Genomic DNA, 61,542 nt, shown 5'->3' on the forward strand with positions numbered 1-61,542 from the left:
TGCCTACTGTGCCTATTGGATAAACCGGGCCTGGCCACCAGGGGTCAACTTTCAGGCCCTATACACGTTTTACATGTATCCATATTGCCACATTGTTGTTTATAAAAAATGAGGCAATATAAAAGAAAAAAAACATGCAGGCTAGTGAACATGCCCGCGGGCTAGTTAAGAGTCTGTTTCAGTAGCCCGGCTGGCTGGTGAACAAAAAAGTTAAGGTCGAACCCTGCATAAAAACATGAAAGACTGTTGGGGAGGCTAGATTCGAAATCTCAACCTCGCACTTTTCCTCTAATACTGTGGTCCGGCATTCCTCAGTCATTACAACTGGTATTTCGTGACTGAATTTGAAAGAGGTATCGATTACCAATCGTGTTTAAAAACACAGAGAACCATTCAGACAAACACATTTCCGCACATAAATGAGGCAAGTGAAAACTTAAAACGAGAATGCCGCGCACTCAGACGATGTGTCATAGACTTTCTTTGTGACTATAGAGGGCGCTTGTTGTGAGCGTAATGTGGTTCCTGTCAAAATACACCTTTGAAACGTTACACGTCCGAATAAAAGAACAGGTTCTCTGTACATTGTGTATTAGTACACATGTTGAAAACAGTGAACAAAAAAATCACGACAAAAATCACCTGACGTTTATTTATCCATGCAAATCGATATTTATTTGTTAATTGTTTTTCCTCCCATGTGCTGAAGCACGGTCAAGCCTGAAAAAATATCAATGATATAAGACAATTAAAACAGTGTGCAGTTGTTGTTCAGAATTAAGCAAGATCAAAATAATCAAAAGTCGGCCTAATTGGGATTTGAATCCCATAGGGCGGCTAAAGTACCACTTTTCTCCAACTTGACACGCATATATTTATTCGAAGACGGAAAAGACATGAAAAATACCAAGAGTTAGAGGCTCCATTACCATAATTTGATGTGACATGCGGACTAACAATGAGTCAAATCATCATCGGTATTAGTGTGTATATCAATAGCCAACTTAAAGATAATCATAACCATACATCTACGTAAAACAAAAAGTACTCTTTTAAAGTTTGATAAGGGACTGTATTCAGCGTATTGACACTTTTAGATCTTCAGCATGGCTCCTTAGCGTCCAGTCGCTGAGTAGACATGGCACTCTGTATCGGGGGAGTTTGGGTTATAGACGTGATACTCGCACAGGTCTTCGTCGAATTCGGCCACGCATCCCTCTGTCATTTTACCCGGTATTGCAACGCTGAAAAACGTATAGTGATAAGCATTTATTTAGTCATGAGGCAAGATGTTTAAGCATGTAAAACGGCCATCCATAATCGACTAACCCAGGTTTTAGTTGGACTCTAGTCGACTCTTAAGAACCCGGACTTGGGCAACGTTTGTATCGCTGGTTCTTGTTCGTTACATTCTTTCAATATAAATAATGAGAACTCGTAATAAAGGAACAATTTCCGGTCTCTGCAACTTAATATTCGGTAAAAGGGAAACGTTCAAGTACGGCGTTTACTTGGCAGAAATAACCATTAATTTAAAAAGTAATTGGTCATACATTGTTGCTTCGAATGCGTTTACTTGGCAGAAATTGTTTCTTCGAATGCTGTATGCCTCAGTTTAATTATTATGATCAAGGAATTGCTCAATTAATGACAGTCTTTACAAAGAGTTAAGAAATGTAACCCGACTAAAACGTACTTGAAGCAGCAGTCCAGTCGTGTTCCATCCGAGCTGCAATCACAGTCATGACAGTCTATTACCCCACTGAAATTTGGCTCGCAATCAGCTTTAGAGGGTGAAAAGAAACCTTTGTAAGTCTTAAAAAAAAATACCACCAATCCCAACAAAATCTCATGTCATGTTTTTTTAAAGTAATATTGCAGTGTCTTGTTTTCTTGAGGCTTTTTGTCACGTTGTTAAATCACACTAAAGAGGGGCCCGTATACGATCGCCTCGTGTTGCGAATTCGTAGTGTGAATACACAGGGGCCCTTGCCGGATTGAACGTTCACGTAACGGCTGGTTTGGGTGAAGAACAGTGTGAACGTTACGTCTCGGATCCGGTTTGGTTTCAACACTGCTCGAACCGGAGACACTGTGAAAAAGCCTTATATGAAATATTCAAAAGGGCACCAAAACATTACTGGATATTTTTTCTTTAATTTTTCACCCTTGCGAACGAAAAGTCATTGTAGCAATTTATACGTCAGAAGCAGGGCACTCGGAGACAATATTTGACGAGAAGTTGTTCATACTCTTTCATAATAATGGATATTATTATGAAAGAGACGTATTTCATTGAGACTGAGTTATAACAGCCTTAAACAAATTGTGCCTGTTTCCTTAAAAAGTGCTGACATTAAAATGTATCGTCCGTACGATTCTTTTTATTGGACGGGGCTGTGATTTTCCTGCGTCAAAAACGTATTTTATTGCTTCATCTATAGTGTAGACAATAACGATATCCCTGTACATTCACAGACCCCTTCTTCATCAGTTGCAAAAAGATTGTGACAGTTATTGTTCCGATAATAGTCATGGGAAGTTTCTTTGTACAATAGGTGACATAATACTTTCGCAACTGAAGGAGGCGTCTGTTAATGTATACTGTGATAGCACGCTCGAAATGGTCTATATCCGACATATGCTTACCCTGGACATCCTGGAAGCAGTAGGGGTATATAGCTACCACAAATTGACAAAGTACTACCACAGCTAACAGTTTCTTCATGTTGAAAATTTTTGCTTAGGGTGACAACAATCACAGATGAAATTAGCGCTTGTGCCTGGAAGATTATGAGTGTTAACCTTGCTGCTTCTCTCCATTTTATAGACCATCCAGAATTTTTAAATAGATCTGGTTTCACACAAGTGTTGTTACCATATCAGTCATGCACTGAGATCATATTTTGAGCGAACAGATGTTGATGGGTAACGTAGCACGAGAGTGCTATCTTTTATTTATTGATGTATTTCTCTAAACGAGTATGAAATAAATATGTCTTGAATTGAATTGAAATTGAATTGAATTGAGAGTTGTCGTGACTAGCTCAATTAAAAAGTAGTTAATATAAGACTTGGAAGCTCTCTTTCGGGAGCAGTATATCGATGTCCTCGATACCAACTCTTTCATTACAATAATCAAAGAAGATTGTTTCATAAGCTCTGTTATTTCATCACGTTGATACCTGCTGAAATCATTTAAAGTCTTTTTACAGGATTTGGTTACCAATACTGAATTCCCTTTTAATAATCCTCATCTGGAAAGTTCATCATCACAGTTCCAAAATATATTCTATGACACATGAAAGGTATTCATTTCCAAAGGTTCTGTATTTTTATATATTAGAATGCAAGTGTTACGAGGCAATTATAACGACCCCCTTATCTGGCAAGTTTGTTGGCAGATATTCAGAAGTACTCAACATGGCGTTAAATTGTCTTTAAACCGATTCTGCCCAGTTAAAGCTGAACATTAAGTGTAGAATTGGAAACTGTCCAACGCTTAACATATCGTTAATCCTTTTTTTTAGGTCGTGTCCCTATTCTTGTTTCTTATACCAAATGACCTTAAAATATGAGCCGTGGGCTCACACTTGTCCTGACTTTCACCCGCACCCCGTGCCGAAGCTATTGCATTCTACAAACGGGTATATCATTAGTATATAAACATTTTAGACATCTATCTTAGTTGTATATCAATGTCATCACAGATTTTAAAAAACAATAGTAAAAAAGACAGGTGTAATTTTCTTAACAACGATTCTTAACAAATTATACATTGATAAGTACTTGAAATTACTTGTTCATAAAATTGTCCTTGTCAAAACCCAAGAATGACTGTAAACATTACTGTTTTGTTTATCTTTCCTGTTCGAACCTGAGCTACTTAGTGCTGTCAAAAGATATGGTTATGTTTGTTCAACATCTTGATATTAACGGCTCACACCCATTATGGCTGTAACTATTAATGGTTCATACCCATATATTAGCTTATGACAACTGATATCACTTAGAACTAGATTGTAACATTTCAGAAATTGAAGATTGTAAAAAAAACTCGTACAATCATTATGTTTATATTTATTTCTCTCTTAAATACCTCTGCAATTGTACCATACTGTGAATAATTTGTACTTAACATCAATGTAATAGTTGAGGATTCGGTGTGACGGCGTTTATACACCCATCAGGAGGGCTTAACATCCCATGAAGTCAGTCCCGAAATACCGAGGAAAACCTGGGTCCGCATTACGATAATCATTGTTGTATCTGTAATACGTTTTGCCTTGGATGAAATAGGTGTACCCTACATGCAAAAAGATGGAGACGAAAAGAGTCATTGTTATGTGTGAAGATATAACCTTCCTTTTCAGTATGGTCCCCTCCGTTGACATGAAATTTGTCCAATAGATATAATAATAATACCGGAGTCTTATATAACGCACGTATCTACCAACAATTAGGTAGTCAAGGCGCTGGTAATTATGTCTATTTTTAAAGATATGGACATAAAGTTAGACAAAAGTGGTGTTTCAAGATAGTTATTACATTGTTTCCAAACTGGTGCCATTCATTTTTGGAATATTTTGTGGACGTGACATTTTAGGACATTCTCCTCAACTTTGCTAACAGTCGTCGGAACATCATATCATGTCAAAGTTTAATTTAAAAACGTCACTGAGATGTAAATTAAACTGACAAGCATTCAACAAACATATCTCTTTCTCGATTGAAGAGTTTCAAATTAATGTTAGTGCGACATATGATACTCAGTGGTAACTTACCATCTGTGTAGTCAAAAGAAGCATCAATAAACGGAGGGATGCCCTCCCACACATCCAGCACGTGGTAAGGATACCCGTATTCTACCGATTGGTATTCTTCATCGAATCGCCATACCTGTACATTGAGAGGGACCAGCGAATGCAAGCCTGTCATTCACCATTTTGTCGTTGAAATTATGTGTCGTAAATATGCGTTGGCGTATTCTGTTATTTTACATTAACCCAATGGTATCCACTAATCCAATGCTCCAGAGGAGTGAAACATTTTTAAGGATTGAGAAAGGTGGAGTCCATGGGATTGATGTCCCTTGATTGTTCCAATACAAATAATTGACCATTGGATTCCTGCACATTTGAGGGATTTTGGAGGATTTAGCAAGGTCACTGCGTATGAATGTCGTGTAATGTATATACAGATAGTGTAGAGAGATAAGTTTTTTAGTTGATCAAGTTTTTCGTAATGTGTGCATTTTATCTTTTGTCAAGCCAAAGAGGACTAAAAGTTTTCAGCTGACTTGAACTTGTTGAAGCTCTATTCATTGAATGAGCCTGACCTGATGATCCTTGAAGAAATACGTGGTGTTGTATCTGTGTAGCATCACCACTGCGTCAATGTCATCAGGCAGGCCAAGCTCGCTGATTGGCCGTGGATAGCCCGGTAGAGGGCGCCTGCCTTTGTATAACCAATAATGCGGCCCTGTGTTGTTTAAACAGAATGAGGAGAAAAATGGAATCATTTTGATTTTATAATGCAAGAGATCCGGGTGGTTTTTTTTTTTGGGGGGGGGGACACCAAAAGCTAGAATTTTTCTAAAAACACTCGAACTCTATATTTGATCAGAATTTTAACGTGTCTTTTTACCTGAAGTGGTATTATTTTGCTGGCAACCTGCATTTTTTCAGTGTTTCACTGCAAATGTGACACTTGAACTCTACGCTGAATGGGAACTCCAATGACTGACATACCATATGCTTGGCCTAGTTTCACTACTTTATAATTGCTGTCAATTTTACCAACAAATTAAGGAGAATTGATGCGATCAGAGTGGAAGATATGGATGAGTGAAACATGATAGTTGCTACACTTGCTATGTAGAGCACATCGTTGTTCACCACTGCGGCTTGAAAGCATAGAGCTTTGTGCTACTTTTTTAATTTTCGACACCACTTGTCTTCAGTGTGATGTTAGTTCAAACCCTTATTGTCTATCAATCTATGTACATACGAGGCACGGGGAAAAGGAATACTGCACAAAAGCACTTGAAGCCATGTTGGCAGCAGAGCCTTTTCCTGTTCAAAGACAAGGCCTTACTGCACCTTTAAAAAAGACAACATGGCCGTCCTGTGGTCTCTGATACACCGCGTCTATCATCCGGGGAAGCTTGAAGAACCGTTTGCGTATGGGAAGGCCGGCAGAGGGCGCTATCAGCTTCCCGGGTCGACTGATGCGCCAGAATCGACGGTCCTTCAATGAGCATATTTGAACAGGAGGTGCATTTTTAACTGATTCAAGTACAAATCCTGAAAGATCTCTATTTGTGTTCTGGGATGGCTAAAGGGCCTAACAGTCTTGAGGTGTTGCAGATGAAAAACATTAAGTAGTGGATAACGGTTGTGGCAGTTTTGAAACATCAATCTGAGAAAGTATGTGTGAATGCGCTTCGTATGAATGTGCTTTTTCTGTAAGACAAGATAGGAACACTTATATATGAGTTCACATCCTTTTAAATGTCAGCCAAAGTGGTATTCAATATATCTTACCTTGAACACATAGAGCACTCCATCAATCATAGTTGCAGCGTCGTAGCCTTTGTTGCAATGAGAATCCGGGTCGCCATAATTACTGGGTTCCAAAGTGCCTATTTGAAATGAAAATTCCAGAGACTGTGAGAAAGTTGCCATTTGAATTAAGCGAAAGATTAATCCTGTAAAAATAACCATAATGCAAGGAAGTTTACGGATCTGAGTTATTGAATCATTGTTCTTCAGTGGCCATTTCTGTTTGCCATCCTTGGGAAACAAAAATCCAAAATCTACATGGTGTGTGAGTCTTTATCCAAATTAGCAATTGCTAGATCTGTCTCGATTATACACACTTTGCACACCATCTTAGAGGTGTGGTACAAGAGTCTGTACCTCAAGATGGCTGCTATGGAAAAGGTCAGTAGCAGCTATTAGTGAGTTACAAAGTAACGGTATACCATAGAGAAGCTGTGCTGCTCGTATGTCGTCTTCCTGTAATTTGAGGTCAGGCATGTAACCACTGTACTCAGGCGCCATGATAGCGCCCTCTGTCCACGAATGCTGGAGACCCAGGCTGTGCCCAAGCTCATGCAAAGCAACCTGGAACAAGTTATAACCTGCGGCGAAGAAAATAAAACGCAAAAGTGCGACCATCGTGTGTAATAATAACATCAATTTAAGTAAAATGAAATGTGAAGAACATCTTATGCGCAAATGTATAAGTGTCTCTCGTGAATTTGTTCAATTCAACAATAGATATTTCCAATTTGATTCCAGCTCGATTTAGCAAATATTAAATTAGTTAGGTACTTTTTCCCCACACTGGATCTGCGCGCATGATATTTTTCCCCCATAAAATATTTGAAGATAAATTTATGACTACTACTGATGTACCTTCATCTCCGTAATAAGTGTAAACTTCCGAGTCATCGAAATGCACATCGCCGTCCAAATCGCCGTGAAGCCCGTTAGGTACGAAGGCGTGCGCGATGGTGCCATTAACACCATCAAACTCGTAGGGACAATGATCGTGATGCCATGTAGCGAACTTGATATGGATATCAGCATAGCCGTAGGTGATGCGACGGAAGGTGAGGGGCGTGGCGTCATCCCACTGTTTGAAGGCTCGGTCGATCGAATCATCCACCTGGTCTTCTGTCATCCGATAGTAGTAGGGATAGTTCAGGATTCTATTGAGGCAAGTCAGGTGAAATTGTGAGAAATATTTTGACACATTATAATCGATTTTCTTCCAATTTATGTAAGAAATTCAATGTTGCTGCAAAGTGCTCAAAGATTCTGCTCTAACGTGATGACTTCCTTTGCATTTTTTATCAGCCTAATCCTGTACAAAAGTCGTTTTCTATAACACAAAACATGCGGCTTCTTTACTTTGATTTGCAGTTGAAAGTTAGATATGTTGCAGCAGTGTTGTTCCGCAACAAGGAACTCCTGTTAATTTGTGTTACCCAAGTCTGCTCTTTACTGCATAAGTCATGAATATACATCTATTTTAAACGAACTTTGTTTTAGTTAAAAGATGTGCTCGGAATCATTGATGTGAGATGTCTCTTTTGCAAACCCCTTGCCTCAACTATGGTAGAATTGAGTCAACTTGGTATGATTTCAGTGTATAATAATACCAACCTGTAAGTCAGATGTTTCTTTTTCCACCTCGTCCAGTCGACAGAGTACCTCCTTTGTCTCCTGTTCACCGAGTGATCATCATCTTCTAATCTGATGGGGTCCGGCACGCCACAGCGCGGCTTTCCCCTGGCCTGCCGCGTCGAGACGTGGTTTGTCCTGTCATCCCGAGGAAGATTCTTAGAAGACTCTAGCGTTGTGTCATCCTCTTGAAATTTTCTTGGAGCTGAAGCTTGACCATCTTGTGAGGAAGGTAAGTCGGACCAAGGTGTCTGTAAATAGTTCAAATTTGTTTCTTTGTCACTTGCTTCATGTATTCTGTTATTGACTTATTAATTAACAAATTCTGTTTACATATTTGTTTATATTTTCATTGATGGAAAAGATCAGCGAAATTTTTTTTTTAAACTGTCCTGCAAGTCTTAAAATTCCTTAACGCCTTATTTCATCCATTTGAGTGAAAGATACTTAATACACACACTCTTCTGAAACAATTTGAACTTTCGAAATCAACTTCTTTCTTTCATAATACAGAATCTGCATGTCGAACTTTATCTGAACCCGAATCCTGTCCGTATTTTGATGCACCTGGGAGAGGTTGGCGAGCACCCCAGAGAAGTTAGCAGGAGAAAATTGTTGGGTAAGTTGGCGGAATTCTCTCCCACAGAGTAGCCTTTGCTATGGGTACTTCAGAGCACATTCTGTAGGCCGCTAACTTGTCTTGAAACACCGCTGAGCTTTTTAATGAACACCTCTTGCGCTCGTCATTCGGAAAATTCCCCACTCGGAACAAAGCCTATCCCACCGAAGAGCCTTGCAAGGGATAACCAAGTTTGGGATTGGGTTGAAATCACAGAGCAACTCAGATCTGGTGTATGGGTCTGATTAAAACACTGCTCAAATACTCGGATTATCAGAAATTATTTGTTTTTATTAAGCTTTGATAATAGTCTGATTCATCTATAATTATTCCATAAAATGAAAGAGTGGGGACTGCATTTCAGCAATTTCACACAAAAGTTCAACTTTCCATCTTCGCAACCGGATTGGCATGAGAAAATCTGTATCACTGCATGTACTTTCACATCAGCAAATGTTCGAGTATCTAAACCTATGAATACGTCAAAACACGTTGTTTATATTATGAAGTATAATCTGGTCAAGGAGACTTATTTAGACAGGTCAGTCCCGTCCAGACTTTCACCGGTGGTCATCTTATCGTGCTGTGTCCAGCCACTTATGAGCTGGACATCCCAGCCAGCGTGAAAACTAATCCTCTATACTTCCATTCTGACGGTGTATCCAAAATAATTACATCAAGGGATCGGCAATTTCAAGGAGTTATACTAAAGCACAGTAATTTACTAAGCACAGATGGTACATGCTAAGCAGCAAAAGGTTACCAGCCACAATGCTATGATGAATGCTGCGTGTGTAACTGGTCCTCAGCGGATTCCTGCCTAGTAATAATATCTGCTTATACTTGCATGAAATTAAACCCAGGACACTTCAGGGACAAGCCCGAATGACGGTAATTTCTCACGTTCTGCCCGTGCGGCATCGCGGCTTGACACTAAATAGCTGCCAATTTACTGAACACCCTACACCATGCTATGAGATAATGGGTGTATAATGTTCATCTCTCAGAAATGCACAGGGTTGGGAATTGTATCCAACTTCACTAAGTTATTGAATCAAATTCAGAGCCACCTTCGCTGTCTTTGTACAATTTGTATATGAAAAAAAACCTATTTTTTTATTGAGTGAACCATCGACAACCATTAATTTGTCTCTTTTGCTGCTTACTTGTCTTATAAAATAAGTAAGATTTGAGGCTTTGCATGGTGGAGTCCTGAAGACGGTCAGAGCATACTGACCGGAACGTCGAGTTTATACCTCTGGTTCTTTTCAGAACCATTCTCTTAGTTGAGAAATTATTCGCACATGGTGTTTCCGCAAACCTTTCATTATTTCTTATAAAATAGTTTTATTGAAAGAAATCGTGCCCGCAATAAAAACATCATTTGATTGTGTTGTCAAAATGTTTGGACAAAAAAAAGCGAAGGTATTTTCATGGGTGTTTTTTTAAGGGAATGTTTTCCAGAAACGTTTTGGCAGAATCTATTCCGTCACTTTTAGTCAATCATTAAAACATACTTACAGTATCCAAAACAAATTTGACAGAATAACAGACTAGTTTATATGGATACTTTTTTCAAAGTTGATAGAAAGCCAGTTACTATATGGTAAAGAAATAGTTCGTCATGATTGCTAAAAAAAAGGTTTTGCGATTTTAGTAATGCTGGTCTTATACGGTCAAGGTAGTCTGGGTCCATTTTTTGGGGTGGGGGTTGCTAAGGTCAGGGTTAGGGGAGTCAGCCAGTCAGTCAGTAAATGAGATAGGTACAAATAATTTGCAGGCTGGCACTCTGGGACCAGCACTTTGTTTTAAAAATATCATTTGTAACAATTAATTCATAGTTTTGGGTTTTGCACACTATGGATTCCGATCTCCATCAGGTGTGTGGTAGACAACTATACTCCCACGTACCAGCTATTTTTGTAACCGAAGGTCGGGGAATCCCCAACAGAAACGAACTTGGGTTCAGATCATGAACCCCACCCACGTAATAATAGACTAGGGGTTCAAAATCGAAATCTTCCACTACCGATATGTAATAAGACACTTTCCGATTCTGATCAACGGTGAATGGTACATCACGTATAATTTTCCATGTAGGTGGTCTTTTTTTTTTCAAGTTTGAGAGTTCGCATCGCTTATTTTAGATGAAATCTCTTTCTTATGTCTTACATGACTGTGAAGTCTGCATTATCATCATATTAGAAATTTACCATCACATGATTTTGCAGTCTGATAAAAAGATAATTCTTCTTACCAACTCTTGATGCAAACCGGTGACTGAAACAACAGCTTTTTCCTGTGTTGGAGCAGCTTGGCAGAGCTCCCAATCTGTGAAGATGACACCGACCAAAAATATCAAAACGATAACTTGACCAACCCGCGTTGCTCCCAATTTGGCCGACATGTTCCTCGGATGGTGCCGGCCTCGCGTGCGTGCCGCCTCACTCGCCGACTAGTTTCCCGAATGACTGTGGCTTCATAAAGTTCCCAAAAACTTGGATCCCAACTCCAGACACCCAAGTTGCCTTCTTGGCTGTCTAATAGGGGGATCACTGGGAACTTTTAGCGGCCCCGACGGCCGCGCCATGAAACCTCCGTACCATCCCACGCAACAGTCGTCGTATGGCGCGGAATCCGGACATGATGCCGAGAAACAATCAAACTGAAATGTGTATCGAATTATGAAATATGATTGGAAGCGGTGTCCGATGGCACGCGGTTACTCCGGGTACCCACTGGTACTGACCCATACGTTGCAAGATGTTGGTTCCACTCACGCTGTTTGGTGGTAGTCCCTGGGTGGGTGAATGAATACATGACAAGGTTGAATTATCTTACCGATTTTATGGTTCGGGAAATTATTTTACCCTTAATCAGACTGACATAAATACTCGGGCAGGAATATGGAAATACTCAGACCTCAACCCCTTATCTTCCGGCTTGAACTCGTTTCAACTTCTTTCGAAAAAAAAATACACCATGTTTTCACATTCTAAGGGACCGAGTCAGGACATCTTATTTCGTATAGTTGGTACAGCAATTTGTTTTCGCTCGTTAGATTAAACACGACTTTGGAGGATGCTCGTCATGAACCAATATGCCAACGCTTCCTAGAAAGTCACCCGGTGAGTTCGGTGCCGCGCCGCGGGCATTGTGTGTCAGAATGTGGCTTGGTAATCGACGGAATCGCCGGCATTATTCCTTCTTCCAAGATTAACTTATCAAGATGAAATACTCCACTTCCTTGAATTTTAGTCAGGTTTCACATTCTTGCACTTTCAGTGGAATTTACAGCGATAGTATCACGTACAGTTCAGTTGATGTTGGTGAAAATCATAGGAATTCTCGATTAAGCTTACAACAATTGAGGTATTTTTTTATTTTATTCTCAAAACTGAATAATGAGGATACTTTAAAAGTATTATTTTATTCTCAAAACTGAATAATGAGGCTACTTTCTTCTTTAAAGACGAAATGAATATCTCAGGGGTACAGTCCTCATTCGGTAACACTTTTGTTTTGTTTTCAAACTATACACTAAATGAATAATACCACTGATCATTAAGCAATTCCCGTCACTGCAAAAAGTCGGTGCCGCTATCTCATAATAGCGCCCTCTTGGGAGCTTCCATCTCCATGTACCGTGGAAAAATAAGATAGCTGAGAGAGAACCAGCTCTATTCTGTTTTTCCCCCCAAATGGGGCGATCGAGGAGCGGCGCGCGAAAGAGGGGTGTATTATAGGGGCTTGACGAGGCACAACCCAAGCAAAAGATTTGATTGTATTTTTATTATTTTTTTTAATCCACAGCTGTTCCCTTAAGACAGTTTTAAAGTTGTCCCTAAACATCAAGGTAAGAGAAACACCTCCCTAAATATATAAATTAATACATCTGGTTGTGAAACCCTTTGCCTTAAATTGAGCCAGGACATTTTATCTGTTATCCCTTATTGGTAATCATTTCATCCATTTTTGTACGTCAGCGCTACTTCAAAGCCTTGAGTGTAAATTGAGTCCTTGTGTCTATGTGTGACCTCGCAAATATAGATTGGGTTATTTGCCGACTAAGGTCAGAGCATGATCCGGTGAAGCTTGCCTGACGGTCGTTGTAACATTGTTTACGGTGCAAAGCGCACGTACGTAATGATTGTGTGGTAGTTTATTCTGCATGCATACTGTATAGTACTACATGTACCTAACACCAGGAAATGTTTTCTACGAGTTCCCAGTGTATTCACCAGGAAATGTTTTCTACGAGTTCCCAGTGTATTCACCAGGAAATGATTTCTACGAGTTCCCAGCGTATTTGACGGAAGTTCATAAACTTGGACTATGATGGCTGTGTTGTTTTAGCTATTATTATAGTGTATTCAAGGCCGCGCTGCATTATAACCCGAGCACATTATATGTTGCAGATCTGCGACACAGACAGGATTATAGCGGGGCTTACTTTACCCCCAACCTCGTTTCCAATAGTAAACCCTGGATGCATAGGAAACTTTTTTTAAAGTTGTATCCTAATACAACACCATGTTTGGCAATAATGGATTTATATCGTGTACTTTGTGTTGTTATTTCCAACGTGCATTACGTGTTTTTCACGTTCATTGTAATTCCACGTGCCTTCTCAAAAATACTCCTTTCCTTTAATATGATACTGCACATTGGCTGGGTAAGATAGTTGTAACATTTTTTAGAAAACAATCATGTTTTCGTAACCCACGGCGCGACGAATTAATTATGTTTTGACTCCAAACACCGCGTACAAAAACAAACGCTAATGTAACGTGTTCAAAAATTTTGGACCTGAAATGATCCAATCAGGGTGAGAGATATAGCAGGTAGTGGTGGGAGCGTAATGCTTGACACCCTGGAAACGAGGTTGAATATTCGGGGCATGTAAACAATATTGAATATTCGGGGGATTGCCTGGGCAGGGGGACGTGTCCAGACATGTAATTGACGTATAGGACCATTATAATAATATTGGTTATCTGCAATCCCTGTCACCCATGTTTTGATATCTTACGTATGCAAAGAATTTCAGTAATGTAAATAACAGCTTGTCGATTTTCATGAAACGTATGGCATTATGATATACATGTAGTTGCTTTATATTGGCCGTGCAGAAATAGATGCTTTAAATTAAGACTTATTATCACTTGGACGAACATTTCGAAACGGTTTTGTTAGGAATTACAATTGCACCTTTAATATGTTGCACTCTGTGGAAAGGTCAAGGGAAAATTCCTAGCGTGCAAACTCAGCCAGGCATTTCCAAAAACAGCGCGCTATTTGCAGCATTACTTGTTGACGCACAGATACAGCTATATAGTGTACAGACTAGCGGAAACCCGTGCCTAATACCTTCACTCGGAATTGTGCTAGTTTGTGCCGGCTGGATTTCAAAGGTGAGTAGGAATCTGCTGAAAAAAGATTTACTGTTTTAGTTTAATCATTTCCTTTCAGGAATATCTTTTTTGAGGTACTGATGAAACAGATATGGTTTAATCTCTTGATCTATCGATGATTTGTTTCAAACGCCGTCTGCACTCAATTCAAGCACGTAGGCCCATCCATGGTGGCCTGAATGGACGGTGAATTATTCTCATGCCGTGCAGTTATATTTGCATGTTAACAAGTTCGGTTCTTACAACAATCTATCACTGCATCGAGTTGGATATGGGCGATTTATATAGAATTCGGCTCTGGTCAGTAAAATCACTGGCTAACAACATACAGCAGCGAGCCGTCAGATATCGGACAAAGTCCGGGGCATGATCGGCATCCATGTTGGCGGCATGCAGACACACCTTGCTGAGTGTGCTAGTCATGGCTTACACCTGACATAATTATTGTTAATCCGCCCTCAAGTGGGGACAAGTAGTACAACAGCTAGGTGCATTGCGAGGAAGAAGTATACTTGGCATGCAATGTGTCACGGTAGCTAGGGGTGCCTTAGAAAATTATAGGCCTAGATTTTATTTAAAAAAAAAAAAATATTGGAGTAGCCAATTCAGTCAATTTTCCTTGGTCATCATCTATAAATTAAAATGAGCTCCTAAGTTCCATCATCCTAAAGAAGGATGTGTTAGTTGATGTAGAAATCACACAGGAATCTGTCGACCGCCGAACCAAATAATAGGAATATGCGGAGCGTTGCCTCCCTAATTATTGCACCGCAATTTTTTATATTTCTCACGCAGGGAATTTCCCAAACAGGGGACCGTCGTCATGCTATTGAAAGAGTATCCATAGAAATATTGCGTGCTGAAGGGTTTTCCCTATGATGCAACTGCATATTTTATACCGTGTATAATACTGTGATCGAAACGGTGAAGCCACACCTTTATTTATGACATTGACACTTCACCGTTCGGTGAATGTTGACTTAGGCTGTACAATGTTTACATTAATGAATGCATTGAAACTTGTCTTGACTTTGGAATATTTAAGTAGTCTGCAGACGATCAGAATTAATTATTTAAAGGTCGGTATCAAACAGGCTGAAAAAGCTAATTATAAAGAATTTAAAGAATGTTATCCTTGTTATATTTCTGAACATCCTTTAGTCGTTTCACAGACCTGATAAGAATAATTTGCTGAAATATTGTTTCTTGGTGCACTAAAAAAAAAGCATAATAGATATGTTTGTTTAACACACATTAATGAGAAACGGGCATTGTTGCATATTTTGGTTATTCAAGAGTCTTATGACGAGACCTTATTTTTGTTCTGCTTACATACCAGATTTGAATCTGCACCTAAAGCTTGGAGTATCCTGCAATCATGTCTCTCCGGTCGGCGAGAGCGGCATACAATGCGGTAGCATTCTTGGGACGACTCGGTGGTTCTGGCGCACCCAAAGCGGAGATACCTAAAACACCGGGTATTGGTATGATAATCCCCATTGTATTGAAAAAATATTAGCAATTAATGGAAAGCAGTTTATAACAAATTCATTTCACTCCCATGATCAGACAGAATACAAAGAATGAGGCCATATTTCATTTGCCTGCATACCAGTTGTTGTTGTTGTTGTTGTTTTTTTAATTTTTTTTTCTGAATTTTGCGGAATATGTGCATCAGACAATAATAGGTCAGCATATTTCACAGATCTTGATTTTTCTAGTCAATAAAATTTCTAAATCAAGATCTGATTTGTATTTCCTGACAAACATGGCACCATGTAGACTAATTTCAAATTGGCATCCAAACCGAGGGCACCGGTGCTCTTTGAGCAGGAGATTGAAAAAGCAAAAGATCCTCAAGGCCCACAATGACTTGGTACCGACAGCCTCGATGCAAATTTGAAATTCGTCTTTGCACTCAAATTATGTAACACTTACTACAGATGAGCAGAGGGTGAAGTCGGTGGACTTGTTGACGGCCAAGAACCAGCCTGCTCACCATACTGACCCGTACGAGTACGGGGGCCTGGTGGTGAGGCGCGGCCAGGCCTTCGATGTGGAAATCACGCTGGCCAAGAATGACGACGCAGTTGTCCTGACCGTCGAATTGTGGTGGGGTAAGGATAGCATGTCATTGTATTTTACAGTTCCCGGCAACTCGGGTTGTTGAGTGAAATCTCAAATTTGTTAGTTGATTTGTCCATAGCTAATTGAGAAAAAGGAATAATGTCAAAACATGTGGCCCATAACCATTAATTATATCAAATAGCTTTTTGCATTTCCATATATCAGAAATTCCCATACTAACAGTTACGTAAAATTATTTTAAAATTCCAAAAGTTACAGAACACAATGAATATTCTCCACTTTTATGACAAGATGTCCATTTATTTTCACATAACACCGACAGGAGATAAACCAATGGCGTCTCACGACAACTTTATCGTCATCCCCGTGCGTGCAATTGGTGGAGCAAGTGATGACGTCGACGAGTGGGCTGCAAAGGTCACGGGAGTTCAAGAGACCAAAATGACCGTGAGGATCTCCTCTCCATCCACCTGTCAGATTGGCCGGTACAAAATGGCGGTTAAAACAAGTGTAGGTGAAACAAATGATTTCCGCTTCGAATTGGAGGGCCACATCTACGTGCTTTTCAACCCCTGGTGTAAAGGCAAGTCTTAGCAAAATTGTTTCACCTGCAGCTGAATATTGACACTGGCCGTTATTAAATTATAACACTTGTTTTCTCACTTTAAAAACTGTGGTGTTTAATTAACATAGTGTGGTTCCTACATTTATCTGTATTAACAATTCAGTTTTCCAGGAGTAGACCTATACTGTGTTAGACCTATAGACTGTGATGAAACCTAATCTCAGTATCGCCGAAACAAAAAAGGCAAACAACCTCAAACTTACACCAAAAAAACACGTAGCATTAATAACTGACAATCCGAAAATCCAGTGATAAGTTACACATTCAAGTTTTTTCGTGGTTTCTGATGCATATTTAATTTTTTCATTAAATTACAATTTTTTTTCAATTTCAAACAGACGATGATGTGTTCATGCATAACGAGGAACAGAGGAAGGAATACGTTCTGAATGACATGGGAATGTACTTCTATGGAAACAGCAAATACGTTGGCTCTTCACCCTGGTATTTTGGCCAGGTAGATTATCTCCAACATTTCTCGGTTAATTTAAAAACACTCCACGCTGAGGCCTAGTCATTTCTGTTTTTGTGAGGTTGACAGCTATTACTCCTAATTTCCTACAGCAGTGTAAAGTCTCAAGACTTGCTTGAAATAGCCTTGGCTTTATCCTTTTTTTCCCCATCTAAATTTCTCATAATATCTTGAAGATATTGAGATTTTGGGTAAATAGACCGCAAGATACTACACTGCATGTTTCTACACTGCCTGATTCTTTTGGCGTTGTTACTGATGGTTTCGTAGCTGAAAATTGTTCACAAACGTAGAGTCTAGAATTGTTTAATTTGGTGGATAGGTTTTAAAGCTATAGGTATAATTATACACGTTGGGGTCTTAAAGAATACTATGATTAGCTCCAGAAACCTTTTAGCCCGTGTTTTTGACTTTCCAGTTTGAGTTGGGCATCATGGAGTGTGTGGTGCGTCTTCTGGAAAGTGCTGAGAAGCGATTTGGTGCTTATTCAAGTTCAATCGAGATATCCAGACTGCTATCTGCTCTTGTAAGTTAATTCAGCAAACGAGGTTTGTAACACAAATTTACTTTTATTGGAAAGTTTTTTTTTTTTTGCCAGGCGATTTCTAATTTTACTCGTGCAGTTCTGATGACCGTAAAGTCAAGTTATTTTTAAATCTGACTTTTGACAATACATTACTCGATCAATTGACTTAAACGCATCATTTGCATCAGTACATGAAGATAATCTCATCCTAAATTGCCATGCAGGTCAACTCGCCGGATGAGGGCGGCATTCTCGTGGGCAACTGGAGCGGTAACTACGAAGGTGGCACGGAGCCCACTGCTTGGTCTGGCAGTGCATCGATCTTCGAGGAGTTCATCAGAACAGGACAGCCGGTCAAGTATGGCCAGTGCTGGGTGTTTGGGGGTCTTCTCACAACAGGTAGGTTGGTATCATATACAGGGTGAATAAAAAAAAGCGAAACCCAAATGTCGGGACCATTGTTTTAGTGAAGTTCTGCATGTAGCCCTTTCAAAATCTAGGATACAAAAGCGCAATTCATAGGCTTTCTTTTAGTACAAGAATCATTCAAATCACTCATGCACTTTTTAAGTTACAGAATTTTAAACACAACCACCGTTTTAAAGTTCTGTCCACGGATCACAAGAAGGTAAGTGTTCTTTCAGCAAAACGAAAACAAATCACATATATAAAACGGTGGTTGTGTTTTAAAAAAATTTTTACTATCGTTTGAACTTCTTTTCTACATGGACACTGTATTCCTTAAGCCAGCATCTCTGACTCATAATATTTGATCAATTTTTGTTTCTCATCGTTTCGGAAATAATAATCAGATCTGCATGATATGCTACATCCTCGCTTTCAATGTTTTTTCCTCAACTATATATAGCTCTTCGTGCCGTTGGTATCCCGGCCCGTACCATCACCAACTTCTCCTCCGCTCATGATGCCGATGCTAACTGCTTACTGGACTATCATTTCGATAAGGACGGGAAATCACTCAACACGGCCGACAGTGTCTGGTTAGTTCCATAATGTACACGACGACTCCAATCTAAGTTTAACAAAGTTTACTCTGTACAAATTTCCAGTTAGCATTGAGACCGAAGCCTCAATGCTTTTGCTCGAGATTGAAAAAGGTACCGATTGTCCCAAAGTTGCTTAGCCCTGAACGCCTCAGCTTCATTGAAAATTTTGAAAATGTGTCTATTGGAAAATTTTGGTGCCACACCCAAACTAGGTTTTTAACTTTCATGGAAATGACACTATGTTAAGTGGTTCAATATATAAATTGGTATTAAGTTGTTGTGTATTTCGTCATGCAAAGCCAAAACATATTAATAATAATATTGCCTCATCAGTATTGTAAAGAATTCTTTTTCACTGTACTAACACTGTTCTTTTTTTGTTAATTGATATGTCCTTTTCCACAAAATCCTCAGGAACTTCCATGTCTGGAACGACGCTTGGATGGCCCGGCATGACTTACCAAAAGGCTACGGGGGATGGCAGGCTGTGGACTCTACTCCACAGGAATATAGCGACTGTAAATATCATTCACATTATAATAACATAAAATCATGGTATTTGAATGCCAAGGTCGATAACAATACAAAATCGACAGTTCGTACATTCGTACAATACACGAAAGCAAGACATGTTGATAGCGCGTATAGAGGCCTACCGGCATTTTTCCCCGTCTACCTGCAAAGCGTTTATCCCTAATTGATTACCTACGTGCCTGTAATTCGTAATTTCGTGGCTAGCTGTAAGCCTATAAAATTGTGTTTCTGATACACTCTTCAAACAGTATTGTTGCAATCACAGCAATGGTATTAATGTTTTTTCCCAGAGGATTGTTTCAATACTGTAGATAGTTTTGAAATAGGATGAGAATAAAATTGTAGAAGTAAATAACGTTTGTCACAGCCCTGATTTCAAAAATGAATTTCACATCCATTTTAACGTTGTTTTCCAATGAACGGACGTCATTTCACTTGTTTCCTTTTCTACCATTTTCCTTTTTTCTTGAAGATGTTTTCCGTTGCGGACCTGCCTCCTTGACCGCTATCAAGAGCGGTCACGTCTACCTGAGCTATGATACCAAGTTCGTGTTCGCTGAAGTCAATGCATGCAAAGTCAAGTGGATGATCAGCACAGACTACTCGGTGGTGCGGATCTCATTTCTTCAAAACTTTTTTCTTTAAGACTCAAAACCCTGAATTCGTCAAAATCTGCTCCTTAGTTTGGCATCAGTTTATGCATTCAGGTATGAGGAATCAGGCCACTGTTACCTCAAAAATCAGAGAGGTCCCAAAGTTTGTTACAAAATAATGTGCTGCGCTTTGGCGCATTCAGGACTATTCATGTCAAAATGTTAAAGTTACTTGTATGTCGATTGTTGTGAAAACTTTTTCAAGCTAAAGCTCCATGTTCATTACCGTTGCATGGTATTACTAAACAGGATTGTACGGACGGACAAGGCATATATCCTGTACGCATATTGTCTTGAACTGATCTATTCAAAGCTGATGATTACTCTTCCTACAGTCCGATCATATTGATGAAAACTATTGGTTAATTTTTTTCGCAGGCGCCCAAGATCATAAGTATTGAAACTGACGCAGTTGGAACTAGCGTCTTGACAAAAGCTGTTGGAAAGATGGAGAGAGAAGATATCACCTCGCAGTACAAACCAGAGGAAGGTCTGTTCTCACTGAAATGAACTCTGAGCCAATCAATTTCTTTTGAAGCTGATGACTTAAAATATCAGAGCCTCTGTGCTTATTTTAGTGTCGATCTAAAAGTTTGTACTCTTCTCAATTTTTTGTAATTCCAGTAATAAGTCTTCTTAATCCGTGTTTTTTTTTCCAACGAGGCTATTATTTCACTGACATGAAATCCAGACTTTGGCTTTATCAAGCCTATCAAAGTCACACTACTTACAAAAGACATTCCCCTTACATATGTCCCTATCATTCAAACCTTCCAATCTTATTACTATATTCCATTTCTCTTCATATTCAGGTTCCATCATGGAGTACCTGAGTCTGTTCACTGCCGACAAGCACGTGGACAGTCTCAAGAAACTGATCGCCGAGCCTGGCAAGGACACGAACCTAGACATCAACCTGCCAGAAGACGTCCTAATCGGCAAAGACTTCACCGTCAAAGCCAAGTTCAAGAAAACTTGCCCCGTCAGCGAGTTGCGGAGCGTGACTCTTTACATCTCGTGCACCAGCATGTACTACACTGGCGTCAAGGCTAAACTGGTCTTTGAGTCCCAGGACTCGGTTGAGATCAAAGACGCAGAAGCAGGTTAGGTGAAACCTTACAGGTGTTCATGATCACTGAAATGAACCAATGCTCCTCTCAAAAAATGTGACAAAACGGCCCCTCATTCTCCCACAAAAGAAAGCAATAAAAAAGCTTGATGCACAAATTAATGCCGAACCATAAAGCTGCTTTTTGTCGTATTGAGGTTTTTCTAATTATTAACAGTGCTTTTTTTTAGAGAGAAATAAAGCATTCATCCAATATTTATATATCACCTCTTTAGTCCATGAGTGGCAGGTGAAGGCAATCGACTATCTGCCCAACCTCGTAGACCAGGCCAACCTCCGCTTCCAGGTCACCATGTTTGTTGCGGAGACCAACCAGATCGCCAACAAAGGCTCAGACTTCCGCTTGATCAAGCCTGACCTCGAGGTGCAGGTAAAGTATGGCTTCCTTCCTTGGTTCTGACCCGAGCTTACCTGATAACAATGTACGAAGTGTACACTGCATAAAACAATCCTTCAGCGGTAAAAATGCAACGTTCATGTGTGAAGGACAACTTCGCACACGGAGGCGCAGGTTTGTGCACACCGCCCTTTACGCGCGCGTGCACCAGTGCATGTGCTCTATTTGACAATCAGTTAATCTTTTGAGGGTTTCTGCCAAACTGTTATTTCGTTTAGGCGTATATTTGCGCTTATACATGTAGTACTGACATTTCTCTCCCGGAGTCAAAACCGAAGAACACATTCGTGCTATATACACTTTGCGCCTAATCTGTTTAGTGAATTTAAATATTAACACTACAACAATTGAATATATCGATCCATTCAATTTATGATCTCAAAATAGTATACCCTTAGTTCAAATATTGTTATATTACGCAAATGGCGACGGCATATAGCTCATAGCTCGTTTGTATTCCTGTTTTCAGAGTTTCACCTGTATAATTATAAAGACTTTTGTTCAACAGCTGTTTATCCTAACTCTTGATCGATAGGTTCCTAAGACGGTAGCCGCTGGTACATCATTCACCGTCGATGTCAAGTTCACCAATCCGCTGTCAACAATTCTCCATGGATGCTTCTTCCATACCGAAGGACCTGCTGTGCTATTGCATAAGAAGGAAGCATTCAGGTAGACATTCCTTTATGATATTTAAACTGTTATTAGGCCTGTCCCTAAGATAATTGTTGATTGTCGTTTAAAGTTTTTTTGTAAGCATGTTTACTTTCAAATTTGAATACTTGCTACTCCTGTTGATTATGCTTGACATAATTTTTTGAAGTTTTATTCAACCATTAAAAGAGATTCGCCAACCCCCAACTTATGTTCTTTTTTCTCTATAAATAAACGTATTGTGCATTTACAAGTGTTGGTTAAGCAAAAATTGCGCACACTGTTATTATTTGTGGTTTCTTTAAAAACAGTGTTATTATGTTAGAAATGCAAAAATACGTCAAAATTATCCAATAGTTATGATGTATCACACAACAGACTTACTTTGAGTGAGTTACCAACGATTGGTCTCTTTTCGTTAATGTAGAAACATCAAAGGCAACGAAACGGTCCAGTACCAAGTCACTGCTGTAGCCAAGAAGCCGTCGGGGACCAAGGAAATCCTGGTGTCCTTCTCATCCTTGGATCTGATTGGTGTTATGGGAAAGGCCTTTGTAAACATAGTTTAATCGGCCAATAACAGTAGCTAGTGAGATAATTATGCAAAGAATGGCACTATCTGATTGGTGTCTTTGTTGAAGCATTTGTCAATATTATTTTATTGTCCAATCACAGCAGCCAAAGAGGCAATTATGGTAATTATGCAAAGAACGGCACTGTTGGATTTGTGTCTTGGTTGGGGAAACTATTTGACAAAAAAAATTAACCGTCAAATCACAGCAGTCTTTCTAAACTATAAGCCTTACATGATTACGGAACCAATTTGGATTGAACTTGAGGCGCTAACTGTTGTTTTGATTTAACCATCATTAGTACTAGTCCTATGTGGATAAATAAACAGATATGCTTAGATTTCTTGTATAATTTTGAAAACAAAAAGATACGTACTTTGTAGAGTCTTAGAGCTAATGATATAAATTTGGTATAAAGTACTCTATTTGATTACATTAGTACGGTACTAAGGGTATTTAAAGCATAGATTCATTTCACGCATTTGTAATATGCATACGTGATTCAGAATTGGCAGGAGGTATTTTCAATAGCTTGTTTTAAGAGTGCCGCTTTAATGGTCACCGTCTGTCAACGAACGAATGGCCGTGACCTTGAATTAGAAAGGTCAAAGCGACATCTCCTGCTGGTGCATGGGAACTATAAGGACGATCTTATACGAGTTCATCTAACGATCTGGTTCTTGCAAGTGTAATCTCTGATGACGCAATTCGAAAGAATTTTAGAGTTGGAAAAATCCATTCGAGATGTTTCATGTAGTTATGTACCGTTGGGTATAAATTTGTCAAGAGTTGGCTTGGCGAGAATGTGATAATTGTTTTGGACCTGACACGGGAGTCGATATGTACTCCACTAGGCTAATCTCTTTTCAAAAAGGATAGTTTGATGTTATGAAAGTAATTGAACTTTATAAACAGTTGATTTTATCCCGCCGATATGTTGTTATAATTCTAACGATTATATTAAGCAAGATATTCGAGCAAGTGGGGAAGCCAATAGATGGCAAAGATACACATCCGCCAACGAAGAGACGGGCCCGGGACCTTCAGACAAAGACATTCAATCGTTTTAATTTCATATTCGTACTTGCAGTACTTTTTAATATATCACTGCACGATCAGAAAAATATATATATATTTTTTTCTTAAATTAAATCTTAGAAAAGAAATGTGGTACTGGTAGAGTATGCAAAGTTTTAGAGCCAAAAACGCAAGCCTAAAAGAGTGAGTTTGAGAAACAAACAGTACACAAAATTCTATTAATAAAATATTATGTTATTTTAATTTGGAAAAAAAATACTGACCGTGGCCTTCACTTCCATGTTTCTTTAAGCTATTCATTTGTGACCTTTTTTTCGTAGCACTTTCGATATACACTTTAAAAGCTTCCCATCGAAGACTTGGCAAGTCTACTTTGTGCTTCATAAGGAATGGCGCGCCGAGAATGTCGTGGTATGGCGTGCAAACGGTGTAACGAATCATCACGTCTGATATCTCAATAGACAAACTATGTGTACTTTAAGAAATGTACGTGAAGCCCGGTAGCTATATTTTTTTTGCAGCGCTCCATAGAAGGTCCAGCGTCCAATACTGATGTCGCAGTACACAAAATCTACAGTTACTAACGTGAAGTCTATTTGAAGGAGAAAACAATCTTATAAAATGTTTTTCACACCAACGGTTGAGCTGTGGTGGGTGAAATCCAGTGATTTGGTGGATTTGATCAATTCCGATTGCACCTCAGCCAGGTTTAGAAGATTGCTTCGACACTGCCTAAACCCAAACAAGACTGTTGGTGATATGCAGCTTACACCCCTGCACCACGCTGTATACAAACAAAGATCTGACTGTGTTGATCATCTCCTGAATCAACTCGCTGATGTCAATGTGCAGGATTGTTGCGGTTATACACCCGTCCATCTCGCCGCCAAACATGGACTGGTGGACATCCTGGAGCAGTTGGTGCGGCCGGTCAACAGGGCCGACACAAACAAGCCGGACGTGGTCGGTATGACCCCGCTCTCCCTCGCCATACAGGGAGGTCACCGAGCCTGCGCAGAGGTGCTGCTCAAAAATGGCGCCAACCCCAACTACAGCCATAAACACATCGGTTACGAGATTCACCGCGTCCCGTTTGACTCGCCCGAGTGTTTCCAATTACTGCTGAGGTACGGAGCCAATCCGGAGTCTCGAACTCCGACTAGAGGACTAACGGCACTGCACGCAGCAGTTGAGGCTGGGAACCTCGAATTTGTAGAGATTGTGGTGACTCTAGGGTGTAACATACACGCTTGGACTACTCCCCGGGCACCAGAGAGACCCAGACGCAACGCACTTCAGCTAGCAATCATAGGAAACGAGGTCGACATCGTGAGGTGTCTACTGGCTCACGGAGCTGACCCGAACTGCCGCGACCAGCAGGGTAACACCCCGTTGCACCACGCCTCGGCACACCGGGACACCGATATCATCACGGTGTTACTGGACAACGGTGCCGATATCCACGCCTTGAATGACCGCCAGTATCAGCCGCTACACCGTGCCTGCTCCGCTGGGAGAGGCCCCGAAATCCTTTCCTTGCTCATGAGGAGTGGCGCCGACATGGACGCACGAACTCGCACCAACGATACACCACTTAAGTGTCTCCTTCTTCATTACATCAATGTGTTGCTCACTGAAGAGGAAGATCACAGTCAAGTGGATCATGCTTGTCTGTTGGGCATAGTAGCCTTCATCAACAGTGGAGGGCGCTTTACCATCTCCACAGACAGGGACGACTTCCGGAGTCTGCTGAAACTGCTGCCCCAGTTGACCTCACTGCCACAGACCATTCAACTTCTCATAGCAGGTTCAGATTGCATATACATCGAAGACATCGATGACCTGCTGTTCAGTTTTATCAGGGAGCCCCTCAGGACCCAGCTGTACCTGGCCACTCGTAACCCACCTTGTCTTGGACGGATGGTGAGGCGTGCCATTCGGTGCCTGATTGGTTACAAGCGGTGCGAGGAGGCCGTCCGAGATTTGCCGTTGCCGGTTTTGCTGCAAGACTATTTACTGTTTTATTGGGGTTGAGGCACAGACCAACGATAATTATACAAATGTAGCAGCACTGGAATTTTATGACCTAGCCTGTCTTTATGATCCAGACTGTTTTAGGAGGAATATCAATTCCTACCTCCAGCTTTCCTAATTATTTTTTAAGCATATTTTTCTTCTGTCTAGCCTTTTGCCAAGAGTAGCTTTTACAGCCTCGCTTGGGACGATTTTGCATTTATTTTTAATGGGAGAGCGTTACCAAGTGCTTCCGTCTTTTTAAAGTGCTAAGAAATGTATCTTCTTATGCGAAATTCCTTGCGATTTTCAGCCTAAATGGCTTTACAATGCATGAAATTGTGCAAAAAAAATCGAAACACAAATCCAAACACTGTTTAATAGTGAACCGATGCTTAGTGTGTGCCGCACACTGCTATATAAGTGTTTACTAATTATCGCTTTGACGGTTTAACCTTTAAGATATGTTGTCAGCAAGAAAGCGAATTTTTTTCTCTTAAGTTGGTGAATTATATTTTTTTCCCCAGATATGCATCAATGTGTCTAAGTTATTTCATTGTTTAAGCCTTGCATCACGAAGTATCCAGTGTAACACATTTCAGCTTGCACGCATTCGGTAACACAATATGCATACGTACCCGGTACAGCTCAAGGGAGTGAGATACCGACACTCGTTTACCATTGATCCCTGCATATAGAAAATTCTCAGATTTTACTACGTGAAACTGAAAGTGTAATTTGGTGCACCTGAAAGACCTTTATCTCGGTTCGTGCAGCCAACAAAACCAAGGGTTTAAACAACAGTATAAAACTTGGATCCGGTTCCATTTTTAATTCCATTATGATGCGCTATGGACAGCGAGCATGCAGAGAAGATGTTCAATGCTGGTCTGAGAGCATTAGACATACGATACCAGCAGCTGAAAATTGCCGGCTAGAATTTCGAGCTTGGTTAATGTTTTAATTGGAGGGTTCGTAGCGGCACAAAAGGCCCGAATCCTAAACCCCTTACATTTCCCAGCAAATTGAATTGGGGTCAGGGGACTGTCTATGGTTACCTCTGCCATTGCTCAGGTGCCAGCGTTGAGTGAAGCACAATCAATTTTCCTTTTAACCACTCTGCCCACATTTCTGCACGGGTCGTGTCTCAAGACGAATCGGCTCGAGGAGAATCGACAGTCTTCAGAGCGTTGGTATGATTTGAAGTCATGCATTAAAGCGGTTTTCAAAAGGTGCTGCTTGAGGGCGCCATATTTGCAACTGGTCTAATCGAATAGCAAGTTCAATGAGTTTGATTTTACAAGGGATAAATATCCTAGGAATTTTTAATCCGTTTTGAAGGAAAGAGCACCTGATGCATACAGTTTGTCAGCGAAAGACGGGCCGTTAAGATATGGTTGTAATAAAATCACAGTCGGTAATGAGAGGTTTTTATAATGTCTGTGCTGCTTGAGCGATTTAAGAAATTGTAATTTTTGAATTAGAAACAATTTCTCTTCATTTTTCTAATCACATGAGGTCGCTTTAATAACGTGTTTGCGTGATGCAATCAAGGGACGTCAAAGCTTATGTAAAAACAAACCGTTTGTGCAAGGCCGGTTTAATAAAGTTTAAATAATCAGTTCCAGTGCCTTTTATGAAACAATTCATCCGAAAAGAATTACACGGGTAGCCATCAAGATTGAACACTTATTTTTTTTGTCCCTTTGGTAACATCACTACCATCACATGAGTACGAGAATGGACTTGCACCAAACTGTCCTCGACACAAAGATAAAACAAGCCTCAAGCAGAATTCCACCACACCACTACTTTAATTTTTCCTGATGTGTCCCACCATACTTACGATAAATCTGTGCACAGCATGTTGGAATTTTGACCACGCTTTGTGCAATGGCTGTTGTCGCTCATCACCATCAGAAATCATCCTATAGTGTATCACACAGTGGGGACTTATTTTGGCTTAGACTTCGTCTCCTTTGCGAATAGTTTGACCCACTTAAACTGTTAAATTACGTTTAGGGTAATCATTCCCAAACCACTCTTCATTTTGGACACTGATGAGGGTTTTTACCACTGTGACCCTATAAATCCTAGAGAAGATGCCTCAGCCAGCACGTCTGCCGGACCATCTGGCTTCATTTTTTTCTCGGGAATGAAGACGGAGATGCTGACAGTCACTATAAGTTAAAAGGCACTTCATGCTCTAAACTCCTTCAAGTTCTTCAGCTACTTCCTGTCCATTTGCAAATCATTGATTTTCCTCCCCCAAGAAATCCCCCAGGAGGACTGATCATCATGGTCACTGCTTAGAGAAAGTTCCTGGCAGGGATTTTATATGAGACATGATGTCGGCCTCATTATCACGATGCTTTTCACGTCGTCATGCTGTTTTCCACTGGGAACGAGTCCACAGGGAACATGCATGTTGTCGAATATTAAATGCATCCTTGTTTTCAAGTGTCATTGCAGTTTCAGACAGAAATGGTTGAAACCTTTTAAATCCTTCCATACATTTTTAAGCTCTGGCAGGAGTTTCTACATGTCACTTGGTGGTCGGTCGGTCTGTCGGTCTGTCTGTCTGTCTGTCTGTCTGTCTGTCGTGCTGTCTGTCTGTCTGTCTGTCGGGCTGTCTGTCTGTGGTGTCTGTCTGTCTGTCTGTCTGTTCCCGAAAGTTGACCAAAACTATGGTGTTCCATTATGTGCCATCAGCGTCGCATTTTCTGCGTTGCATTTTTAAGCTCTGGCAGGGATCATTTTGATCGATTTCATGCAAGACTTCCATGCAAGACTTCTTGCAGCACGGTCAGAGCTTATTGTGCACTGACTCGCACTTGTTCTTGTTTTTGTTTTAACCAAAGACGGAATGGTTTTCAATATCGACTGGAGTCAATTTCTAACCTCAATCAACATCACTGATTCTATTAACAGCGTCAAAATACCCAGTTATATATTTTTTAATCGTTCAGTGGAGCGTGCACTTTGAAGTTAATTGAACCGATCGATGATAATTTAATTGATGGGAGAAATAAAGCAAGCTGAGCACAAATAAACCAAGTCAAATACCACTGATCTTGAGCAGCGTACATCTCATTCTATCGCCACCATTAATGTCAATGCGTATGTAGAGAGGGTGTATACGTATCAAGTAATATAATTCGACATCCTTTTCAGTTGCGAAAAGAAGATGTCAAATCTGGTTATAGGCAATATTTGCACAACTCTAAATATATAGTGAGACAAAATAACACGGGAGGACCGTGTAAAGAATATCTAACAACATTATGGCAGAAGCCGCCTGCAAAAGGTCTTCTCCGCCATCATGACCTGATTGTCAGAAGCCTTGAGGTGGGATCAAGTTCATCAACCACCTGGTCTTAGATGTATGTTCTCTACTTTAAAGAAACTTTGTCGCTTAGAAGCATATTTTCTAAGAACACGATAGTGTCGGTTTATACGATCGCGGTGACGTACGCCAAACGAGCACTTTAAGCCCTCGTCACTTATCGACTCTGCAAATCCGGTTGTCGACATCTCAGCCATGGGTAAAACCGGAGAAATCGAGGATGAACTGTCAGCGCCGATAACTTGCTCGCTAGTATCGATTGCTCCGTAATACGATGCAGCAAAGTGTCCAGTCCTCTCAGACTAGTAGGTTTCTAGAGATTAGGTAGAGAAAAAGAAGGCAAAAAAAACACAAAGAAAAATAAAAAGAGTAAACTTGTTTACTGTGAAAACGCTGTAGCCGAAATCAAGGGCCCTCATTTGACTCGGGTCATTTCGTGATTGATTCTCAGGGTTTTTCTTACTTCTACAAACGTCATGCACTGTAGCATTAGCGGACTGTATTTAGGTCAAAGTGCCGGCAGGTGCATTTGGCAGGTGACGAAGTACAAGACAGCAAGATGAACCCCATGCAGCTCCTTATAAATGTTGGAGCCATTTGACTGAATAGAGAAGGCACTTATAAAACATCATGTCTATAGGGAAAACCTGTGCGAGCGCAAAATACATTAATCGAATTAGTGTTTGAAGACAGAGCAAGATCTCACCTTTAAAAAAAAAGTTAAATCGCCCTTGTATATGAAAATTACATCTAGATATTATATCTAGATATTTAAGTTAAGTGCTATAGACCGAATCGTCCAAAACGATCACTCAACTATAAAAAAAACCCCACATATTTCCATTCAACCTGTCTGTTTCTCTCAGAACATGGTTCAAATGTACTAATTTTCTTTCTAATTTTTGTGCTATATCACACGAAATCTCCCGTGTGGCATTAATTGTATTATACCTCCCGCAGTCAAGGCTATTATGTGTCAAGCCAATCCTTCCTAAATCCCCTTGAGAACTCGCATTTTCAGCGCGAAACCACTGCTGTTTCTCCGACGTGTTTCTGCATATCTGGATATCACATTGAGCTTCAGTCTGCCTGAAAATCGAGCAATTTAAATTGTACTTTTGCAGGGGTTCAGTTCGTGGTGTACGAGTTATTTTTCAATGTTAAGATCGATGGTTTCCTTAGTTAACGTTCCTTACTAGCGTTCCAGAAAATCCAATTCATATCAAGTTTGAATGGACTAAATTATTCGAACACGTCCAGGCAACAACTTCGAACGAACATGAGATCAATAAATTTGCAGTGCATTTAGTCGCTTTGGGAAAGTGCTGAAAACTTTGGGGGTTTATAAAATGCTCTCAAAGTATAGGAACTTTCTCGCTCAACAATGACATTTCTGCTGAGTATTTTCGCAGACGACCTTACGCGAAGGTCAGGAACGGTTCCTATTAATTACCATGGATGGGAAATTCTGTATGAGAAATCGGTATCCTAATAATCGATTCTGACTTGGGTTTAAACAAACGGCTGTTTTGTGGCAGGCATTGCTCTTTAAATAAGAGAAATCTTATCGTCAGGACGCCATTCTCGTTCAAAATTGTTTAAATATGCTCCTGGACGTGACTTGCTGATTCTCTTAACAAAATGTATGATTAATAGTTAAAGGATGCGAAGAAAAACTTTTGAAAAAACTTTTGGACAAGTTAAAAGAACCGTAAACAGCCGTTTGGTTTTCCTTCTGGAGCGCGCGCGCGCGTACTCGGCAGTGAGCGCACCTGTTGAGACAATAGCTGGACATTCCTCGCGCATACCTGGTATTATCAATACAACTAATGCACTTGAACGGCTAAACACCACTTCTTGTAATTATCAGTGTCAAAAATGGCGTCGAAACAACAACACCGGCTGTGGAAGCATTTTCGCGAAGATGAAAAGTTCGCGAAGTACGTGTTATTGGAAACTCTGTGGAAAGTGGATAATGTGTGAATGATGAACTGACGGAACTTATTCTAATAAACTGGAGTTTCATTTCAATAGAACATTATATAAACGACGCTGAAAAGAAATTGTCAGTGGTATTCATCAAGTTGACTGCGTTGTAATTTGACGTTCGGTTCTATTATAAACAACATGCACGCGGAACTACTGCAAAGGACCGCTTGGAAATAGCAGTCGTGCGCTTCATAATAACCGGAGGATATTGTATAATATGGAAGATAAAACGCGAGGAAAGATGATGAATTACTGTCTGCAAAAAAAGTGTCGTCATGTCCCGGGGCGAAGATTCGTCAGATTGACAGCCAAAATGATAGTGCAATTTGCCCACAGAGACTTGTGGCTCTACTTTTAGCAAGGAATCTCTGAAATCTCGGAGGATTAATACCTGGAGGTGAAGCTGATATGTTAAACTGGGTAAGTTTGCCTTCACTTTTATCCCTGCTTTGTCAGTACTAAACAATGAATTTGAACAATATTTTTTTTTAAAATAATGTTGAACAAAGAAATTGAAATGGAGCGGGGCTTGGACCTGCGACCTCCGGATAACCGTTCTGGTGCTCTACCAACTGAGCCATCCTATCTGAGTTCCCAATTAGTCAATATTTAGTGTTCAATGGGGCGCTAGTCAGAAGTCATAAACTAGTATGCCATTCAGCCAGGGATCAAGCCCAAAGTCACGATACAGACCTGGGAAATAGCAAACGGGGATAAAAAAAAAAATTAACTTTTTAAGATTACTTTTGGAAAAACGCTTTACTTAAGTAAGTTAAGTTTTAATAAAAAAACGGCAGCAAATATACAAATTCATAATTACAATTTGCACATCTGAAGCTCGTTGATTATACTGACCACTAACGAAACAGTAACATTATTTATCAACAGTCTAATTGTTAAGAGGAAGCCACCTCCCGTTTATGGCCCATGTTTTATTGAGGATAATTGAGGTCAGTAATCTCTTGTACGCGTGCATTGGACTTTTCTGATACGAGCGCGTCGCCGTTCAACCTCGCGCGTGACCGCCAACGAGTGACCCCTCGCTTGTGTTCTTAATGGGTTTGCATAGGCGGTCTGCATATATCCGGTTTACGGGAAAGCTGTATAATAATAACACACAAAAACATAAATAAATAGATAAATAAAGAACGTGGAGATATTGACTTTTCCGCGGGTGTTGTTGGGTGAAGTTTCGGTATTTTGGGGGCCATAAGAGGCTGTAGGAAAAATCGAGTGTGTACGCCTATTCAGAGCAAAAACATAACTTATTTATTTACATAGGCCTAATTGAGTCCAGTAAAAAAAAAATTCTCGGCGAAATTGGGTTCTACGCATTAGAGAATGGTAATGTTCGTGAAGCGCCGAAACCCATATCCCAACGGATATTGAAGCTTTGGATTTTATTTCAGCGTGTTGACGTCACTCTTACTTGTTTTTGATAATAATCGTGGCTCTTAAGCTTACTTCAATTGGTTAGCTGAGAAATAAACCCGGGTATTTCCGAGGGGTGCGGATGAGTGTGAGTTCTTTCGCCTGTAGTTTGATTTTTAATCATTCACCGGTGATTTAGGATCATTCGGGTTACAACTTTAAAATCCATTTCATTTGTAATCTGAGACGAACCATTAAAGTCTTGTATTAAGCCATAAAAGTAGCGCGAGGGTCGCCACGGGCTCAAATTTACTCTTCCTCCAGAAGCTTTCAATGCGTAGCGGGAGGAAAGGGAAGACAAATAAGACTGGAGCTACCTGAGATTTTAAAGCTGAGATTAGGCGGGAAATGATGCAGGTAATTCGAGAGAAATGATCGAATGGGTTGTTGAAGGCCTCGGGCAAGGCCGACGTGCGTGGTGAGGTTTCACGTGCGGATTTAGTGCACGAGGTTAATAGAGGTTGAAGACGGACAGCGTTAAAGAATACTGGTGTCGTATTCGGATGAACGATCGGTGCGAAATATCCAACAGAGGTGGTAAAAAAACATACTTTTAGACGACGTAAAGAGTAAACGTTAAAGTTGTTTTCGTATAAAAAAAAAATCCGCTGGCAATGCGGGATGCAAATGTCTTTGATTGCTAAATGTGCCTTGGGTATCTAGTTTCATTGTCCTCAAAGTAAACCATTAGTCCTATTTTATTTGTGTAGGGGTAAAGTTAAAGTGCTGTGCTGTGTCTTGCTCGAAGCCAAGTCTGTACTTTTCATGAATTAGCCTGTCATCATAGTCATAATTCGTGGCGTTGTGCTATTCGATATTGTGGTGTTTCAGTGACGTAAAAAAACCCTTGAAACCCATCAGTGGGAACTACTTGCAAGGGTATAAAATAACCATGAAAAATCGTGGTTTTAAAAGGAACACATAATATTAACATGTAGCATTAATTTAAATGCAGTACCAAGATTTCAGAGTATATGCTGCTATTAATGTCGAATTTTGACCAGTTCGGAGCACACGCTGAACTGAAGGCGATGTGTACAGAGAGAGAGAGAGCAATTCCTGCTTCAGGGAGATACTCGACCGTTACCAGTTGTAGCCTAATTATCACAGATAAAACGAAGACATCCGATCACTTGTAGTTGTGCTTATGTCATATTCAAGTGACATCCATCATGTCCGTCAGTAAAGAATGTCACATGTAACCTCGTAAGCTAAAACAGAATACCAGAACTAAATACAAAATCTGCTTGTACTTTTTTGCCGCGCCGTTGACCTGTGTGTTATTGGAACAGCTTAATAAATAAAATAGAGGAACCAATTACGTTAACGTGACTTTGACGTTTTCAGGTTAATGCTTGAATCATCACATGCCACCGCCAGAACGCTTAACTCCGATAAAATTGGAGGGGAAAAAACATTAAATCCGAGGGTAACATGATTAGCAGGTGTCACAGACATGAACAACAGCTGTACCATTGGCTTTGAACGGTACTTTCACTTCATGAAATTATCCAAACCAAGTGCTTCAAAACCATGTCCAGATACTTCTAAATGCTACCGGTACCACTAGTAAGTTGAAGTCTTGTATTAACATGGAAAATACATTAAGATCTAAGTGTACTATGATTTGCAGGTGTAGCATGGGCGTTGTACGGGCCTAATGTTCATGTCCTTAAACACTTTCCGTGTAAGAATCTTAAAATATTAACCACCGGCATTTAATCCCCAAGTGAGATACTGTTCCCTGAAGAAAAAAAAATTCAGACAATCTTAGCTTTATATTGTCGATCGAAATACCAAATTTCTATTTACTATGACTTCAACGTATATCGTTCTTATAATAATCGGTATTCCTCGGACGGGAAATAGCAAATTACCCGATAGCAAGTGTCAGAAGTAAAATGTAACATATTGTTTTTTTTGTATTTGACACTTAAGTATTGAACCCACAAAGCGAAAAGAATATGAGAGATGTGCTTTGTACAAATCCTTTAGATTAGCGTATTCTGACCAATCCTCGGTTTTTAACCCATTATGCAAAACATGAATAATGTACACGTATCTGTTTTGTTCCTAGGGGGATAATTCTTCAAATTAGGAAAACCAGACTTGTCTAAATGCAAATTTCAACACCCTTTACCCTACTTTTTTGTGCTTTTTTTTTGGGGGGGGGGTGTTTCCTGCAGGCTATGCATACATCAGTTCGAAGACGTCTCATTTAAGATTTTCCTCTACTCAACTAGCATAAGCATAAAAACAAAAAAAACCTGCCAAATTACGCATCCTTCAAAATGCCAAAACGATGATCTGAGTTGACAATGGTGAAAGCGTACCAAGATACATCGTGCATGCATCATTCATGTGCAGACATGAGCCCATATACCCCAAAGCATATTATTACATTCACTTGTCATATTGATACACATGCAAAAAGTCCTTCAGACCGAAGGCCATTCAGGTGACATAAGACGAGACTGTTTAATGTTAACGTTTCAAACAAGTCAGATTTGACGTAAACATCTCTCAGGAAAATGTCGGACGAGATAAATTGACGGGTCTATAAGCTATTAACTTACCCGAATTACATTGGCAATCAAAATATTTTTGATAAGTACGTGACCACGTGTCAGTGGGAAGTAAATGCTACCTCACTCACATTTTATAACGTAATTTAGCATTGATGTTAGTTTTGCTATCTACTTGATAACATTACCAGACTTTATTGATTGCGTATAAATTAAGTCTATCCTCGAAACCTATCCCAACTCTATCCCTGAAATGCATTTTAAATCCTAATTGAATAACCTTCAGCTACCAACCTCGACATTGATGCGTATACTAGTTCAGACATTTACTAATTCCGTTATCGATGAATCCAAGCTGACATAACTGATGAAATAAACGGAGAAATACCTCATTACCTCCCTGTATTAGCTTTGACATGTTGATCAAAATGACAGTGCAACATAATGCCAACATCTTTGCAAAATCATCCGGGTTTTTTTGGAAAAAATTATTTCGTTGAACTCAGAAGTCATATGATAACTTCGTTCAGCAGGAATGAGCAGGTATGTTGAAAAGCTATCAACATCAGGATCATGCATGATTGCATTTGTGTGTTTCAAGCTCCACGCTCTCGTCTGTTTGAATTAATCATGAATGGACTATGTCTCACCATTTTCGTTTCAATAATTCACAGCTTCTTCTGGCGGTACGGTCCGCAAGAACAGATGATAAATTACGTCCCCATTACCACGGGTAAATTTACTCTTCCTACGGGTAAATTGACTCTATCCACAAGGCTAACCATTGGGCTAGCGTTTAATCATGTTTGACTTTTCCAGTAAAATTCGTGCACATCAAAGAGTGTACTTTTTACATTTAGTAGGCCTATATGAGCAAGTGATGCACGAGAAAAACAAGTGTTTTGTTAAAGTATAGGGCATTTGCGGGAGTGACTTTTCTGGAATGACCGCCTAAATTAGAGGTCTTTGCCTTCTTCATAATGTACAAAACACTTCAGATATCAAGATAATCTGAGTCAGTATGGGCAATAACCAAGGCATCAGGCGCCGTGCAAAGCCCTCCACTGATGCTACCAAGAATGAGGTGAATGTCCCCAATAGCTTACGGATCGAATCACCCAAGTGTGCAACTGTAGTTTGTTTCTCTTCTAAAGCATGGTAACTGATCTTGGCAGATTGTCTGTACTTTCGAGGAAAAAGTTTTTGTTTCATAATGTACAAAACACTTCAGATATCAATATAATCTGAGTCAGTATGGGCAATAACCAAGGCATCAGGCGCCGTGCAAAGCCCTCCACTGATGCTACCAAGAATGAGGTGAATGTCCCCATTAGCTTACGGATCGAATCACCCAAGTGTGCAACTGTAGTTTGTTTCTCTTTTAAAGCATGGTAACTGATCTTGGCAGATTGTCTGTACTTTCGAGGATAAAGTGGATTAAATTTCGTATTAAGGCTTACAATTTGTAATCGTTGAAGCACGAAATAAAGGTAGGACCATCGCAAAAATGTAAGCGTCTTTCCCCTGATGGATTAGTGTTACATGCCTTACGAACATTAGCCGTACCTTTTTCTACGACAATTTATATCTTTGAATTGGTATGGACAAAGAGTAAAAACAAAACCAAACACATTAACATCTAAAACTCAATTCCAACCCAACCAAACCAAACCAAACCCAACCTGCTAAAGGGCCCCGAAAAAGAATTTGAATTCTAGACGCTATGTAGTGCGATCTGTGGCATTTTCTGACCACTAAAACCATTTTTTAAGGAAAAGATCATTTTTAAACATCATTTTCGATTTTAATGTCATTGAAACAGCTATCATTGAAACAGCTATTCTGAGCTATTGGCTATCATTGAAACAGCTATTCTGAGCTATTGAATCATTATAGTAGGCTACAATTTTTCTTCGGGGACAAAAAAAGAGGGGGGGGGGACAAACGATATGATGCCCCCTTCCCATTTTAAAAAGTGGGTGGGGGACTTGTTCCCCCCCCCCCCGTCACCCATTGATTTACGCCCGTGCAACCCAAACCAACCCAATCCAACCATAACCAAACCAAACCAAATCGTCCCAACTCAACAAAAATAAACCAAACAAACCAAACATCAAACCCAACCCAACTCACCCCATCCAGCCCAACCAAACCCTACCAAACCCAAACCAACCAAACCTAACCCAAAGCTACCTTAACGTGCATTAAAACTTACTTAAATATTTTGAGCAGCATTTTCCCTTAAAACTCGGTTTGAAATTTACTGCCTTTTTTTTTGCCTGCCTCATTCGGTAATTACCTTCTGTCCATCTTACCTATCAATATCCTATCAATTTTCTTTTGAAGCTGGGATTTTTTTCTAAAATAAAACTCAAAAATCTCTGTATCAAATATCTAGCAATAGGCCTACCATTATGAGATTTCAATCAAATTACTGCCAGATGGGTGCAGCTGACTCGCCAGTGCATGTCTTTATGTGTAGTACAGTGAACCGGTTATACAACTTTATACATGGTATATATATATATATATATAAAGCCAAGTTAATATTTAATTTATGATATCCAGCGTGTATATTATGCCTGAGAAGTCATTCACTTGCAACCGAATACAGGAGGGATTTATTTCTCTCTGACGAAAACATATCCCAAACGAGCCGTCACAGGTTTCACGATTCTCATGTTGCGCTGCATGCTTTTGGGTGACCTATAGCTAACTCAAGCTTTTGTATATGCGTGGGATGACGATGTATAAAGTTTCTTCGGAGAAGGGGCTTAAACTGCTTAAATATGAACGTTTGAACTTACTTGAATTATCTTTTGAAAATGTCTTTTGCTGAAATATTTAAAATATCTATTTCAAACGGATGTTCGGAACTAACCCAAAAAGTCATTTAAGCCAAAACCTTTAAAACTTTCATTCTGATATGTTATCATTAAGTCATGGACGAAAAATTGCTATATGACAGGAAAAAAAAGAATGTGTCAAGATACTCTGTAATACTCACTTTATTGAATGCCTTTCTGTAGTAGACGGAGGCCTACCTAACAAATTATACCCCGTCTTGCGCTTTTAGCTGCGGTTTTCCAATATGCTGCTCAAAACAACTCTCGACAGATTAAGGATGTTCAGATGTAATTTATGTCTGCAGCACTGGCGTCAATGTTAGCCACGGGGAAGTCATTAGTCATGAGGGAGGACTCTTTTTTTTTTGCGAAGAAGTGTTGAATCATTTTGGACAGCACCCTGCGGACAGTAGAGTCACACTTGCATTTATAATGTTATGTACTTGTTGTTTCCATCAGTATTTTCGACAGGTTAATAATTAAACAGGTCACGTCTGGATCAAGTGCTCTGGGAAAATCAGCTGAAATAGGGGCATTGCTTTCATTGCTCAGTGCACAAAGGATTTTAAGATCGTGGATATTTGGTAGAGTACTGGATGGATGTTTTAAACCATACTGAAAATGTTGAAATTGGCTTTATCAACCAAATTAAGTAAGGGTTATTAGCTTACGGTCTTAGTCACAAAAAATTGCACTTCAGATCTTTGTAAAATGATTTTTGTTTAAATTTGCACTAGGTTTGGGGAATTGTGTCATATAACGTGATGTTGGTATGGACATCAAACGTGTTAAATTTACTGCTGTGCACGAGGGTTGTACTAATAACTTAATTAGACAACGTGATACATTACATTTTGCCCAGTGTGGTCCAAAGGCTTAGGGTGCGTTCGAGTAGCTCACCCGGATCGACTCGGGTAAATCAGACGGGTTAGCCACGAGAGCCGTGCTAATCGAACGCTCATACACGGATCATCATGCTCCTCACGTGACGTCCATAGCCGTTGCCGGCGTAGCCATTGACAGAACACCCTTTTCGGGCCGAGTCTTACCATTCCTTCCTCCACGGCCTTACTATGAGATGTATTATTTTTCCGTCAATCACAAAAAGTAAAAAAGTCGGGCTGAAATGAGCGGGCTCTAAAGTCGCAATGAGATCAATAAATAATTATGTTTAGACTTCAAATATCGGTGATTTTGGGGTCCACTTGATCCTTCAATTCCGCTGTCCAGCCGCCATATTTGTCAGTTTCTTAGAATGAACAACGCATGCGTGTTACGTATTTCCACCACTCCACTGGGTCTATAGTGACTGACCCGGGTGAGCTCCAAGAATGACGTTAGAGCTCATCGAACGGCCGACGGTGTTAACTCGATCCGGTCGAGCTACTCGAAAGCACCACAAGTATCATCCGATGTACAAAGCGGGACTGATATAAATAGGTGTTTCAGTGCATAGGTGCTTCAAGGCATAACCAATTGACATGAATTGCTATAGTTGACATTTTTTTTCATCAGTACCTGTTCCAAATTATAAACAACCGCTCGACGGACAGAATATCTACCATTCCTTTCAACTATCTGGCACCCACCGAAGATTTAGGTTTTCATCGGCTGAATCGTGTTTCGTATATACACAGGGTTTGACTGATTATTTCCATATGGTTCGTGTCTTGAAGTAACCGAGTATTCGAGAAATAATTTATTCCAGATGCTTCAAGGATCTAACGAATCTTCTAACCATTTTTTAAACACTTCTTGCAGTATTCCTCTACAAGATAACATGTGTCATTTTGTCTCTTTTTAATCTCCATCATCAAGTGTGCAAACTCGAGAAAATACCAACTGAAATGGAACATCTCTTTATTTTCGAGACGTTAATTCTCACCTCTTAATAAGAGCTAGCCTTTTTCTAGACTCATTAGAACGCAAAACTGTCCATGAACTCATTCCGATCTTTCATCGTGAACGTTTAAAAGATGAAATTGCAGCAGTGCTGAAACGTTTCTATTAATTACATTGCTCTGAGACGCCTCGTGGCAAAATCCAATATCCTGTGATGCCGTAATCTTTAGGTTCATCGGCAATCTTTTTGACGTCTATAGTTGTAAAACTGTGCACTGAAATCCAGCGTTTATCCGAAAGAAAACAAATTCCGGAGAAAAGAAAGAAAGTAAAATGAAGGGCACTGTAATCTTTCATTAAATAAATAATAAGATTTATATGTCTTTCATTAAATAAATAATAGGATTTATATGATTAATTACATGGACACAGTAAAAGTGAAGTCACTGTAATTTTTCATTCATTAAATAAATAATAGGATTTATATATCTTTCATTAAATAAATAATATGATTTATATAGTTCATTACATGGAAACAGTAATCACTCCAATCAACAGTGCTATTTATAATCAAGACGACAAAGCACCAACATGACTCGATAACTTGTGTAGGTCACGTGTGCAGTCTGTGTGGCGACAAGATGCCAAACGTTATTACCGTTCAAATTATCAGGATTATCCAAAATCGTCGCCTTATTTGGAGCGTGAAATTAGGCTCTGCTTCCGTATTTATCGACAGAGTCAACTGTGCGCCGTTAAACCTTTATTATCGACACTAATGACCAATTGACGCAAATTCCTCCGTGCTCGTTTTAATAATTAAGTTTGTGTTGCTCCCACAGAGGTTGGGTGGATGCTTTATCGCACCTCGAAGTGTGTTGAATGATGATGATGACTAGACGAAGAATACTGAGGAAATAAAAACAGAAGGATGTTTCAAAAAATGAGAAAAGATGTTCTTAATTCCCCCAATTAAGTTAATCAGGCAGAGCCTGTATTTACCTCGTTCCCTATAATGACACCATTGTAAGACCACTTTTACCCTAAAAGGTCGACTGTTAAAAATGGGGTATTTTGATACAGCAGATATATGTGGTCTTAATTTTAAAAAATGTCCGGAGGACACAATATGCTTTTGAAAATCCTGAAGAAAACAAATTATAGTGCGACAGATCCTATAATTGTAAGTATCACGCAGATGATATTGATATGTATAGCTAGTATTCAGTACACGAAAGCTCCACCTGAAACCAATCACTATGCTTTATAGAATTGCCAATAAATGAAGCTCCATTCGAGTTATTCTGAAAAGCGCGCAACACGTTCCATTTGGAGTTTATACCTGGGAGACGAGAGACGAATGTCCACCGCTTGTAGCATATAGCAGATGAGAACACATCAATCTTGTGAACCCTTCGGGCGCATACACAATAGCTTACAATTTTTCATGTGCTTGCATGTTCAAAGCCTGACCCAGAATTCAACTATTTCTATATATATCGTCTGGTGTAATTGTGAACAAAGAAACAACCTTTCATTGTATACGTTAAAAAAAAAATGCATGGGAGGAAGAGGCGCAAAAATGGTATTTGTTAACTGTGAGATAATTACTTGTCAAGCCCTTGTCATTTATTTCATAATATGGCACTAATTAGCGAGAGGTGCTGCTCAACAAAATGGAGATGTTATCTACCAAGTTCACAGCTTTCGAGTTAATACTTATTTAGAGAAATATTGGTCTTAAACGAACATAGTCTGTGACATGCTATCGTTTATGGTAAAACACAATTGTTTGATAACGTTCATGTCATTTTTAATGGATCTTACATGTTTTATCTTTGACATCAACAGAAGTCTAACTCCACTGAGCCCAGGATTCAACACTAAATTCGATCGGTGACAAATCATCATGTGTGGACATCGGCACGGATTTTTCAGGAGGTCAGTACCAATGAAATACAACAAGGTTCAGGTATGTTTTTCAACACCTTAAGCTTCACAGTACTTTTTTTTCCATAGGCAGTAAATCAAAGAAAGGATCCCATGTAACCTTAAGTAAATGAGTAAAACCTTTTAAAATCACTGTCAGCAATAATTAGACATGCACCGATGCCGTCGTTACGCTCCGGCAAATCTGAGTTGCGAGCTAATGCGTTCGTGATCGTGAATGCAAATTATATTTAAAAAAATGGGTTAAAGCCTTTACTTCGATCTTTGCTCTATATCATTAAAACCGCGATTAACGCCCTCTATTCGCGAACGGGGGTGATAACTGTCAGAAGTTGACAAATATTGCCACCTGAATTTCGGTTTTTTAACGCCTCATTAAAAAAAAATTAAACTAAAAATATATCGGTCTTTCGGAGTGATAGGGTCTACAGTACCCACAACCCCGTCCCACGCTTACCGTAGAGCCAGTTCAGCGAATCAGGATATATTGTAAAATAAAGTGCTTCTTTAAAGATGCTGTTAGATCAAGAGATATCAAGTGGCTTTTACATGCATGGACTTCGATGTCAGTCAGTGACTACACCTGCTCTCCCGCATAAGTACGCCCGTATTTGAATGTATAAAAATCCTTAAATACCATGTGAAGGTAATACGTTGAAGATCCTCGTGTACTCTTGTCTGTCAATGGGTTAGGGTACAAGCGATACTCGCTTCACCTTATACCTAAAAATGTTGTTAATTTGCTCATCTAATATTTAAGATCTCTGTATACATTTTTAATTACACATTTATCTATTATTTTTTTGTTTACATGAGATTGTAAGGTGACATTCTATGAAAAACGGCAACATTGAGATAACTGATCAAACTAACTTCGAAAGGACCCCCTAAATTGCAACAGTAAGAACGAGATCTATGTTGCCATAATAATAGTCGCTGAAAAAAAATCCGCAGTTCACATCAATTTCAGAACTGTGTATAAAGTGCCTACGCTAAATCTTTATTTTTTACGCATGTAAAATTGCTGCAAATATTCGAATGGATTACACAATGCCGCTTGTCGAGTCAGATTGCACTTCAAATCTCATATTTAATTTTGTTCCTCCCACGGCACCAGATTGCCAGTTTCCGTGAAACCTACTAGCGGATTGAAGGGAGCTTATAGTTATATGCAATTCACGCGCCGGATGTCATTGGAGACCGGCGGGACTCACTGCGCATGTCTGGTTCGGGAGCTACATCAAAAACGGCCGGTTATGACTTGGAGTTGGAAGTGGCGCATTTGATCCTCGAGCAGGCCGGATCGAGCAAACACCTAGCGATAACACAACGGTTTTCCGTAAATCGGTCTGACTTTGTGCTCAGCATTTCAACTTGCCGTTGGTAAAAATATGGATGACTTATTGAATGAGAGCGCAGACTGCGCCGAAGACTTCCGAATTAACATCAGTCTCGATTATGTGCCTTCTTACACGTACAACGACGGGCAGATTTTCGTGATTACCATCCTTCTACCAATTCTTCTGACGCTAGGCATCCTCGGGAATTCAGCTTTCATGTTTGTCGTGTACCGTCGAGCCGAGATGAGGACTGTCACCAATTGGTATCTGACCAATTTGGCAGTTGCGGACATTTTGTTCCTGCTCAGTGCAATCGTCGACAAAATTTGGGCTTACTATGTATCCCCAATCCCTGGGGACAACGGCCCTCATGGACATTTTGCTTGCGTCTTGCTGTACCTCATCGCCGATCTGACTTATTTTGCCTCCCTTGGGTTTGTTACGCTCGTGTCTTTTGATCGTTTTCTGGCCGTCCGTCGACCACGAGCCTCCTCTAAAGGGCGGAGAGGAAGACGCACCGTCCCCTTCAGACTCTGTGCCGCGTCCTGGATACTCGGGTTTTGCTTCGCCGCTTGCTTGATTCCATCCAGAGGTATGTTCGTCAGATATTGTCTCAAATGGCCCCAAGAAGAAAAGTACCAAAACTGGCCTTCATATATGTACGTGTGCAAATCTCGCGAGGATTGGGTGGACCAGTTCTCCAACGTCATACAGACGGTTCCTTTCTTCCTCACCTTCGCGCTGAATCTGTTCCTGTATGTGAACATCATTCGCGGGCTGGACCGCTCCATACAAAACCTGGGCAGTCATGGTATGTCTCAAGACAAGAATGTTACTATGAGGAACCAGATAGCCCTCATGCTGGTGGTGAATGGCGTCGTCTTCTTCTGCTGCCTCTTTCCTTTTGAGCTCCTGGTTCTGTTCCAAGTCATTCGAGTCGTCCGGGGCACCAATATCATTCCACTGGGATGGCATAACCTATTCTTTGAGATTTCGCGCGCTCTCGCTTACATCAATTCTGTGGCCAACCCCTTGATATACACTCTCATGAGTCACAGGTACAGGGCTAACTTCAAAACTGCCTTCTCTCTTGACCAGTGCAGCAGGATTGTTTCTCAGAGAGGACGCAAGGAGAACAATGCAGCTCCAGCCGATGACTTCAGAAACACGTCGCAGAGGGGTCAAACAGCAACCCGTGTTGAAATTCTGTGAGAAACTCGCCGAACGTAATTGTAACTTTGACACACACAACATGTTATTAGTCAGTGCACTTTACGAGGAACGGAGTCTGAAAACCTCATATTTTCTGTATTTTCACAGAAATGCGCACCTACCGTTATATTGGTTGTGTAATTGGAGGTATTTGTAAATATTGTACCGCTTTGTTGAAAAATTGTCTGGCCTTGGTATCAATGTAGAAAAATACAGTAGTTTTTGTCGAATCTTGAGACGTTTGTTGGGGAATCCGTACCAATATTTGTATGCAGAACATTTTATTTCTCTGTTTGGGGATCCTCCCGGGAGATTGTTCTATGGAGAAGAAATCGTAGAAACCATTGCTATTTCGTCATTGTCGCCTAAAGAATTGTTAAGAAAACGCCTTACGCTCTCTTAATCCACAAGAATGTTCCCGTCATTGGTGCTCGTTATAGTGTTCTTGTAAAGTCTTATAGGTAGTCATTTTAGAAATAAGAAAAATATTATTAACAAGGTTTGAGTAACAAGTAAAATTCACAGTAAAGCAAATTCCACTATTATTATCGGAGTATGGTGACACTAAATACTCTTAACAGAATCTTTGTAACAGAATCTTTTGTACATCTCGAGATGTACACAAATTATGAAAATCATTTTAGCCGAAATTGAGATTATTTAGCATTCACAGTAAAAAGTCATGAAATAATGTATCTTATAAGATGTAAGATGTAAACATGATGAAAATAATTTTAGCCAAACTTGAGATTATTTGGCATTTACAGCCCAATATAAGGCTCACATTTTAGATACTCAGAAGCGATTTTTGAATTTGTTATAACCGTGCAATCGAAACATGAGAAGTACATAAGGCAGCTTATTTTTGCGTGTATCATTTAGCCAAGAATTGAACGTTTGAAAAATGACTGGACCTATTTGCCTACTTGACTGGACTGAAACAGTGTGGTGCCGTTGAAAGACATAGCAAACATCAATACCAACCCGCCCGTGTCAAGATCGATGTCACAAAATCAATCTTGAGGCGCCATGGGATGAGACTTGAAACCAGAATATTAATCATGTCATCTAGCAAAGTTCATGGCCCCTATTCTCCAGATAGATATCCGAGATGGTTTCTCGTAGATCATGAGAGATTGTGATGTAGGTTACTATACAAAATCCCAAAGAAGTCCAACAATTATGACATTACACCCGATTGCAGAACTTAAGTCTCGTATCATACCCCGAGGATTCGTCTGGGAGATTATATGATTCTAATGCAGTTCATAGAACACTGTAGTCACCATGTTTCTGACTTTTTGGCCAACAGTAGGGTCAAACAACAAGGCACAGAGAAACTGCGCCGACTTTGATCCTTAAGTCTCGTCTCATGTCATGTCTGGGACTTTGGGCTCAGAGATTAAACTTTCGATTTGGCGCCAAGAACGGGAAATTGGATGACATCAAGAGGATGTTTGCTCAACGACCGACTGACAGGACTTTGGATTTTGACAGACGACGCGACATATTACGACAATTGCAAATTAATCTACGTCTTGAATTAATGTAACATCGAAACTTGTATGTAGTTGGTGACTAAACAATTTGTTTATGTATTTCTTGTGACTTCCAACTGCTTTAGGGTATGTTCAGACGAACCCATCTCCGAGCAGAACGAATCAGAGATTATTTTTTTCGTGGGTGTTAAGAAAAAAAGGATTAGTGCTTTAATAACAAGTCACCGTTTCAGGGCAAAAGTTAAAGCATTGCGTCTTCTAAAATGGATTTCATATATTGCTCGGATCGCGCTTTTCCACTTTTTAGAATTCGTTGTTACGTTACTTTTGATTGATGCCTGCGGTATTTCCTGACATTTCAGCCGCATTTATAAAATATCGATGAGATTACCTCGTGAAAGAGTGCGCTCTTTTTTTTTTAGATCTCATTTTGCGTCATGTTTTCATTGAAATAATCCTCTCCGGGGCACTGGTGTCACAAGAAAACAGACTGTCGTGATAAACAAATAGGAGCAAAACCTTAGACTTGAAATTACGTTTTGTAAACACTCAGAATTTGGCGGATATCAAGTCAAATTGTCTTTTGAAGTCAGCACTTAAGTATTTGTCTATGGTTAGTGGTTTAAAAGCTAAAAGCCTGCTTTGTGAGCCATCTTCTGTAAGTAATTCAATTTGCCGTTTTCTGTTATCCCTAGAATTTTGCTGTGTCGGTTCGGTGTTCAAGCGCCTATACCAACATATAAAATAAAGTAAGGTAGTGGTCTTTATTTGAGAAAGTGTAATGTTTTGTCAAAATCGTTTGAATCGAAATATACGTACAAAAGAGTAATTTACAGATGTTTGTAATATTGTAAAGTAGAGTTTATTCCGTGTTGTTCTCACTTCAAGATGGCTCCTTGCTGCAGAGGTGGAGTGAACTTAACAAATCTGCTCTTATACCTTAAGACAACATCATTCTTTATGATGATAAATTGACAGATCTTTTTCCATTGTGACATTAGATTTTAAGATGATCCGTTTTTCTCCGTTAATCTACCGCTTGTAGGCCTCTTCGACTGCTGGAATTTATGCCAATGTAAATATAAGGTAAATTTATGTATACAACTTGGCACCTATTCGGACGGGACTTTGTATTCACTTTGGGACGGGAGTTTGTAACACTATACATTCGCATAAACATCGAATATTAGGGTCGTTGGTTTGTTCAATTTCAGCTGGTATCAAGTTTATCAACGTAGAAAATAACACAGTGGTACAAAAATATGCTGCCTCTGTTTACGTTTGTACACGATTGGCCTTTATGTTATGTAAATCAACCATGTTGTAATTTTTCTGCAGCTTTCTGCAGAAAATACCGCTATAAATAAATACCACTATTATCCATAACCCTATACGTGTGTCTTTAAAATGTCACAAAAACATAATAGTTGTCGCTGATTACTTGGAACTGGAAGAACTAATGTAACTGTATGGCGCCACTTTGATTCAAAATTGTCTCTCTTTTGGTAGTCAATACCTAATCTTCACAGGAAAATACTTGGGTAATAGGCAAAACTGCCATGTTTTGGCGTCACTTTGACCAGAGCGATAGGATGGATTGCCCGATAGGTCATTGGCTCCCATTTCTTCGCTTCTGAAGACGGTACATATAAGAAGAGATTGTTCTTGATATATCAGTGCCGAAATATCAAAATGCAGATTTTATCTTGGAAAGGTCAAAAGATATGATCGAAATTGTTATAAGTTCACTAGTTACTTCTAGTTCCAAACAAGGCTGCAAAATAATGTGTGGATGTTTATGTTGATATTTAGAGCGATGAATTGCATTTGAATTATTGTACTATAGTTTTAATTATTAATAAATGGTATTAATATAAGACCCTTTGGGGCTAAAAATTTGTCACAGTTTATCTTCTGGTTTGGAAAACAAGTGCTGTTAAGAGTCCTCCTTCATATAGATAATAAATGTCTTTTTTCTAAATAACCATTTTCCAGCAACGTTGCTTCAATACACGAATTGTACCTTCTCGCTTGCAGCCCATCGCACATTGTAAGTGTTGCTTTCAGTATCATGTTGGCATCTCGTCGGAGCCAGTTAAAAAAAAATGTGTACAAAATATCAGTAACGGAAGCTAGACAGAATGTCCAGAAGCAAAAATTTCTTGCTCGAATGAGATCACCGATATGGAAAGTAGAACGCGGGTCGATTTAATGACTGCCAAAAGGCCAAAAATGTTCAGATGCGAACACTTTTATTAACCCATACGATCGTCGCCATGGGCATGAAAGAGACTGCAAGAGAATAGCAAGGAAGAAACAAGCATGCAAGCTAATATACCAGAGTGTAGTTATTGCTCCCTTGCAAGACATTAACCCGTCCGAGTAAAGACCAACAATTGGTGTAGCTCATAGCTTCAAGTGCTGCTGTGGATTACCAAGATCTGATTTGCGCCTTACATCCCTTGGGTCCCGGTGTATATATGTAGAAGCTGCCGCCGAACTACAGCTCATGAGAGCGTAATCGAGTGGTGTGGGTGGGTCGTGTCCTGAATTGGAATCGATTAGTCGGAATATCGAATGTCTCCATCAGGCACTGATATCATACTTGCGGGATTCACCATTTAAAAATCCCAATTGTCCCGATGTTGTTATTTCCAGACTCGTGTGCTGAAGAATTTGAATAATTTGGTGCATAGCGCAATTTGGGCAAAGCAGGTCATATTTTCTATCAAATAATTGTTCAGAAATTTTCAAATAATAACAGAAATGTTTATTTGACGGAAATCCTCGCTGGTGTAACACAATATCCCAGTTACGACATCATTGCAATTAACGGGACTATAGTTAATGACAAGTTGAATAAGAAAACGAACACCACCCTGTTTAGCAGTGTTTGTTTTAGGCGAAAGATAGATTTACATCAGAGCGAGACGAAACCAATTCTTAGGTGTCGGGTAAAGGTATATGATATCTCCTTTTTTAATTTGAGGTCAATACTCCTCATTTACATCAAAATTCAATTAGATGAGAGAAAGCTTTTTTCTAAGATAAAAAAAAGAGAAAATCGTCCCTGAGCCATTAAGCAAGGGTATCAGAGGTGTAGAGAGAAGAAATGCGATATATTTACAATTAACCTCTGCAGGGTATGGCGCTCAGGATAACAAGATTTGGGTCATTTGATAGCACAAATTGAACAGGGAGTCTGGTTGACGCATTCCGATGTGTTATTGGATTCGGGAAAGAGAGAGAACAGAGTTATTGAACCTCGGCTTGTACAGTCTCACCGTTTGGAGGGAATTAAGGTTAAGACCTTGCTTAAAGCTTGTGATTCTCCTGGTTTCTTTTCCCGAGTGAGGGATATACATGACGAATGTCAGTGTTTTGTTCTGGATGATAAGTTATTGGCTTTGGTTTTTCTTTTGGTATGAAGCTGATGAGACTTCGAGGCTACTTGCGTCATGATTGTAAATTTGCCTGTAATAATCAAACTTAAATCCAACTTTACGTTCACTGGCTCGTTGGGGGGGGGGGGGTTCTGTGAGATTGTTCTCTCAGATCTTTATAACAGATATGCGTCTGTGGCTCGAAAAAAATGATATTGGTTGAAACGACGACAGCCGTCCAACATATTGATCGCTTTTACTGTAAAGACTAAATCATGCATCCTTAGCATCCTCGCCACCCATCATCATCCATAATAACTTCTGCGTGCCTGTAGATATTTTAATGTTCAGTTCGCGTGTCGTTGCCCTGAGCTTTACGTCTTTTTTCCCTTTTTTTGCCTTTTTTTGCCTAATTAAGTTGCTTACAGCACTGTTGAAATGATAAGGCGAGTTACTTTACGCCCTGTCTGTCCTTGACAGGCAAACTAAATTGTTCATTTTAAAAAGACCCGTATTTCTGAATGTTTAAAAAATATATAATGAATTGAAGGTCGTGCACGAGCGCTATATTGGACTTGTCACAACCCATTAACACAGGGTACTCTCTCGCTAAATTATGATTGCTTATTCATCAAAGTGACATACATGCCTGGCGCTTATTTCCAGAACCCATTAAACATTAATTTGTCGGGGACGTACAAACGACCTGGAATTGAACATTATTGGTCTTGACTTAAAATCTTTTGCCAAACTACATTCCATTACTTATTAGTACATAGTGTTCAACGGCTAGGTTGACCTTGATAAGAGAAAATATAGTCGTGTCGGCCTGCTGATTATATTGTCAGAACAAAATATGACTTTGGAAAATGATTGAAAATTGCGCTTTGCTTTCTAGTATTGATAGAAACTTAATAAAGATAAAGGCACTTGTGCATACAGCGTTAGCAAGTGTAGATTTTTTTAAAGGGACGCATAAAATCGCGTTTCTAATGTGTACGATCTTTCTTTCTCTTAATTCATTTCACTCATCGTTCTATTTGCTGGCCACGAAAAGTGGTATAGCTGTGGGTGATGTGTTCTTTACCTAAACTCCTGAATTACAGAACACTTTCTTGTTTTGTTGTATTTCCACTACTTGAAACTTGAGCTTGTCTTAGTATCTTGAACCTTAGGACAGTCATCTGTGTTGGATTTTGTTGTGATGGTTTATACAGAAATTCAGGCTTGTTGGCTACTTTGATCTCATGATGCCAGGTGGTTTGTTAGCTGCCTTAGGAAGTAAATGAAATGGTTCATTTTGGCATTTCAATCTTTAACTCCCCCTGGATGGTAGATATAATTATTATGTTGACAGATTGTAATGCATAGAAGGATAATTGTTTGTTGTCGTATAATTATAAATTTAATAATACAAAACTAAATGGAACAACAACAAAACAGAACATTATCATTGGAAATATCGAGAAAACAACACAGGCCTATGCTTCGAATGGAACAGCATACATTTGAAGAGGGATTGCATTCATTACAGTGCATGAGTTGAATTTAGGTCCGATGTTGACTCATTATAATTGCAACAGTGCCTGATTTGCTTCGGTCCACTTAACATGAATGTGTTTGACCAATGAAAACCTGAGGTCCTTTGAGATTGTCCTAATTCTAGATGGACTGCTTTGACTTTCAAATTTGGTTTCCCCCTGAAGGGACAGGAGGATACGATAGTACAAACATCAGCAATGTAAACAAGCTTGGTTATTCTGGCTCTGGGTTAGACAGGCTGCCCCATGTATAGGGAATTGATCCGCTTGTCGAGACAGTACTATCATCCTGGTTCAACCAGGGTGGGTGCGTTCGAGTAGCTCACCCGGATCGACTCGGGTAAAGGCAGGCGGGTTAGCCACGAGAGCCGAGCTATAATCGAACGCTCAACCGCGGGTCATCACGATCCTCACGTGATGTCCGTATCCGCGGCCTTTGCCAAAGACAAAACGACCGTTTCGGACTTGGTCTTAGTTTGAGATTTACTGCTTTTCGTCAATTGCAAAACTAAAAAAAACGTTGCGCTGAAATTGTAGCCTCAAAAGTCGCAATGAACTAAATGTTTACCTTTAGGCCTAGGCCTATACTTCCAAAAAAAAAGGTTTTTTCATTCAAGACCAAATTTAATTTGGTTTTGTATGACTACACATTTTAGTTGAATTTAACATAAATTATAACCCAAACAATTGGTTATAGAACAACCCAAGTTTGGGTAGTTCCAGTTTTCACCCGTTCTTTAAAAAAAAATAACCCAGGCAATTTTTCAGTGCACGCAATGTTTAAAATTCTTAAAGAAAAGGAGCAGGAAGAAATCTCTTTCATGCAGGGACTGTCTTAGGGCGCCGATGAACTCGTACAAAAACATGATGGATTACAGGGTTCATTTGTTTATTGCGAGAATAAATTGGCAAACTTTCATCACTACATGTAGTTTTGAACCCAGTGTATGTGTTTATATAATATGTACATGTGGATTCAAACACACGAAAATGCCACTTTTGCAAAATACCCCGTAATCCTTCATTTTTCTGTGCGACTTCATCAGTGCCTGCATGGAAGAGGTCTTTTCCCCCAATTCTTTTCTTTCAGAATTCTAAACGTTGCGCGGCACGTGCCTCCTGCCTAGTTTAAAATTTCCACACTAATCTCACACCGCGCGTTATGCGCATTGTATACCCCTTTTGAAACTACCGCACTAATCTTATTCAAAATGAGCAACAGGGCTTTCAGTTTTCATTGTTGTTGCATTCGACATGGGCGTAGCGAGGGGGGGGGGGCCAAGGGGGCGCTTGCCCCCCCCCCCCCCCCGGAAAAGCCAAGGGGGGGGGGGGCGAAGAAAAAGAAAGAAAAAGAGGTGTGAAGTCATATTTGCTATTAATTTAATACACATTTAACAAAATGGGCGTCTACAGGGGTGTCACTGGGGTGGGGTGGGCAAATGTCCCCCGCCCACCCAAAAACAAAATGATCAATTGAGAATATGCTAGAGAGAGTACAAGGATTTTGGGGGACAATTAATTTGCTTTGCCCACGCTACAAAAAATCCTGGGTGGGCCCAATGAGTGGCAAATTAAGTGCTTTGTCCAAGGGCACACACACCACAACCCCAGGGCGAAATAACAAGAATAATTTTATTTCATACACTTCTCTTTTTTTCGCCATAACTGATTGCAATGGTCACCAGTTTTGCTCTCATACCTAAACGGAGAAGTTTCAACAGTTCGTACAGTGTAGCCACGAACCATTCTTTCGTTGGCTCAGAGCAAAGTTTTTATCACGCCCTGCAAAAACAAGAAAGCCATAATAAAAACATGTATTTTTAGATGATAAGCATATGTTACATAAACTCCAGGGACTCAGAGGCTCCGTCAAATTCCAAATTGAAGTCTATCGACACTGCTTCTGTTTTTGAGCAGTCATAATGTGAACCAAAAAAAAGTGGATCACGTCTCCCATATTAGGCAGCTTTTTTCTGCTTCTCATACTTTGACTGGATGGCTGGCTTTAAAAAAAATTGTCTTCACAAATTAATATTCATGAGTAGAAACGAGGAAGACCAACTATCTTAATCAAAGACAAATGGACAATAATTTCACCCTCTCATTTCCAACAAGCCTCCTTCTACAGCATCAGATTTAGAGGGGGCGGTTGCAATTCCCTCCGCCGTTCAGCAGCTGCCTAATTTTATAAACTATTAAAGGGAAAATACATTATTTGCAAACATCAAAAAATAAAACTACCAAATCATTTTGAAATACCTTGCTGGACTGTTTAATAGTGAATGACAGTGTAAAGCATCCTGTAAAATCATGGCACCTGCTATACTGTCATTTTCAAGAAAAGTGGTATTTTTGTATCAATTTGGAAAAAACTGGCTTTTTTTCAAATACTGGCCCCAGTTGACCATCGCACTTGTTTGCAATCGATTACACACCTATGAACGGGTACAAGCCAGCTAGACTGGTTCCCTGACCTTACAATTCCCCAATATATGTAAACTGCTCTGTTTCTCTTTAAATGGAGTCAGGGAACCAGACTACAGGAAAATGATTGTTTTTCTTGGTTTTTATAGCATTTTCGAACCCAAAACCTCAAAAAAGTCAGTGTAACTATATTTGCTATATATTTCCAACCCCCCAATTCCATCCATTTCTGAAAATTACAGCAAAAGCAAATGATGTAGATTCCCTTTAAAATGGGACCAAAAAATAACAGAGCAAACTTTTATTATGCCCTGCAAAAACCAAAAAGCCACAAAATGCATTTTTTTTTTGAAAGTAAGCATATTGTATTGCTTATGCAGAAAATTAATTATTTGTATATACAGTCTAACCACGAACCGTTCTTTCGATAATTCAGAATATGATTTTATTACGTCTGTGCATAGACAAAACAGCAATAAAACGTGTATTTTTAGATGACAGGCATGTGTTACAATAACTCCAAGGACTTTAGAGGCTCCGTCAATCTCAAAATTGAAGTTTGTCGTTTTAATTTTCGGGTAGCCGTATGTGCAGCACCAGAAATGCGCTTCAAAAGTTAGATTATGTCTTCCGTATTATTTGCCGAGGCGCAACCAACTTCCAATTGAGCAAGCAGTGATCAAACTCCTTTTTTGTGCCGTAGTGTGGTTAGGGTTTGTGACTCATGATCAGAAGGTCAGGAGTTCGAATTCAGATACTGGCCATTATGTTGTGTCCTAGGGAAGACTTCATCCACACTTGCCTCTCTCCACCCAGGAGTATAAATGGGTGCCGGCATTAGCTGGGGAGTAACCTGCGATGGACAAGCATCCCATCCAGGGGGAATAGAAATATTCTCTGAAACCGGAGATAAATGCCGGCGCTGCCCATGGCCCAATGGGCCACATTTGCTCCTGACAGACTTTAATACTTAATTACTTCTTTTTATCATCTAAAAAGTGGTGGGTAAATGCCCCCATTCCCACCCTCGAAAAAAAGATAAATTGAGAATATGCTGGAAAAACTACAGGTATTTGTTTGTTGGGGTGTTGGGGTGTTGGGGTGTTTGTTTGTTTGTTTGTTTGGGGTTTTTTTTGGGGGGGGGGCGAAATGTGCATTACCCCCCTCTTGAAAAAATCCTGGCGACCCCCATGGCACTCGACGTGGCAGTCCCTGGCGGGTATAGGTGAGCTTGTCTTACATACGCAGCGTGGACTTTCGAACAAAACACGTCCACATAATGTAGGTAGCACCGACGTTGTGTGGACTTGCCCACGTCCACACAGTGTTTCCCCATTTCTGGAAAACAGGTTTAGAGGCATTTTTGGGTTAGGTTTATCTGTAGCAGAATGAAGAGAAACACTAAAGGGAATCATAGAAAAAAATTGGGTTGAAAGAGTTTTCACAGTTTGAGAAAAATGAGTTTTTCCACTGGTGTTCCTTAACTACACGAAAAGAAAGGAAAGTCCACACTACTTATGTGAAACAAGTCTGGGTGTGTGTGTGTGTGTGTGTTCCATAATTATTTGAATAATAATCTAAAGTCTTTATTACCGAACGACAAAGTTTACCGTACAGAGGAGCCAGTTGATTGGCCAAGATCCATTGATCACGCCCCTTCGTTTTAGCGAGGAATGTGATTTGCCAGGACGACCGTCATGACGAGCTGTCACGAACCGTCATGACTAACCGTCCAAAACGAAAGAACGCTACTCACAATGTTTTCAGGCCAACATCGGTGTACTTACGTTCATTTACACGTGTACATGTGATTGCAAATCATGAAATCTCGCAAAAGTCTTCATTTTTCAACCGGCGATTTGGGCTAAACATTAGAAGTCTCCTGCACGTGTTTCACATGTCTTAATGTTTTCTATTTACCGAAATCTTCTTTTAAGGGACAAGATGCCGATGGCATTTTCTTCCGCTGTTTTCACAGAAAGCATAGGAAACTAACAGACTTGTACTTTTCGCTGTTTGGAAAATTATATGTCTATTTTTACATCAAATATTGGCATGCATGTTTCTTTTACCGAAATGTTTTCGTTGAATAAACCTTCGAATTTGAATTCCAACTTTCTCAGTCTCAGAATAATGTATTAAACCAGACAACTAAGTGCATGGTAATTGGGGTCGGTTTCCATTTAACCTAGTTATGTATTCCCAAGGATATCAAACTTCACAGAGATATATTGTAAAAGAGCGGTACAGAGTGGTCTCCTATTAACCCCCGTATCTTTTTCATGTTATGTATGAATATACAGTCGAGGGAATGCAGAACACGGAACTTACAAATTAATGTCAATTTGTATAATATAGATTTGAAAATTGAAAGTGACAACGTTATTTTCCTCTTATAGACAATATATTTCTGAGCTTAATTCGAGAGGAGTTGGTTGTCGAGTCGTATTTTGTCTTTGATATCGCGCTTAATTGACAATGGCACAATTGGAAACCGTCTGGCTGTGTTGTGGCACAATATTGCTGAAGAGACCCGTCAAAAGATAAACCTCACGGCCTCTTACCACAGAAAGTGAAATTGAGCCTGTCCATAACGCATAGCGAAGTAGGCTTGCTTCCCCGTAATCCACTCAAGTGACAACCCGCAATATCCTCAAATTTCCAGTCGTCAGATCTCTGTATGAAGAGCTCTGGCAGAAAATCAATACCGGACGCCGAGAGGGACAACCCGATACCGAAATTACCTGAAAAATGAAAGAGGAGCTCTTTGATGGACTTGTCTGTCTACAAACTGATTTATCTAGCATTTGTATAACCTCGATGCGAAGATCAGGTTTGGAAAAGGCTTGGCGTGTGTAACAAAAGTGCTGCAAACTTTAAAGTTCCATTTTCATAATCTCGGGAAATTAAGACATTCTTGACTTATGACAAATTAAACATAACCCATCTTTCAATGCCGATTGAAACATATTTTGTGAATCAGAACATATATCCTGCGGGCTTAATGTAATTCCACTAAAGGTTTCTCTTGAGTTGGTTTTGACGGTTGTTAAATTGTTCTTTATGTCAGCTTCAATTGTGAAAGAAAACTTTCAATTCGTTTCCAAGCGCAAGGACTGTTTTGGCATTTGCCTTATATAGAACCACATTTTAAATTCACATGGTGCGTTCCAGCATAGTGAGCTGCATCGGCGAAAATATGCGTGGGCACAATAGGGATACATTTTGTGAACCTCCCCTTGAGGTAAACTAAAGATCAAAAGCTTCAAAATGTATTCTAGAAAATTTGGAATCACTTCATTTTACAAAGGTGTATTAATAATGTCGTTTTGAATAAACACCTTCGTTTCTCATTTCCATATTTAACATTGTAAATCAGCGGTTTTGTCCTTTCCTTGAATCAGTCATTAACACCAAACCTACCCAAGTGGGTTAATATCAACTGAATTTTGTTTTCAGGAGAATAGAAAAATGAGGAGTGAAGAGAAATATATTCTTAAACCAGACAAAGATACGTCACCGGAGCTTTCATTGCTTGGTATAAAACCCTATGGAATTGTCAAGGGTTGCCTTGAGTGCAAGACCCTTCTATCAACGTTTACACTCTCCCCGTTTTAATCAAGGTACTCTGATCTCAACAAGGCGTGATAGAGAAGCTTGGATCTAAAGCACACGATTACCCCCAACTCTGAATTAATTTCCTTCTCTGTGGTTTACGGCTGACATAAAGGTGTCTCTGAAGTTTTCCTTTTCACCTCTGAGAGATTTTTTTTCATTAAATGCCGGGATTATCATCGGAGACGTCAAGTATGAAACGCTCCATTAATTATGCCCAGATAGAAAAGATCCGTCCACTCCTTTTTTTCTCACTTAGCGGAAGAGAGTCAATTAATGCAAGGATGTTTGCACAACTGGCCATCTGTCTTCCAAAGGGACCGCCAAACTGAGTAGATTACATCTCACTTCGGTCACTACCCCCGGTATACACTCTCCACATCATTCACTTTGGACTCTATATGCATACGTGCGCCCTCAGCGGCGATAACGCAAAACCTACTGAAATAAAGACCATTGAGTGCAGCCTCGACTCGATGGGCGCGTGCGCGTTCCTTGCATGATGGGAAACAACATGGCGCAGCAAGATCTCGTACCCATGGGAACGAGGTTGAATTGAGTGCATTGTTGTGGTTGTTGTGGATGTTGTGGATGTTGTGGATGTTGTGGTTGTTGTTCTTGGTAGTGATGGTGCCGACGCTCAGCTGCGTTTCTTTGACGCAAAAAGGCTCTGGTAAATGCGCACATTCAATCGTGCTCCGCGTCATTTGCACACGCATATCATTGCGCGCACACGATTTGTCTTTCATAGAGAGACCTTATTGGAGCGCCACTCAAAGTTAGTGCACGGATCTACCATTAAGGTTTACCTACGCCAGACATAACCTTTAAGATTTGTACTTTTACTTTCTAGGCAAACATTATTATTTCCTAATTGTACCAGACTGCTTAACTACAAATACGGTTTTACGTATCGGTCATACCCTGTGCTCGCTAAGTGCATTCCTCTTAAGAATTTCCGCTTTTCCAAAACGCGGCTAACATTTTTTAAAAGGCAAACGGATTTATCAAAGAAGAGGCAAATGCGCGATTGTCATAAGGAATCTTGTCAGATTCACCTGTCAACACTAGTCTCATTCCGCTGCTTCTTCGTGGCTCGGATTGAGTACCCAATATTGTTGTTGCAGGTTCGCGTGGGTGAGGAATGATCCCATATAGGCCTGTGCCTAAGGGGGAACAAACCTGTAACCCACAACAATTTGTATGTATCGATATTTATTGTTTATCATTTGGGAAGAGTATGAGGGGTCTTAATCAGCTAAGCAGTTTTTGCGCTGCTGAAAGCACTGGAAACCAGTCACCAAAAATACACTTGTAAGGCCAAAAAAAAAAAGTCTCCGGTTTCTGGTATGCGCGCGCGTCGCCGTAGCCATGCGCGTCGGCAAAATGAAAAAGTTTTTTTTTCAATGAAAGATGATGTCTCAAAACCGCCAAACTCACTGGTTTGACTGGAATCCTGCTGCTGCACAATTTTAACTTGTTTTTAGATTGGGTTATGGTCGAGAATAAGCTTTATGTGGCCTCTCTGGACTCCCATATATTTGCACTAAGTTTAGTCGGGCACCATTTGCAGTCATCAGCACACATTTGAAGCAAAAAAAATCAGGTAAAAAAAAAAAAAGCCGCGTCGCCGCACCACTTTTTGGGCAAGCTCCATACCAGAAACCGGAGACTTTTTTTTTTTTGGCCTAATCGTTATTAACCTGCTTTTTGCTAAGCCAAACTTCTTATGCTCGGCAAAATTAACCACAGCGAGCGCATCCCTCAAGACGTATACGGAAGAATATTTCCGCTTGTAACATGAAGTGCCATTCTCATTGTGACTTGTAAAAGGCCAAAATGAAAGTAGAAATCTTGAACCTGTCATTCGCATTTCTCCCTATTGGGATTCATTGTTGACACGCTAAAAGCTCACCGCATCAAATAACCTGATTTCATACACGATTTGATTCTTTGCGATGCTGCATGGTACATTTCGCGGAGGCGGTTAAGTAATGTCACACGTCCCCTTTCAATAAAATTCAGTCGTTTGTGAAATACACCCCGGCCAGCATCACTGCCACGACTACCTCTTTGATGTTTGAGGTGGGTGGGCAGGCCTATCGTACGGGAAATGTTTTGACATTTTCTTTGACCACGGCCATGCATGACCACGGTTATTTTCAATGTGGCAACTTTTCGGTGTGGCAACTTTTTTGCACAAAGTCACGATCTTTGGGATTAGGTTTTAATTCTCTCAACACAATTGCCCCGTTATCAAAATGTCATCGAAAATTACTCTATCAATTATTTCAGGATTCCCAGAAGGTGGCATTGGAGGTTTTTTTTTTATTGTTAACGGAAGTGTTATCAATCTCTTTCGCCCCTGTCCTACCCCATTTTCTGGAAGCAATCCTGGCTTGTTATATTGTGTCTTGATGCCATGTTCATGGCCGAAATTCCGCTTTTACAATATAAAATTATATCTCTAGTCATTTGGGGGGGGGGGGGGGGGTTGGTAAATCAAAATAGTTCTCTTTACGGAACCAGTCTGAAAACGAGTGTGAAACGGGGAGTCATAAGAGGGCGCTCGACGACGTACTATTCACATTGATTTTTTCCCTATATAGCATTACTAGCCTTTAGTCAAGGCCCACGCGTCTTTACCCGGCCACGTGACGCGCCCCGGATGCTGGCACGTAAAAAAGACTACCCCGCTCGCGAGATAGTCTTTTTTCGTGCCAGCATCCGGGGCGCGTCACATGTCCGGGTAAAGACGCGTGGGCCTTGACTAAAGGCTATAGAATTACTTGACAACGTAAAAGCATGAAAAAGGAATGTAGAGCGTACAGTTCTTCATGAAACACGCGTTCTGCAAAGTTGCAAACATGTAGCATGGCGTGATGAGCAGTTTTACTGTATACATTCGATGGTACATCACCCCTTGAAAGTGTACTTTGTGAAATTGTCTTGGTAATCAAAGAGCTAGGACGTACCCGATTGTGGACGATGATATCGTGAGAGCCAACTTCCTCTCGTGGGAAATCACTTGTGTGACATTGAAAGGCTAAGGATAGGTTCAATTGACGGAGACGATTTTTTTTGTCATGGCTATACTTTCCAATTTGCAGATGGTGTTCACCATTGCGTGTCTTGCTGAAATATGATGTGCGAATTTTTCTGATCAGTTATTTTATGGTCGAAGTATGATGATGAGTGATAGACACCAGCAGGTTTTCCTTTTTTTCATTGTAACAACCCAACGGAATTCTTTTGTCAATTTGTGTTTTATCTAATTCAGCAATGTGTATTTTATTGTCGATAAATGCTTAGTAGAGTCTGCAGAGTCTCGCGAGATCATATTGATAATGAAAATTAATTATAAATACAAAGACTAGTTTCAAGTTGGTTTTTTTTGGCTGCATTGGTAGATGTTTCCGTAATCAATTGATTTAAAGCTGAGGTCTAATTTATTTTTTTCAGAAGTTTCAAAGTTTGTTTTAATTCTTATTTTACAAAAAAAACCTCTATTACGAAACGGAGGTAAGCTACCTGAGGATGGTAAACAAACTGCGATCCAAAAAAGAAGCTGTCAACATCATGCTATTCAAAAAAAAAATCTATCACTCTTGCAAATCTCGCTGCTGGTGCTTGGAAATAGCGCCACCAAGAACAAGCATAACATGCAGATCGACGTGTCCTCAACCATTAAAAAAAAACATTAACAGCAATCCTCATGAAAATCATTATTATCTCCAGAAAGAGCACGGGCTTGAAAGCACGAAATTGCGGCACCTTCCCCCTCCCCCTTACACCATCACCCCCCCCCCCCCCAAGGATTTAAAACTTGTACAGCCAAATACGCTCTTTGTGTGTATTATCTGACATACATTTGTGTTATCTAAAGTCGTGCGAGGTTGAAACTGTACAGCGCCCTCTTGCATTCAGATTGTCGTTGTTAGCTGCTTCTTGCGTATGGTTTTGAGGTAAATTCGTTTCCATGGAAACGAAGCTTGGTCGATGCATTCGGTGAATACAGATTTATTCAACCTGTTGACATAGGCTATTTTAAGAGTCTTGCGGGTCGCTGGACGCAAAATATTTTGAATTGAAGATAAACACTTTTTCCTTTCTTTTAGGGCTTGAAAAGCTTGAGAGAGGCGTGTGTTTCAAACGTTCAAGCCACCGTGTTCTGGACAAAATTGATGTAATTGACATTTTTAAAAAGAATCTGAATTATTGAATAACCAAAGACATTTATCAGGTTCGCCCTTAACGGGTTTTTTCCACTAGCCAGCCGGAATAATGAACCAGAATCTTATCTACCCTGCGGGCCTTTTCACTAAGTCCGCAATAGAATTTCAATCTTTGCACCAGAATGTCATTGAAAAAAACAATACAATGTTATTTACAATAATTTTGAATCGCTAGGCGGACTCCTTAGGGAATGATTGCAGACTAGTCTGTCGCACTTGGCGAAAGGACTACAGCTAACGTCGAACCCTGAATTCAAGTATTAACACCTTTTTACAAATAGTCGTACTTGCAGTAAAATTGATTAAACGGTTAACCTTGCGCAAATAAGCTTTCGCATACAGATTCTTGCTAATATAGTCTGCAATTAAACAAAGCCCCGGCTTAATCATTTCATTCCTATCAAGAAACTTATTGTAGTACAGTGCTATTT

At 39.9% G+C, this 61,542-nt stretch overlaps 4 protein-coding genes across 5 annotated transcripts; 3 read left to right on the top strand and 1 right to left on the bottom strand.

Annotated features, from left to right (window-relative positions):
* Window positions 1-648: 648 nt before the first annotated feature.
* LOC119727089 (72 kDa type IV collagenase-like) lies at window positions 649-11,737 on the bottom strand. Its single transcript, XM_038198954.1, has 11 exons — window positions 11,069-11,737; window positions 8,175-8,443; window positions 7,422-7,717; window positions 6,986-7,144; window positions 6,546-6,643; window positions 6,102-6,249; window positions 5,339-5,481; window positions 4,785-4,899; window positions 2,650-4,306; window positions 1,697-1,784; window positions 649-1,244 (listed from the first exon to the last, which is right to left on the bottom strand). The coding sequence occupies exons 1-9, from the start codon at window positions 11,216-11,218 to the stop codon at window positions 4,197-4,199; spliced, it is 1,488 nt and encodes a 495-aa protein (XP_038054882.1). The 5' UTR covers window positions 11,219-11,737; the 3' UTR covers window positions 649-1,244; window positions 1,697-1,784; window positions 2,650-4,196.
* Window positions 11,738-13,965: 2,228 nt separating this feature from the next.
* On the top strand, window positions 13,966-24,178 carry LOC119728557 (protein-glutamine gamma-glutamyltransferase K-like). 2 transcript variants are annotated; one of them, XM_038200846.1, is made up of 15 exons: window positions 13,966-14,225; window positions 15,565-15,703; window positions 16,169-16,342; window positions 16,636-16,896; window positions 17,277-17,395; window positions 17,829-17,936; window positions 18,161-18,335; window positions 18,805-18,937; window positions 19,358-19,461; window positions 19,950-20,086; window positions 20,509-20,620; window positions 20,943-21,233; window positions 21,475-21,629; window positions 22,192-22,328; window positions 22,738-24,178. In XM_038200846.1, the coding sequence occupies exons 2-15, from the start codon at window positions 15,604-15,606 to the stop codon at window positions 22,877-22,879; spliced, it is 2,148 nt and encodes a 715-aa protein (XP_038056774.1). In that variant the 5' UTR covers window positions 13,966-14,225; window positions 15,565-15,603; the 3' UTR covers window positions 22,880-24,178. The 2 variants fall into 2 exon arrangements, with proteins under 2 accessions (XP_038056774.1, XP_038056773.1); XM_038200845.1 differs by having other exon boundaries at window positions 13,967-14,225; window positions 15,565-15,709.
* A 107-nt stretch (window positions 24,179-24,285) lies between these two features.
* Window positions 24,286-28,123, top strand: LOC119728558 (poly [ADP-ribose] polymerase tankyrase-1-like). Its single transcript, XM_038200847.1, has one exon. The coding sequence runs from the start codon at window positions 24,542-24,544 to the stop codon at window positions 25,952-25,954; it is 1,413 nt and encodes a 470-aa protein (XP_038056775.1). The 5' UTR covers window positions 24,286-24,541; the 3' UTR covers window positions 25,955-28,123.
* Window positions 28,124-43,158: 15,035 nt separating this feature from the next.
* On the top strand, window positions 43,159-47,725 carry LOC119727402 (somatostatin receptor type 5-like). The gene has a single exon (XM_038199268.1). It carries the CDS (start codon window positions 43,254-43,256, stop codon window positions 44,412-44,414), a length of 1,161 nt encoding a protein of 386 aa, XP_038055196.1. The 5' UTR covers window positions 43,159-43,253; the 3' UTR covers window positions 44,415-47,725.
* The last annotated feature ends 13,817 nt before the right edge of the window (window positions 47,726-61,542 follow it).

This window comes from Patiria miniata, unplaced genomic scaffold (genome assembly GCF_015706575.1).
Source record: "Patiria miniata isolate m_02_andy unplaced genomic scaffold, ASM1570657v1 HiC_scaffold_20, whole genome shotgun sequence".
NCBI lineage: Eukaryota > Metazoa > Echinodermata > Asteroidea > Valvatida > Asterinidae > Patiria > Patiria miniata.

Coding starts and splice junctions, on each gene's coding strand:
- LOC119728557 (XM_038200845.1), top strand. CDS start 15,604: ATGTCTCTCCGGTCGGCGAGAGCGGCATACAATGCGGTAGCATTCTTG. Junction 21,630..22,191: donor AGCCTGACCTCGAGGTGCAG/GTAAAGTATGGC, acceptor CTTGATCGATAG/GTTCCTAAGACGGTAGCCGC. Junction 22,329..22,737: donor CATAAGAAGGAAGCATTCAG/GTAGACATTCCT, acceptor TCGTTAATGTAG/AAACATCAAAGGCAACGAAA.
- LOC119727089 (XM_038198954.1), bottom strand. CDS start 11,218: ATGTCGGCCAAATTGGGAGCAACGCGGGTTGGTCAAGTTATCGTTTTG. Junction 8,444..11,068: donor CCGGTTTGCATCAAGAGTTG/GTAAGAAGAATT, acceptor AACTATTTACAG/ACACCTTGGTCCGACTTACC. Junction 4,307..4,784: donor TTCTTTTGACTACACAGATG/GTAAGTTACCAC, acceptor TTTTGCATGTAG/GGTACACCTATTTCATCCAA.
- LOC119727402 (XM_038199268.1), top strand. CDS start 43,254: ATGGATGACTTATTGAATGAGAGCGCAGACTGCGCCGAAGACTTCCGA.
- LOC119728558 (XM_038200847.1), top strand. CDS start 24,542: ATGTTTTTCACACCAACGGTTGAGCTGTGGTGGGTGAAATCCAGTGAT.